A 72,089-nucleotide genomic window follows, 5' to 3' on the forward strand; every position below is an offset into this window, starting at 1 on the left:
GACCTCAATCAGGTTCCCCTTCAAATTCTGTCTTTCTAATGAAAATAATCCTTATCTACTCAATGTCTCTTCATAGCAAGCGCCCTCCATACCAGGCAACATCCTGATGAACCTCCTTTGTACCCTCGCCAAAGCATCCACATCCTTTTGGTAATGTGGCGACCAGAACTGTACACACTATTCCAAATTTGGCCCAACCAAAGTCTTATACAACTGTAACATGACCTGCCAACTCTTGTACTCAATACACTGACTGATGATGGAAAGCATGCCGTATGCCTCCGTGACCACTCTACTGACTTGCATTGCCACCTTCAGGGAATGATGGACCTCAATACCCACATCTCTCTGTACATAATTTTCCCCAGGGCTTTTCCATTTACTGTATAGCTCGCTCTTGAAGTGGATCTTCCAAAATACATCACCACACATTTACCCGGATTGAACTCCATCTGCCATTTCTCTGCCCAACTCTCCAATCTATCTATATTCTGCTGCATTCTCTAACAGTTCCCTTCACTATCTGTTACTCCACCAATCTTAGTGTCATCTGCAAACTTGCTAATCAGACCACCTATACCTTCCTCCAGATCTGCTGTTTTGGTCACATCATTATCAGAACGATGCGGAGAAGGTTCACCAGGATGTTGCCTGGTCTTGAGGGTATTGCTTATGAGGAAGGGTTAAAAAGACTAGGATTGTTTTCACTGGAAAGACAGCAGTCGAGAGGAGACTTGATAGAAGTCTACAAAATTATGAGAGACATGGATAGGGTGGACAGTCAGAGGCTTTTTTTCAGGGTTGAAGTTTCAATTACGAGGGAGCACAGGTTCAAGGTGAGAGAGGGGAAGTTTAAGGGAGATGTGTGAGGGAGGTTTTTCACGCAGACAGTGGTAAGAGCCTGGAACGCACTGCCAGATTAGGTGGTGGAGGCAGGCATGTTGGTGACATCTCAGAGGTATCTGGATGGTTACATGAATAGGGAAGGAATAGAGGGATACAGACCGAATAAGGCAGAAACTTTGCTATGTAGTTTAGTTAGAGCATCATGATTTGCACAGGCTTGGGGCGGGGGAGCGAAGGGTCTGTTCCAGCACTGCTCTTTTGTTCTTTGTTCACATGAATATGCAAGGAATGGAGAATTATGGACCATAGGCAGGCAGAAGGGGTTAGTTTAATTTGGCGTTATGTTCAGTATAACAGCAGGGGCTGAAAGACCCATGTCAGTGCTGTAAAATTCCAAGGGATGATAATAGGGGACAAGATAATAACAGGAATGGCACCTTGTTTTAGCAGTGAAGAGCGTGAGTCCAGGAGGTTGTGTTTCCTTCCCATGCTGCATTTCAGGATATTGGTGCAAGGCTGAAGACAAGCTTGCAATGGAATGGACTGGATACCATTTTACTGATCCATGTCGGTACTGACAACATATACCAGGCAAGAAACTAGGTCCTGCTGAGTCACTATCAGGACCTGAGTGTCTAATGAAGAAGCTGAACGTCAGAAGTCTAGATTAATATCTATGCCAAGTGTTAATTGGCATAAGGTTAGGGAGATACATTGAGACTCAGGGACTGGTGTGGGAGAAATAGGCTCTAGTTCTCTCATCAGAGATGCTGCCAGACCTGCTGAGGTTATATTTCAGTTTTCCAGGAAGAGTACTGTTTTCTCTTCATGCCTTTTCTGTCTTTTATTACTCAATGTTTCATTGGCAATATCTAATGTTTGCCATTTCCCCCTTCAGCTGATCCTGTCACATTTCAGGATCTATGCACATGAACACCAAGCAACTCTAATCCTGTTCACATTTAAACGCTGTAGTTTGGTCGTTGCTTTCTCTCTTTAGTTTTTTATACTAAACTCCATCACTGCAATCTTCAGTCTGTTAAATTCCCCAAACCACTTTCTGCTGTTTACTGGTGATATTATCCTTTGGAGAAAGTGAGGACTGCAGATGCTGGAGATCAGAGCATCCAAGGAGCAGTTGAATCGATGTTTCGGGCATGAGCCGAATAAGGCTTCCTGAAGAAGGGCTCATGCCTGAAAAGTCAATTCTCCTGCTCATTGGATGCTGCCTGACCTGCTGCGCTTTTCCAGCAACACGTTTTCAGCTCTGATATTATCCATAGCCTATCTATGCACTAATGACTGGTATCCTCGCTATCTACACCAATTCCAAGTTTGGTGTCCAAGAAAATGGGCGGCACGGTTGCACAGTGGTTAGTACTGCTGCCTCACACCGCTAGAGATCCGGGTTCAATTCCCGCCTCAGGTGACTAACTGTGTGGAGTTTGCACGTTCTCCCCGTGTCTGCGTGGGTTTCCTCCGGGTGCTCTGGTTTCCTCCCACAGTCCAAAGATGTGCAGGTCAGGTGAATTGGCCATGCTAAATTGCCCGTAGTGTTAGGTAAGGGGTAGATGTAGGGGTATGGGTGGGTTGCGCTTCGGCGGGGTGGTGTGGACTTGTTGGGCCGAAGGGCCTGTTTCCACACTGTAAGTAATCTAAAAAAAAATCTTGATTGCTTTTTCTCTATATATGAACATCTGTGTCATTTTTATATAGAAAAAACAAGAACAAAACAAATCCTTGCATCAAAAAATAACTTGGTTGCCATTCTGCTGTTTGCAAGTTGCAGCAAATTACGATCACTTAGCATTATTCTGTCCCAACACATAATTCCTTCATGGTGACCTTGAGCCATTTATTACAACAGCTTCAGTTTTTCTACAGCCTCTCTTATAATTTGTGAAGCACTTTGGATGGCCTTACCTTCATTCATCTTTTATTTCATCAGAAAGTTATATTTGTTTAATTTGAGATCCTCACTGACTCTCCTTGAACAGTCCTCTCCAGCAGGATTTGCGTTGATCCATTCCTGGTTGCTTGGATGTTGTGAAACGTGAAAGGGTCCAGAAAAGATTGACAAGGATGTTGCCGGGTTGGAGGATTTGAGCTATAGGGAGAGCTCGAATAGTCTAGAGCTGTTTTCCCTGGAGCGTCGGAGGCTGAGGGGTAACCTTATAGAGGTTTATAAAATCATGAGGGGCATGGATAGGATAAATAGGCAAAGTCTTTTCCCTGGAGTCGGGGAGTCCAGAACTAGACGGCATAGTTTTAGGGTGAGAGGGGAAAGACATAAAAGAGACCTAAGGGGCAGATTTTTCACACAGAAGGTGGTACGTGTATGGAATGAGCTGCCAGAGGAAGTGGTGGAGGCTGGTACAATTGCAACAATCAAAAGGCATTTGGATGGATATATGAATAGGAAAGGTTTGGAGGGATATGGGCCGGGTGCTGGCAGGTGGGACTAGATTAGGTTGGGACATCTGGTCGGCATGGACGGCTTGGACCTTAGGGTTTGTTTCTGTGCTGTACATCTCTATGACTCTACTCACGGTGGACACAGCGCTGGTGTCAAACTGACCTGCCTGGAGTCATTAGAAATTTATTCTCATTGTAATTCTGAGGAGGCTGTCACATATTTAAGTTTGGATGGTAGGGCTTGTGCTACAGTTTGTAGTGTTAATGAAGCAGGAAGTAAAATGTGGTGCAAAGTTAGGCACAGAAACGCTGCTGACCTCATCAGCTTTATACTGTTTTCTTATTCTTCCTATTTCAATCAATATATTTTTCTGGTTATAGTTTAGAATTCTTGGAGCTCTGTGACTGGTGTGGGGCAGTGTGTCGAAAAGACTATTGCAGTAAACAATAGGAGTTTTTCCCACTGCACTGCGACCATGGGCTGGAATGCTGTAGACTGAACAGGAAATCTGAAATACAATGATGAGATCCCATTGGGGCTGGACCCCTTCTTCTCACTGAATGAAGACACTCACCAGAAGCAGGTTCTGTCACAAAGCACTGACTCTGTATCACTGAATAAAGGTTGTACGCAAAAACAGGAAATAAATAAACTTTCTATCTGTGTTTTTTTGTCCCTGTTTAAGATCCATGTCTGAGTTCAAGTAATTCCATTGCAGGTAGGAGTTGTCACGATGTTATGACATTCAGGAGGTTATTTTGCCCTGTATTTTTCAAGAGAGGATGTAAGGCAGAGGTAGTGAGCCGGCTACAGAAGACCAGGTGAGTAAACAGTTTGTGAGACCTTGAGGTTTTTTTTAAAAGTTGGAACAATGGAAGCAGTCTGGGTGTGGTCAGCTCCCACAGACCATGCCCTCTAGTTTTATTTTAGCTTTTAGGTTTAGCTTTCAGCATAAGATATTGGGCTCTCAAAAAATTTGGAAGCTTCATTGAATGTCTTCCAGCTGCTACTCTGAACTTTCTCTTGATTTTTTTTCCTCCTGGATTGGAGAACTGCATATGAGAGTCTGTGTCTGAAGTTTTCTTTTTGCCAAGTGGTGTGTTTATGGGATTTTTTTCCTCTTTATTCTGTAGCAGGATGAGGGCGTCATTAGGTAGACAACACTTATTGCCCATCCCTAATTGCCCAGAGAGCAATTGAGAGTCAACCACTGTGTTAGATGATCTGGAGTCACATGTAGGCCAGACCAGGTAAGGATGGCAGCTTCCTTCCCTTAGGCATGTTAGTGAGCCAGATGGGCTTTTCCTGACAATTGGCAATGGACTTATAGTGGTTATTAGATCCTTAATTCATTGAATTCAAATACCATGGTGAGATTTGAACCTGGGTCCCCAGAACATGACCTGGGTCTCTGGAGTAACAGTCTAATGATAATACCACTCAGCCATTACCACCCCTAATTAGTAATATTTGCTGTGAGGACCTAAAATTTGAATTTAGGCTGTTGTCAGAAGCAGCAAGTATATGTAGATTTCTATTAACCACAAAATGGCTTCTTAGTTTGAAATAACACAACAAAATAGCTGAAAGTAATGATTTGACTCTGTGAACTTGTACTGCTGCTTTGCTGAGTTAAGCTAAATAGAAGATAAGAGAATACAATGGACTTTTCATAATATGAATGATAAGACAATGATTTGGTATTTGAACTAACCTTGAACTCGCAAATATGGGGTGATTATATGCGTATAACTATCTGTTTCCCAGAAAATATCATTAGATTAGCCTGTTGTCAATCATGTCACCATAATACAGTTGATTGGACTCTTCTTGTAATTAAGAACCCTTTCTCAGGAAGTATCACTGGACTAACCTACTGTAAATCATGTGATTGGTCTTTTCTTGTAACTAAGGCTGTACTATCTCTTAAAAATAAGCATATAAATAATGTGTAATTTTCTAATGTAATTGCTCCATTTCTCCACAGAAGCTTTTAACTTGTGTTTTGCTGGACAAATCTACGCCAGACTGCCTTAATTTATTAAACTGGTAATCATGCTTTAAACAGATCGTACTCCTAGTGATTCTTTTGACCGATCTTGAACTAAGGGACGCCTCAGCAGGGGTCCAGATCTTCAGCTGTATCTATTATTAAGTTTAAAATAAAATTAAATTTCTCTAAATTCCTCTTTCTTTCATTGTATGTTAACTACAGTATTTAAATAAATCGTGTTTTGCTTAACGTCGAATAGTTTGACCAGTCGTGCTGCTTCAGGAACAGACATTTTATATTTGCCTTTAAATGAGAAAAAGTTTGAGTCGATGCAACCTTCTTCAAATATTTTGAGAGGGTCTGGTCTGGTCCATATCAAAGGGCACCAGTGAAACATAGGCAATGGTGGAGGAGTTCAGTGCAGGGCATCTCTGAAAATTAGAATCACAAAGATGTCATTCAGCATTGTAAGAGGTCAAGGTGAATTCATGGTTAGATGGAGATTGCAAATATTAGTCATTTCAAGATTTCTTTTTGAGAGTTTGGAACTGTGAATCAAAGAAAATCTCCAAATCTTCATCCAGTGTAACCCTACACTATTGTAAAGGTCTGCTCATTCAGCATCTCGTTTAGTTTAGTACACTTTGTGCAGGTTAAGAAGAACCTAATGGTTCAAACAAAGTAACTCCTTGCTTTTGAAGATTGTTGCAGTGTGTCAAACAAACAAGAAATGAAAGACTCGCCACTTACGGATGTTCAATCTGTCAACAATCTTTCACAAGTGTGAATTCTCCATATCCCTCTGATCTGTTCCTAGAAAATACTGGTCTGTGTTCGAACATAGAACACAGAACATTACAGCACAGAACAAGCCCTTCAGCCCATGATGTTATGCCAAGTATTTTTCTTAACCTAAGATCAACCTAACCTGCACACCCCTCAATTTACTGCCATCCATGTGCTTAAATGTCCGTAATGTCTCTGACTCTACTACCACCACTGGCAGTGCATTCTACACACGCACCATTCTCTGCATAAAGGACCTACCTCTGACACCTCCCCTAAACCTTCCTCCAATCACCTTAAAATTATGACCTCTCATGATGGCCACTTCTGCCCTGGGGAAAAGTCTCCGGTATCTACTCTATCTATGTCTCTCACTACCTTGTACACCTCTATCAAGTCACCTTTCTTCCTTCTTCTCTCCAGCGTGAAAAGCTTGAACTCACTCAACCTCTCTTCATAAAACAAGCTCTCCAATCTGGGCAGCACCCTGGTAAATCTCCTCTGAAGCATTTACATTCTTCCTCCATCCTGGTAACATCTTGATTAAACAATTCAAGAGAAATAACTAATTTATGTGAAATATTCTTATCTATGTGAACAATTGCAGCTGTACATTCTATCTCATCTAAACAACCTTGATTATGCAGACCTGCTGTTGATCTACTTTATTAAGCAAGTATTTTCCCATAAGCTCCAACAACTCTAGCTATGAGCAGCCATCAGCCATTTTGTCCATGGGCATCCCTCACAACGATTGATCTTCTCTGGGCTTAGTTAAATGAAATAGTGACCTATGCTAATGTTAGGAGACTGTCTGTAAGGGATTTTAACAGACAGACAAGAGGAAGCTTTCTCCTTGTCTAACATACATAACCACTCCAACCCATTGTGGGATGACTGGAGAATTTGAATTGGATGCAGATGCTTGAATAAATATTAATGACTCAGCAGGGCAAGAATTTCAAAATTTAGAGTCCACAGACACAATGTAGTCATGATTCAACAAAGAGAAATAATGACATTTCCAGATCCAAAACCTCAGAGGTGTCCCAAAGTATACAGGATGCCATGAAACAGTAAAACAAACCCTAAAACTATAGAAAAACTGGTGGAGAAACTACATGGATTAAGTGAAAGTCAAAAACTAGAAAAAGCCAAGGGAGGATGAGGAAAATATTTGCAGTTGAAATCAACAAAAAAAACCCAGAATTTTATCAGCGGATTAAGAGCATCATTTAAACAATGGAAATGATAAAGGCTATCAAAAGAGTACAAGGTAACTTCTGTAAGCCAAGTACACACTCACACACACTGATACACACAGTCAAAAACTTTAGAATCCAACACAATATTTATTCTTCTTTCACATTGATCACTTTGGATCATGCAGTCAGTCGTGTTTGTTATTTATTCTCAATTAATGAATATAAACATGTTGTATTGAAGCTCTGTGTGTTGGGTTTGTCACAAGGGGCCATCACATGGATTACCATCACATAAGAAATTTATCACTTGACCAAAGAACTCACCAAGGGTAGATAGGCACAAAGTAGTTTCATAAAAACTGTGTTGGCGTATGGTGTCCCGCTGTTTCTCTGACTATTAAGGGAAGGGTCTGGGAAAGAACACTCAAGAAAGTTGCTCGTATTTCTTCAACCATAACTTTGAAGAGTGAGTGAGGTTGAACACATTGGAAGATGGCTTTGAATACGACAGTGATTAATTAAAAACCAATTAGGTGGATAAAACAGGTATTTTCCAATACGACAGTCACAGCAGAATGAGGTTAAGGAAATTGGACTATTTAAAAGGCATCTAGATGGGAGCATTAATAGAAAAGGTTTGGAGGGGTATGGGCCAAGTGTTGGCAAATGGGACTGGATAAGTTTAGGATATCTGGTCAGCAAGGATGAGTTGGACTGAAGGGTCTGTCTCCATGCTGTATGACTCGATAAAAAAGTCTGATGTATGCCTTGCTGCTGAATCCAGGTAGAGCATTTTGGTCGGGTGATCCAAACTCAAGCCTGACCATCGGCTAATGGATTCACCACCTAAGTCAGACGCTGGCACATGGGACTTCAAAGCAACCAGTGTCATTGTGAATACATACTATTGCTTCCAAGCGTAATAAAGTAGTCCACATTGATTGGAACCTTATTCAAGTTTTTCGCAAGCAACTGATAGCTGGAACAGATCTATTAGATATAGAAAATTACTTCAAAGAGTGGTTTACTCGGGAAATGAGCCGAGATGGATACTTATCAAACGGACTATGAGGTTTCAAAAGTGCAAAGCTCAAAGTGAAAGCAAATACTATGAGAGCATTAGATATTAAATACTCCAGAAGAAGCCTCATCAATGTCCTGTACAACTTTAATATGACTTTGCAACTCCTATACTCAAAGATCTGAGCAGTGAAGGCAAGTGTGCTCTTCCCAGACTTTCTACAGCTTTTATGAGATTTTATCCCGGTATATAACACTCTCCCCATCACAGAGTTTCCCTTCTACTTTGCTCTCCACCTTTCACCTGAGACACAAAGAGGAATGCAGGCAATTCCTTCTCACATAGTTTCCGTACATTATCACTCAAAGAGACACAGAGACACAAGAAGCATCATCAATCCAACAGTCTGAGATAGAGACAGTGTTCAGTCCCATTCTAAGCACTCCCTCAGTACTGTGTTAGGAAGGGTCAATCTCAATCTTGTTCCTCTCAAGGAGCTGCAGCTTCAGTCAATGACAATCTCCCTCAGAGGTGCAAGTGCTGCCCACTGAAGCAGAGAGTGGTGCCAATTCAGAGATTCCTTGGCAGGGAACAGCTATCAACACTGTGGCCATGCACCTGCTCAGTGACAGAGTTTGAGTTTGGAGGAATTTTGTGCAGCGAGATGATGAGAGACAGGGGAATGCATTCGGTGACCAAAACCAACCAGAGAGAATTGACACCTTTCTCAGTTATGAACTAAGCAGGCTGCTCGCAGCCAATAAGCAGCGAGATATTGGGCTCTGTGTTTAGGGAATGAGAACAGTTTCACACAGTGTGTCTGCATTTGTGGTTCTGATGGTGTAACATGCAAAGATTCAATAAAAAGGGTAACTCAGGAGAGAATAGGACCCCTCAAAGATACCAAGTTCAAGTCCAGCGACACAAGATCAAATCCAGCCTCAGATGGCCAGATGGGCCAATAGGCAAAGAAGTGGCAGATGGAATTTAATTCAGATAAATGTGAGGTGCTGCATTTTGGGAAAGCAAATCTTAGCAGGATGTATACACTTAATGGTAAGGTCCTAGGGAGTGTTGCTGAACAAAGAGACCTTGGAGTGCAGGTTCATAGCTCCTTGAAAGTGGAGTCACAGGTAGATAGGATAGTGAAGAAAGCGTTTGATATGCTTTAATTTATTGGTCAGCGTATTGAATACAGGAGTTGGGAGGTCATGTTGTGCCTGTACAGGACATTGGTTATGCCACTATTGGGATATTGCATGCAATTCTGGTCTCCTTCCTATTGGAAAGATGTGAAACTTGTAAGGGTTCAGAAAAGATTTATAAGGATGTTGCCAGGGTTGGAAGGTTAGAGCTATAGGGAGAGGCTGAACAGACTGGGGATGTTTTCCCTGGAGTGTTGGAGGCTGAGAGGTGACCTTATAGAGGTTTAAAAATTATGAGGGGCATGGATAGGGTAAATAGGCAAAGTCCCTGGGGTCGGGGAGTCCAGAACTAGAGGGCATAGGTTTAGAGTGAGAGGGGAAAGATATAAAAGAGGTTTGGAGGGATATGGGCTGGGTGCTGGCAGGTGGGACTAGATTGGGTTGGGACATCTGGTCGACATGGACGGTTGGACCGAGGGGTCTGTTTCCATGCTGTACATCTCTATGACTTTATGTCTCTGACTGTGTGGAGTTTGCACATTCTCCCCATGACTGCATGGATTTCCTCCAGATGCTCCGCTTTCTTCCCACAATCCAAAGATGTGTAGGTTAGGTGAATTGGCCATGCTAAATTGCCCATTGTTTCAGGTTAAACAGAGAATAATATGGTAGAGGAATGAATCTAGGTGGGTTACTGTTTGAAGGGTAGGTGTGGACTTGTTGGGCTGAAGGGTCTGTTTCCACACCGTTAGAATTCTATGAAATCCAGTGACGTTTTTAATCCTCACACTCAAACAGAGCAAAAGAGAAAGAAATAAAGTCCATTTCTCCCCAAACCAGTCATTTCAAACTCTGATGAAAGGTCATTTGCTGGAAAGGTTCATTTTGTTTTTCTTTGAACAGATGCCGTTTGACCTGCTGAATATTTGGAGCACTGTTTATTTTACATCATATAGATTTACTCCATGTTCAAAAGGCACGCAAGTTATATAATTAAGACAGATTCTCAAAGATTCAGTTTACTTTAACTGATCTACCATGGAGAAAACTATTTGTACATTATAATATTAAAGGTACAATTACAAACATAAATATGCAAATCAACATTAAATATATGTACATAATCCATCAGATGTACACAGAATAACAGAGATCCTGACTGCAGAGTGAATCTCACTCGCATGCAATATCAAAGACTGGGAGATAAACTCCACAATTCACATCTATCGACTGTAATGTTCAGAAACAGAAAGAACCTGACTATCACCTCCAAAATCTGAAAGCAAAGCTTCCTCAATATTGTCCCCATCAAATATTTGAGGGCAGGTACATCATGGGGTTAGATACAGAATAAAGATTCCACTACACTGCCCACATCAAACACTCCCAAGGCAGGCACAGCATAGGGTTAGATATTGTCAAGCACTTTCTACACTGTTCCCATCAAACATTCCCCAGGGCAGGAACAACATGAAGTTAAATACAAAGTGAATCTCCCTCCATACTACCTTCAACTCGCTTTCCCAAGGTATGGCCACTGTCGGTCAGACACAGTGTAAATCTCCTCTGCTCAATCCATATCAAGCACTCATCAGTCCGGGTCAAGCAGATGTTGTTATACTGAGTAAATCTCCCTCTTTACACTGTCCCCAGGGCAGGTACATCATGAGATTAGACAGAGTAAGGATATATAGTGCTGTGACCAATACTGTCTTTCACTCTCTGTTTCTTAGTCAGCTCTCAGTTTGTATCTCTCTTTTTCTCACTTCATATGCTTGTGACTTCTCTTTGTCTCCCCCCGCCCCTTTCCTGAAGGTTTGGGTGTCGTAAACAGATTCACGATGACAAATGGACCTGAACATCTTCTTACTTAAAAAAGAAAACCACCAACACACTGGCCCCAGTGACCTGAAGGATACTTGTGCAGTATGTCTCAGGAGGGATAGGGTTCAAATCCAATCTCTACACTCCCCCAGTGACTGCAGGCCAGAGCCCGGACTCTGAATTTTGTTTCAATATCCAGGAAGCTGTTCAGCTGTGGGAGCCTGCACATGTCTCTCTCTTCAACCCAGTTTCAAACGTGGATTAAAGACCATGAGATGTCAAAGCAGAAGTAGCCATTCAGCCCATGCCATGAGATTCTGGCTGGTTTGATGATCCCTAGCTCTGCTTTCCTGCCTTTCCTCAGAACCCCTGATTCCCTTCCTGGTTAAAAATCTGTCATTATCAGGCTTCAATGTACGATTCATAATCCCCAGGCGGTCTGATCATCGATTAGGCTGTGACCTGTAACCTTCTAGCATGACCTTCTTGTCTAACACAAATACAGCTGCTGCTTCAACTAATTCCTTCCTCTTCTCTCTCTCATGGATATACAGTTAAACTACCTGAACGACACTATTTCCTTAATGGAAAACTCAGAAAGTTGCCTATCTAAGTTGCTTACTGTCTCCACACTCCATGGTGCAGGACATTTCCTCATGTTATCCCCATTTATCCTTCTTCAGGAGGGAAGACCTAAAGGTCCTTGACCTCTGGCAGTATCTGGCCAGCTGCTACATGGCCATACAGGAGCATCAGCTCCATAAACACTTATGACAGAGAAAGTGAGGACTGCAGATGCTGGAGAGTCAAAAAGTGTGATACTGGAAAAGCACAGCCGGTCAGGCAGCATCCGAGGAGCAGGAGAATTGACATTTTGAGCATAAGCCTTTCATCAGGAATGTGATGAAGAGCTTATTCTTGATGAAAAGCTTATGCCTAAAATGTCGACTCTCCTGCTCCTCGGATGATGCCTGATTGACTGTGCTTTTCCAGCGCCACACCTTTTGATCACAAACATTTATGCTCAGTGAGATCTTGTGATGATTAGTTTGTACAGTCCTGCAGAAAATATAAAGAGACAATCTTTGCATTTATTGAACTGAGTATCAGTTATGAGCTAGGATAGTGAGAGAAATAAATGGCCAATATTGAAACCAAAAGTGTTCTTCCTGTGAAAATTCCTCCATTTTCCAAAGTGCTTGGTTAAGCGCACTCATCTGATGTATTTATTTACATATGATAATGCCAACATTTACAAGGGTGTTGCCAGGGTTGGAGGATTTGAGCTATAGGGAGAGGCTGAACAGACTGGAGCTGTTTTCCCTGGAGCATCAGAGGCTGAGGGATGACCTTATGGAGGTTTACAAAATTATGAGGGGCATGGAGAGGGTAAATAGACAAAGCCTTTTCCCTGGGGTCGGGGAGTCCAGAACTAGAGGGCATAGGTTTAGGGTGAGAGGGGAAAGATATAAAATAGACCTAAGGGGCAACCTTTTTATGCAGAGGGTGGTACGTGTATGGAATGAGCTGCCAGAAGAAGTGGTGGAGGCTGGTACAATTGCAACATTTAAGAGGCATTTGGATGGGTGTATGAATAGGAAGGGTTTGGAGGGTGCTGGCAGGTGGGACTAGATTGGGTTGGGATATCTGGTCGGCATGGACGGGTTAGACTGAAGGGTCTGTTTCCATGCTGTACATCTCTATGATTTTATGACTCAATGTTACAAAGTTTTAAGATTAATACAACAATCCACAATCAAATATGTTATGAATAATGCTCAGAGAATGAAACAAATATTCGGCTGAATATTGGCCATTAATTAAATCAGTAATGTTTGTGTAACTAATGCTCACTGATAGAAGACAATTCTTTTCCTTCAAGTATATCAATGCTGTTGTCTTGGACATTTATACATTACCTTGTATTGCAACGGATAATGGCATTATCAAAACAGACAAAATGAGGCAAGGACGGGTTGGTAGGGTGAACGAACCTTGGATGACAAGAAATGTGGAATATCTAGTCAATAGGAAGAAGGAAGCTTACTTAAGTTTGAGGAGGCAAGGATCAGACACAGTTCCAGAGGGTTACAAGGCAGCCAGGAAGGAACTGAAGAATGGACACAGGGGAACAAGAAAGGAGCATGAAAAAGGTTTAGCAGGTGGAATTAAGGAAAGCCCCAAGGCTTTCTACACTTATGTGAGGAAAAGAGGATGGCTAGAGTGAGGGTAGGACCAATCAGGGCCAGTAGAGGGAACTTCTGTCTGGAGTTGGAGGAGGTAGGGAAGGTCCTTAGTGAATACTTTGCTTCGGTGTTCACTAGTGAGAGGGGCTTTGATGTTTGTGAGGACAGTGTGAAACAGGCTGACATGCTCAAACATGTTGATGTTAAGGAGGTGAATGCGCTGGAAATTTTGAAAAACACGAGGAGAGATAAGTCCCTGTGCCAGCTTGGGAAATACCCTAGGTTACTACAGGAAGCGAGGGAAGAGATTGCTGCACCTTTGGCGATGATCTTTGCATCCTCACTGTCCACTGGAGTAGTACCAAATGTTTGGACAGTGGCAGAAGTTATTCCTTTGTTCAAGAAAGGGAACAGGGATAGTCCTAGGAATTATAGACCAGTCAGTCTTACGTCGGTGGTGGGCAAATTATTGGAGAGGATTCTGAGAGACATGATTTATGATTATTTGGAAAAGATAGTCAGCATGGCTTTGTTAGGGGGGGCAGGTCATGCCTCACAAGCCTTACTGAATTCTTTGAGGATGTGACAAAACACATTGATGAGGGTGGAGCAGTAGGTATGGTGTATATCGATTTTAGCAAGGCATTTGATAAGTTCCCCATGGTAGGCTCATTCTGAAAGTAAGGAGACATGGGATACCTCTGCTCTTTGCGATTTTAATAAATGACTTGGATGAGGAAGTGGAAGGGTGGGTTAGTAAGTTTGCTGATGACACGAAGGCTGGTGGAATTGTGGACAGTGTGGAGGGCTGTTGCAGATTGCAACGGGACATTGACAGGATGCAGAGCTGGGCTGGGAAGTGGCAGGTGGAGTTCAACTAGAAAAGTGTGAAGTCATTGACTTTGGAAGGTCAAATTTGAATGTAGATTACAGGGTTAAAGGCAGGATTCTTGGCAGTGTGGAGGAACAGAGGGATCTTGGAGTCCTATGTCCATATATCCCTCAAAGCTGCTGCCCAAGATGAGAGAGTTGTTAAGAAGGCATATGGCGTGTTAGCTTTCATTAGCAGGGTGATTGAGTTTAAGACTGGTGAGGTAATGTTGCAGCTCTATAATTCCCAGGTTAGACCACACTTGGAATATTATGTTCAGTTCTGGTCGCTGCATTATTGGAAGAATGTGGAAGCTTCAGAGAGGGTGCAGAGATTTACCAGGATGCTGCCTGGACTGGAGGGCATGTCTTAAGAAGAAAGGTTAAGGGATCGAGGGCTTTTCTCATTGGAGTGAAGAAGGATGCGAGGCGACTTAGTAGAGGTGTACAAGATGAGAGGCATAGATAGAATGGATAGTCAGAGACTTTGTCCAAGGGTGGAAATGGCTATCATGAGGGGGCATAATTTTAAGGTGATTAGAGGAAGGTTTCGGGGAGATGTCTGAGGTAGGTTCTTTGCATAGAGAGTGGTGGTTATGCAGAATGCACTGCCAGCAGTGGTAGCAGGGTCAGGTATTTTAGGGAAATTTAAGCAACTCTTCGATTGGCACATGGATGAGAGAAAGTAGGTTAGTCTGATCTTAGAGTAGGATAAAAAAAAAACAAAGAACAAAGAAAATTTACAGTCCAGGAACAGGCCCTTTGGCACTCCAAGCTTGAGCCAATCCAAATCTACTATCTAAACCTGTCGCCCAATTCCTAAGCATCTGTATCCCTCTACTCCCCACCTACTCACGCATCTGTCCAGACATATCTTAAATTAATCTACCGTGTCTGCTTAAACTACCTCTGCTGGCAATGTGTTCCAGACATGCAATACCCTCTTTGTGAAGTACTTGCTACATGTATCCCCCTTAAACTTTCCACCTCTCACCTTGAAAACATGCCCTCTCATTATTGAATCCTTCACCCTGGGAAAAAGCTTATCTCTATCTACCCTGTCTATACCCTTCATGATTTTGTAGACCTCAATCAGGTCCCCCCTCAATCTCCTTTTATCTGATGAAAACAATCCCAACCAACTCAACCTCTCTTCATAGCTAGCGCCCTCCATACCAGGCAACATCCTCGTAAACCTTCTCTGCACCCTCTCCAAAGCGTCCACATCCTTTTGGTAATGTGGTGACCAGAACTGTACACAATATTCTAAATGCGGCTGAGCCAATGCCTTGTACAATGTTAACATGACTTGCCAGCTCTTATACTCAATACCCTGTCCAATAAGGCAAGCATACTATATGCCTTCTTGACCATTCTATCCACCTGTGCAGCAACCTTCAGTGCACAATAGACCTGCATTCCCGGATCTCTCTGCTCATCAACTTTTCCCAAGGCTCTTTTGTTCACTGTATAATTTGCTCTAGAGCTAGACTTCCCAAAATGCATCACCTCACATTTGTCTGAGGTGCCACTTTTCTGCCCAACTCTCCAGTCTATCTATATTCTCCTGTATTCTTTGACAGTCCCTTATGCTTTCTGCTACTCCACCAATCTTCATGTCATCTGCAAACTTGCTGATAATACCAATCGTGCCCTCTTCTAGATCACGTATGTATAATCACAAACAACACTGACCCCTGTGGAACACCACTGGTCACTTTTCTCCATTTCAAGAAACTCCCTTCAACTACTACTCTCTGTCTCCTGTTGCTCAACCAGTTCTTTATCCACCTTTTTGAACACCCTGCACACCATGTGACTTCACTTTCTCCATTAGTCTACCATGGGGAACCTTATCAAACACCTTACTAAAGTCCATGTACATGACATCAACAGCCCTTCCTTCATCTATCAACTTCCTCACTTACTCTAAGAACTCTATTAAATTGGAAAGGCACGATCTCCCCCGTACAAAACCATGTTGCCTATCACTGATAAGCCCATTCTTTTCTAAATATAAATAGATCCTATCCCTCAGTACCCTCTCCAGCAACTTCCCAACCACCAACGTCAGGCTCACTGGTCTGTAGTTACCCAGAATATCCGTACTACCCTTCTTGTACAGGGGGACAACATGAGCAACCTTCAAGTTCTCTGGCACCTCACCTGTGCTTAAGTATGCTACAAAGATATCTGTCAGGGCCCCAGTTATTTCCTTTCTCGCCTCCCTCAGCAACCTGGGATAGATCCCAGCCGGTCCTAGGGATTTGTCCACCTTATTAACCTCTAGCCTACCCAACACATCTTCCCTCCTTATGTCAATGTGATCCAAACTAATCAAACTTCTATCTCTATTCTCAACATTGATCATGTTCCTCTCCTCAGTGAACATTTGATTCCACGTTTAAGACTGGTCTTACTCTCCTGATATTCCTCCAGGGCCCGTTCTGTTCTGAGCTGCCTAGATCTTATGTACACTTCCCTTTTCCTCTTGGCTAGTCGTACAATTTCTTCCGCCAGCCACGGTTCATGAATCTTGCCTTTCCTGTCCTCTGCCTTCGAGGGGACATGCCTATCCTGCACTATCTTTGAAAGATCCCCACATATCAAATATAAACTTCCCTTCAAATAGCTGTGTCCAATCCACATTTCCCAGCTCCTGCCGAATTTTGATATTCTTGGCCTTGGCCCAGTTTCGTACTCTTCCCTTAGGACCACTCTCATCTTTGCCTATGAATATTGCAAAACTTGCAGAATTGTGGCCAACACAACATTGAGGGTCGAAGGGCCTGCACTGTGCTGTACTATTCAATGTTCTATGACACAAACAGTCTGCATACGGTCAGAAAAAAAATTCTGCTGCTGTCATTAAATCTTCAACCATGAGCAATATTTCTCAAATAATAAACTCATCACATTTCCACTCTGAAGCCACCTCTGGATTCCTGCAGTAAGTGCAGCTGTTCCCTTCCACTGGCAGTAAATGAATTCTCTCCAATCCTAGTTGCACAGAAAATGAACAGAATGCATAAAATGTAAATACTAGGGAGTTAACATTTCAATGACAAACAGAAACAAAAAACACACACGCAATGCCAGCATTTCATTCATATTTGTTGTGATTAGCTAGGGTTGCATTTCACATATCACTGAAATCACAACTCAAGAACAGATGTAAGGCTGAGGCAATGTCCACAATAAACAGTTATTGGACAACAGTCAGTATGACAAAAGGGGTTATGGTCAGTCATGGCCTTAAACTGATCACATAGAAAGCGATGAGGAACCTGGGGAGAAAGTCCAGCTTGAGGAAGCAAGTTTAGTCTTGACAATAACACTTAAATATGCCTAAACAAAGAAGGGGATTGAAGATGAAATTATGCACTTGCAACATTCCAAAAATGTCAAGGCAGGAAAGGGCTGCAATGTCTGTAATAAATATTGATGATGTCGTGAGACATATGTAATAGATACAGAAACAGGAAGAGGATGTTTATTTCTGTAAGTTATACCATGAGGCAAAAGTGAGGACTCCAGATGCCGGAGATCAGAGTCAAAATTAGAGTGGTGCTGGAAAAGCACAGCATCTGAGGAGCAGTATTCTCCTGCTCTTCGGGTGCTGCCTGACCTGCTGTGCTTTTCCAACACCACTCTAATCTTGACTCCGTTATACCATGAACTGAGCTCATGAGACAGTATAGTATTGTTGGTTAACGAAACATGGATTATGAAAACATATAAGAATCTAGGATTTGGCAAATTGGGAATTGGGAATTTGCTCAAAAGAAGATGGAGGGAAAATTGCATGGAACTGGACCTGCTGAGCTTTTCCAGCACCACACTCTCGACATATGCTGGCTCTTGGTTTAAATCACCACCAGTTGTCTCTCTCTAAGGGGAGAGCAGCCCTATCATCTGGAAATGACAATGCTGACAACTTGATGTTCATCACTTCTCTCTCGTCATTTTTACTCGTTAACTTTGCAAGATAATTCTTCCATTTTGTCAGGCAGCATTTCTGTATTTTTTAATACAAAATTGTGCTAACTGCTCAATCATTTTATGATACTTAAATCATTTTGTCAACATGGATGTTAATGATGATTTGGTCTAAAGTCTCCCAATCCTTACAAAGTTCTCAAGGAGATGAAACTTTCTGGAAAATCAAACAACTTATGCACCATCTTTGCATCTATAACGTTTTAGGCCACTGGGGATTTGTCTGGTCCAGGGATTGGTTTATGCTGAGACCCATTAAAGTTTCCAGTCTGTATCTTCACTAAGCTCATATCTTCATGGTTTCCTGAATGCAAATGTGTGTTCTACTCCTTTTTGTTGACTCCACTTGGATGATCTTTTCAGTGGGTATCTGAGCCTTTAAGAAAACTATATGTGTTGAAGATGACGTGTTGGGCCTTCAGACATTCAGCATTCTTTGTGGTTCAGGATATGTCTGAGCATCGACTTATGATCTACATTAAATTTATCTCCAGAACTGATTCATTGGTGGTCATCAAACAGAAAATGAGCAGTGTGGAAAGAACAGATATTGTAAAGACATAGGAAATACTTAATTTGACAAATCTCATGGCCGTGAATATAAGAGAGTTGCCAGTAAGTACAGTTGGATATTCAGCAGAAACGTATCTTCCCAAATAATGCACAGAATGGGGACACGGTGGCTCAGTGGATAGCACTGCGGTCGGGCAGAGCCAGGGATCATCCACCTTCTCCCCATGTCTGCAAGGTTTCTGCTGGGTGCTCCGGTTTCCTCCCACAGTCCAATGAGGTGCAGGTTAGGTGGATTGGCCATGCTAAATCACCCATGGTGTCCAGGGATGTGGAGATTAGATGTGTTAGCCATTGGAAAGGGGGATTGGTCTGGGTGGGATGCTCTTCAGAGGGTTGGTGTAGAGTTGTTGGGCTGAATGACCTATTTTGACATGGTGGGTATTCTATAAACAATTAGAAAGAATGGAGAATCTTCTCCCAGCAGAAAATAATTGTGATGGAAACCTGAGCGGTCATTGTGAGGAGTTTATAAGGGAGGACTCCCCTGATAGTGTTGGATGAAGATGGAGGTTCATATGGAACTTAAATGTTGGATATAACTGGTTGGATCAAATAACCTGCTCCTTTTGTAAGTCATGGAAATACATTGAAAAGAAAAAGCAGCACTCACCAGATACACTGCAGACTCTTACAGTTCAGTGTGAGGTGGCTGACAGCAGGAATGGATTGGTCAGTTAAAGAGTTTGACCACAGCGACAAAACTGTCAGTGACTGGCTTGTACTGAGAGCAGAACTGAGCGCCTCAATAGACGAATCTGTGAGTGCATTATTATCTAATCTGAAGAGAGACATCAAGAAACAGAAAGTAATGGCAATAATCTGTACATGGATCAATGTTTATTCTCAGTTCTCTAGCTAATAATAATGCCAGGGAACAGCTTGACAAGTAGTAATTGAAAATAGGAATAAAATTAGACTAAGACTGTTAATTACCTCAACTCCTGTATTTTACAGTCTGGCTTTCTCAAACTCTCAGACAGCAATATTACTCCTGAGTCTCCAAGTTTATTATTGTTCAGGTTCAGCACTGTGAGGGACCTGTTTGTGTTCAGAGCAGAGGTGAGATCTTCGACACAACAATCTGTGAGCTCGTTGTCATTCAGACTAGGCTCAGCAAGAAAGGAAAAAGAAAACAGACAGCAATGAATAAAAAGATGGTTATTCATGCAAACAATACTCCTCTTCAAAATACAGAAATCAGAGCCTGTCAGCCCATTTTGTTTACAGTTTACTCACTCTGATACTCACGACAGTTTCTGTATTTCACAGTCCAAGTTCTTCAGTGCCACAGATAAGTGTTTCACTCCAGAGGATCCCAGTTTATTATAACCCAGGTACAGGTCCTTCAGTGATCGGTTTGTGCTGAGAACAGAGCTGAGATTCTCAATAGAAGAAGCCGTGAGGTCATTGTCAGCTAACCTGAGAACATAGTGACAGTGACAGTTAGTGTGGTTAATCAGGATTTATGTAGCAGACAAGCAATGATGAGCATCATTATAATTACAAGTACAAGTTGAACTATCATTGATAATAATAATGATTTACAATGGTGGAGATCAGTTATTATTCTGTTGATTATGCACAGTCTTATACTCACCCGAGTGCCTCAATTTGACACTTTGGGTGCTTCAGGACCAAGCACAGTAAATGCATTCCTGATTCACCAAGGTCATTTCCCTCCAACCTTCAAATAAACACAAAGGGGATAGAAATGTGCTGAAACATATCTCAGGCATACTGGGTGTTTTCAATTCTCTCTAACAATTGTTATAAAAACTATAAAATAATAAAAGATTGATAAACCAGTTTTGCTGTCTTTGCCAAAGAAACTGGGCTACTTCTAGTTTGAGGAGTACACGATATAGTTTGAACCACTGACAGTCTGCAAGTTAGGAGCACCACCAGGTGGGAGTCTGATGCGAGTGGACTTGCTCCCCCTCTCAGCCAATAAAATCACAGCTTCATGCATGTGTATTTTGTACATCATGTCAATCTGAAAAATACTTTCAAATGCTGCATAATTTGAAACAAAGTAAGTGGATGCCACACAATCTGTTTGATATTTACATAATAAGGATAATGTATGATTTGTATTTAATCCGAAAGCACTGAAACACTGTGCACAGAGTGGAGGCGATTTCACTTTGAATTAAACTCGCTGATTTCAGTCTGGTTAATCAATTATTTTGATTAATTTTAAAAAAAATTCTGCATTGGCCACATGACAGGGTCCTTCTCATTTATATTCTCTTTGTATTGACTAGGGCGTTTCTCGGATAGCTGACAGTGCAGCCAGACCACATTACTGCGTGTGCTGATTTGGGAATACTTTACAAATGCAGCTAGGCAAAATGGAACTTTTTTTCATGAACGAAGAAAGATTTCCCACAGGCAGGAAAAATCAAGTCTCACTCAATGTTGCATGTAGCTAATCAAACTGAATATTAGCCATGAAGCTACACTTTTTAGCTTCATTAACCATTTATGTCTGGTCAATATGGCATTTTTTTTTCTAATTTTAGGTCCTCGTCCACAATATATCTCATATAGTTTTCTTTTTTCTCCCTTTTGACAATTTCTATTATCTAAATCTTTTTGCACAATCAATTGTACTTTGTTCATTGTACACTTGCTCTGGCAAAACCTCTGATCTTATTTGCTAACTTGGTATGATGCCTTTAATGAAATAAAAACAGATTTAACAACTTGACTCCTGGAAGTAATGAGTTACCTCAACACTTGGCATTTGTGCAGTGAAGGTTCCAGCCTTTGAAGTCCTTCAGACTGAATAAAACAGTTCCGCAGATCAAGATGTTTTATTGTATGACAAAGTCCAATGGCATGAGACAATACAGCGCAGTCAATTGGGCTCAGTGGCAAGGTTTTCTGTGAGTCTGAATCCCCAAATTGAAGTCTTTCCACAGACCCCAATGTAGTCTGTGCCAGGACTTTATTCTGGGACTCAAACAAATAGTGCAAAGTATTCAGAAGGTTCCTTTTCCCACTTTTGCTTCCAGTGTTACCGACCTGGCTTTCAACCTTCTCCTGCACCCAGTCAATCACTCGGCAGGTAGGTTGATGAAGAAATGGGCCCACCAGCTCCTCCAAGGGCCAAGCTACCTGTGGGGAGGACAAGCCAGCAATAAAACGGAGAAATATCTCAAATCTGCCATCCTCCTTGCTGTGAACGTCATTGAGCAGTTTCTGGATGTCCTCAAGATCGGGAGTCAGGAACTGTGTGAGTGCAGCGACAAACTCTTGTATGGTGAGATGGAGGAAGGTGTAGACTACACTCTGGGCAGAATCATTCCTCTCAAAAAATTCCAACATGAATCCAGAGAGGAACTGCGAAGGCTGAAGATTATATTTGATCAGATCCTCATTTCTGAAGACAATCTGTTTCTCAAAGACACCTCTCAATGCCATCTCACCAATCTTCAGCAACACATCGCGGGGGTTTTCAATCTCTCGGCCGTGGTTTTTCAGTATGTTGTAAATATAGTAGGAGTATAGTTGGGTGATGGTCTTGGGGACTTGCTGCTGTTTCTTGCTTCCTTGTGTATAGAAGGGACCCAGTGAGAGACAGAGAAACTAGCAGTACGAAGGGTTGTAGCACATGGTGTAGAGGATCTCGTTCTCTTCCACGTATTTGAAAACAGCTGCTGCCACCGTCTGATCTTCAAAGCATTTTTGGAAATACTCTTTCCGTTCTTCCCCAACAAATCCAAGTATCTCAGCCCACACACTGATGTCAGCTTTTTCCAATAATTGCAGTTCACTTGGACGCGTGGTCAATAACACTGAACACCCTGGAAGCAGCATCTTCTGTATTAAACTGCTGACAATGTCAGACACTTTGCAGGGAACCTCTGGGTCCATGCATATTGACTGGGGTGCGGCATCTGACTGGCTGTCAGGAAATTCAATGCTATCCTTGAATTCATCTAAACCGTCGAATATAAACAGCAAACTGGCCGGATGTTTCCACAGATCTTCCAGAAATTTCTCCAAATAAGGATAGAACAGCAGAATCATTTCTTTTAAAGTTGCTTTCCAGTTAATAGCATTCAACTCGCGGAATTTAAAACTAAAGACAAATTGAAAATGCAGGCAAATGTTCCCGCTGGCCCAGTCGTAAACTATCTTTTGTAACAGTGTTGTCTTCCCAATTCCTGGGACTCCACTGACGACGACGGAACAACCTGAATGAATTTGTACAATCTGTCCCTTTCCAGTGTGGCGCTGATAGACTTCTTGTGCAAAGCCACTTCGGAACAACTGATCAATGCGGATTTTTTCCAGTTCCCTCCGAAGGTGCATCTCTCTCCATTCTTCATGATCCCTGCCACGTGCAATAAGTTCATGCTCCACCAGTTTCCGATGACGAACAGGAGAAATTATTGTCAGTTCAGTGTACCGTGCGTTCAACTGAGAAATCCTAACCTTCTCCTTGATTAGAATAGTGTTCAAATCAAGTGTTTCATTTCTCTGTCTCAGCATCTCCTTGTGTTGTTCCTGAGCATCTGCAACAAGGACGGGCATTTATGGTACCATTTGGACAAATGATAAATGACATCATAATTTTGCCAACATTTCAAATATGATTCACTGCAGAAAGTGAATATGATGTTGCTAATTTTGTTTTGTTGACCTGCCATCTTATTGGGTGAACATCCAAATTTAAATCAGGATTGTGGGTAATCGAAGGAGAGGAGGACAGAAAAAAACTGTGTCAGTAAGAGAGGCTCCTTTTTTTGAGGCATTTTCAATGTTGGAGCTGATTTCTTCGAATTCTACGAGCGGTAATTACTGCTTTACAAGCTATTGCACTGCTTTGGGGATAAAAAAGAGATCAAAACAACGGCACTTTAAAAAGGAGGAAGAGAGACGAAGGCAGAGACCACATGGGGAGTGAATAAAACGAGAAAGAATCCTACTCTGTTGTCTGACCCAGCAGTGAATCTGCACAGCTACTGCCTCTGCTGTTTGAACTCATTGGACATTGGAGCATGCCTAAGAAATAAACTAATAAACAGTGAAATTCGTGGCTAAATCTGTGTGGGGAGGTAACAGCAAGGGAGCTGCTAGGTGCAAATGTGTCATAAAGTCAAAAGGAAAAACTTTTTTGAATTTAGGGTGCAGCAACAGCTGTTAGTGGGCAGAGCAGCTGGGAAATGAGCTGTCCCAAAATAGATATAGGTAAGGATTAGCTGTTAAATGGATACCTGAGTTTTGGTTGCTGTTTTGACAACAATTCAAATTTAACCAATTAATTGAAATTGTGCTCAGGATACCAAAACCCAATTGTGTTTGAGTTTACAGTATTGACAACATCAGACCAATGAGAGGGGACAATGTTAGGGTTTAAAAAATGAGGGTATTTTGAAAACTGGTCAGAACAACTGCCACCTGAAGAAATAAACACCTTGTTTTCAAAGAAATCTCTGAAGGCACTATTTATCAAAGGTACCTTTTCCTGTAAAGCTCACACCTTCAATACCTTATCTGGGCCAACATGACACCAATTGTTAAAGTTCACTTGAGAATATAACTTTTAAAAAAGTTTTGGGATTTACATATGAAACAACTGAAACCAACATGGTCATTCCAACAGATGAGAGATTTAACAAACAAGATCTTTTGCAATATATAATTTCAGGTACATCACACTGTAAATGTTTTGCTATAAATTCTGTGCCTTAATATCTTATACTCCACAATCATCTGATAAAAGAGTGGTGCTCCAAATACCTCTGCTTCCAATTAAACCTGTTGGACTATAACCTAGGGTTGTGTGATTTTTAACTTTTCCTGTAAAAGCAGTAAAAAGTAAGAGGATGACCCAGGGAGGAGACAACAGAATTAGAAGGATGGAAAGAAGCGATAGATTAAGAATATCGGAAGCAGGACAGCATAGAGTGACTGCACGGACTTTAGAAATTAGATTAGATTCCCTACAGTATGGAAACAGGCCCTTTGGCCCAACATGTCCACACCAACCCTTAGAAGAGTAATCCACACAGATCCATTCCCCTACCCTATACTTACCCTGGACTAACGCACCTATCACTCTGGGCAATTTAGCATAGCCATCTCACCTGACCTGCATATCTTTGGATTGTGATAGGAAACTGAAGCACCCAGAGGAAACCCACGCAGACATGGGGAGAATGTGCAAACTCCACACAGTCACCTTTGGCGGGAATCAAACCCGGGTTCCTGGTGCTGTGAGGCAACAGTGCTAACCACTGAGCCACTGTTCTGTCACTTAACTAATGTTGAGTTAATGTTAGATATTTATGTTATTGGAGCAGCATTTTAATAGTGTTGATGGTCAGACAGTAATTAGTTAAAAAAGGGGCGTGGATTTGCTAATAGTTTTTGGTTAGTGCTCATTGTTGGAATTAGGAAAATAAGTTGCTATTTTTTTCTTTAAACAGTGGAAATCAGGGGTTCTCTTTTACTCACTCTTTGAGCATACCACATTTAGAGAAGATATGGGGTTAGAACTAGAATTCCTACAGTGTGGAAACAGACCCTTCAGCCCAATAGGTCCACACTGACCCTCCAAAGAATAACCCACACAGTCCCATTCCACGACCCTAAGGATCTGCATTCCTCTGCTCCCGTCCCATTCATCAATTTGTCTGGATCCTTCTTACTCCAGGCACCCACCACCTTCTGTGTGAAGAATCTTCCATGTATCTCTCCCCAAAACATTTCCCCTCTCAATTTGAACTCGTGACCCCTAGTAATTGAGTCCTCCATTCTGGGAAAAATGTTTCTTGCTATCCACCCTGTCTACACCTCTCATGATTTTATAGACCTCAATCAGGTCCCCCTCAACCTCCTTCTTTCCAATGAAAATGATCCTAACCTTCTTAACGTCTTCTCATAGCTAGCACCCTTCATACCAGTCAACATCCTGATGAACTTCCTCTGCACAATCTCCAAAGCATCCACATCCTTTTTGGTAATGTGGTGACCAGAACTGTACACAGCATTCCAAATGTGGCCGAACCAAAGTCTTATTCCTCAGTTCCCGTTGTAACATTGGATATGTCTGGTCTGGCCCTGGGGTCTTAACTATCTTGATGCTTCCCAGAATTTCCAGCACATCCACATCATTAATATCAATCTGTTCAAGCTTATTGACCTGGTCCATGGTGTTCCCACTATCAACAAGGTCCCTTTCTCCGGTGAATACTGAAGCAAAAACCTCATTTAGGGCCTCCCCTACCTTTTCAGACTCCAGGCACAAGTTCCCTCCACTATCCCCGATCAGCCCTACCCGCTCTCTGATCATTCTGTTGTGAATCACGTAAGTGTAGAATGCCTTTGAGTTTTCCCTAATCCTTCCCACCAAGGCTTTTTTGCTCCGCCCATCCTGGCTCTCCTCAGACCATTTTTGCATTCTTTCCTAGCTACCCTGTAATCCTCTAAAACTGTACCAAATCCTTGCTTCCTCAACCTTAAGTAAGCTTCCTTCTTCCTGTTGGCGAGAAGCTCCTCTACTCTTGTCATCCAAGGATCCTTCACCTTACCATTCCTTGTCTGTCTCAGTGGGACAAAGTTATCCAACACTCGCAACAAGTGCTCCTTAAACAGCCTCCACATTTCTGTTGTACACTCCCAATTTATACTGCACAGCTCCTGTCTAATAGCAGCATAATTTCCTCTCCCCTAATTAAATACTTTCTCATACTGTCTGCTCCTGTCCCTCTCCATGGCTATGGTATTGGTGAGGCCATTTTGGTCACTGTCACCGAAATGCTCTCCCACCGAGAGATCTGACACCTGGCCTGGCTCGGTGACTAGCACCAAATACAATATGGCCTACCCCATAGTCGGCCTATCCACATATTGAGTCAGGAATCCCTTCTGGACACACCACAAAATCGGCTCCATCCGGACCATCTGTGCTAAGACGGTTCCAATCAATATTGGGGAATTTGAAGTCACCCATAACAACAACTCTGTTACATCTGCACCTTTCCAAGATCTGCTATCCAGTCTGTTCTTCCATCTGTCTGCTGCTATTGGTGGGGGTGGGAGCAGGGGTCCACTGAAAACACCCAATTAACTGACTGCTCCTTTCCAGTTACTGACCTGCACCCATACTGACTCAGTAGACAAATCCTCCTCAATGACAATCTCATTTTCTGCAGGAGTGATGTACTCTCGAACTAACAATACTACTCCCCCTCCTCTTTTACCCCCCTCCATGTTCTTTGTAAAACGTCTAAACCCTGGAACATCCAGCGACCATTCCTACCCATGTGAAATCTATGTCTTGGTTATGGCCACAAGATCGGAGTTCCAAGTCCTGATCCATGCTCTAAGTTTATCACTCCTATTCTTGAGACTCCTTGCATCGAAACAGACACTTTTAAACACCCCTTTTTCCTATCAACTGTGTATCCTTCCTCTGCACTCTATTTCTGCCTGTTCAACAACTACTCTCTCCTCTGGTCTGTAGCTCTGATTCCCATTCCCCTGCTAAACTAGTTGAAACCTTCCCAAAGTGGTCTAGCAAATCTCCCACCCAGGACATTGGTGCCCCTCCAGTTTAAGTTAACTATGTATAGGTCCCACCTTCCCAGAAGGTATCCCAATGGTCCAAGTGAAGCCCTCCCTCCTGCACCAGTCCTGTAGCCACGTTCTTAGCTGCACTCGCTCCCTGTTCCTCGCCTGACTAATACGTGCGACCAGTAATAATCCTGAGATTACTCCTTTGCGCGTCCTTCTTGTTAGTTTCCAACCTAACTGCCCGAAATCACTTGTTAGATTCTCATCCCTTTTCCTGGCCATTCCATTGGTGCCAATGGGCACCACAACTTCTTGCTGCTCACCCTCCCCCTTCAGAACCTTGTAGACTCGATCAGAGACATCCCGGACCCTGGCACCTGGGAGACAACATACCTTCCGGGAGTCCTGTTCACAATCACAGAATCTCCTGTCTGTTCCTCTAACTATTGAGTCTCTTGCCACTAGCGCTTTTATATTGTCCCACTTCTCTTTTGAGCCACAGAGGCAGGCTCAGTGCCAGAGTGCTGGTCACTATGGCTTTCCACTGTAGGTCATCCACCCCAAAAGTATCTAAACTGGTATACTTATTAATGAGGGGAATGGCCAAAGGGGCCTTTTAGATTAGATTCCAGATTTAAAAAGCAACAAAGAACCACGAAGTAAGAAATAAAGGTAGATAACTTATGAATTCAAAATAGCACAGAATGTAAAAACAGGTAGGAAAGGTTTAGGTTGGAAAAGGGTGGCTAAAGTGGATGTAGATCTCTTGCAAGATGAGAAAGGAGAATTAATATTGGCTGAAACGTCCGAGGTCTTGAATGACTATTTTGTGTCAGTCTTCATGCTGGAAGATGTGTCTAACATGCCAAAGAATGATGTTAAGGAGGTGAGGACCTCAACTCAATTGATATCACTAAAAGGGCAGTGTTGAGCAAACTTGAGACTCTAACGATAGATTAGTTCCCTGGTCTTGATGGAATGCATCCCAGGGTGCTGAAAGAAATGGCAGAAGTTACAGGAGATGTGTTAGTGGTAATTTACCAAAATTCACTGGACTCCAGGCAGGTCACAGCAGACTGGAAGACAGTGAATGTCACACCACTGTTTATAAAAGGGTGCAGGCAAAAGGCAGGTAATGATAGGCCAGTTCGCTCAACATCTGTAGTTGGGAAAATGCCGAAGGCTATCATTAAAGAAGGAATAGTGAGACATCTGGATGGAAAGGGTTCCATCAGGCAGGCACAGCATGGATTCAGGAAGGGAAGGTCGTGTTTGACAAACTTACTGAAGTTCTTTGAGGATGTAACAAGCACGGTGGGTGGAGAGAAAGTAGGTGGATGTTGTATACTGAGATTTCCAGAAGGCTTTCGATAAGGTGCCACATAAAAGATTCATCCATAAGACAAGAATGTGTGGAGGTACAGGGAATGTACTAGCATGGACTGGTTCACTAAGAGTCAGGAAAGAATTGGGATAAATGTGTGTTTCTCTGGTTGGAGATCAGCGGTGAGTGGGGTGCCACAGGGGTCAGTGTTCAGCCCAGAGCTGTTCATAATATATATAAATAATTTGGAAGAGGAGACCAAGTGTAACATAGCCAAGGTTGTTGATGACACTAAATTGAGTGGAAAGGGAAACTATGCAGAGGATGTGGAGGGTCTGCAGAGAGATTTTGATAGGTTAAGAGAGTGGCCAAGGGTCTGGCAGATGGAGTACAATGCTGGTAAATGTGAGATTATCCACTTTAGAAGTAAAAATAGTCAGTCAGCGTATTATTTAAATGTGGAAAGATTGCAATATACTGTTGTGCAGAGGGACTTAGGAGTGCTCATACATGAATCGCAAAATGTTGATTTGCAAGTGCAACAGGTAATCAGGAAGGCAAACAGTAATATTGGCTTTCATTGCCAGAGGGATGGGTTTTAAGAGCGGGGAGGTTCTGCTGCAATTGTACAAGGTGTTGGTGAGGCTACACTTGGAGTATTATGCTCAGTTCTGGTCTCCTTACCTGAGGAAGGATCTACTGGAGCGGCACAGTGACTCATCGGTCAGCACTGCAGACCTGGGTTCAATTCCCGCCTCAGGCGACTGTGTGGAGTTGCACGTTCTCCCAATGTCGGCGTGGGTTTCCTCCGGGTGCTCCGGTTTCTTCCCACAATCCAAAGATGTGCAGGGCAGGTGGATTGGCCATGTTCAATCGCTCATAGCGTTAGGTGTATTAGTCAGGGGTAAATATAGGGTAGGGAAATGGGTCTGGGTGGGTTACTCTTCGGAGGGTCAGTGTGGACTTGTTGGTCTGAAGGGCATGTTTCCATACTGTAAGGAATCTAATCTACTGGTTTAAGAAACAGTGCAGAGGAGGTTCACCAAGTTGATTCTGGAGATGAGGGGCTTCTCCTGTGAGGAGAGGTAGACCCTCCTGTTGAGGGGAACTGGTTGGATCAACAGGAGATGAAAAAATGGAGGGCTTGGAGACCTCCGTCATGGCAGATGGATGTGTACAGGGACTGGATCTCCATGGTGAAGATGAGGCGTTGGGGACCAGGGAAATGGAAGTCATGGAGGAGGTGGATGCGTGGGTGGTATTCTGAACGTAGGTGGGGAGTTCCTGGATTATGGGGGACAGGACGGTTTTGAGATATGCAGAAATAGGTTCGGTGGGGCAGGAGCAGGCTGAGACAATGGGTTGACGGGGTAGTCAGGTTTGTGGATTTTTGGGTTGGAGGTGAGGGGTTCCTGGACAATGAGGTAGGGGGCTGTGGATGGGAAATCCCCAGTGGTGATGAGGTTGTGGATGGCCTGGGAGATGATGGTTTGGTGATGGGGGGTGAGTTCGTGGTCAAGAGGCCAGTAGGAACTGGTATCCACGCGTTGGCGCTTGGCTTCAGCAGTGTAGTGGTTGGTATGCCAAACTACCACTGCACCCCACCCCCACCCTTATCTGTAGGTTTAATGGTGAGGTTGGGGTTGGGGTTGGAGCAGGGGGAATGGAGGGCTGTGAGTTGTAAGGGTGAGAGGTTAGAGTGGGTGAGGGGGTTAGACAGGTTGAGGTGGTCAATGTCATGGCAGCAGTTGCAAATGAAGAGATTGAGGGTTGGTAATAGACCAGCACAGGGTGTCCAGGTCAGTTGGAGGTGGGAGGAGGGGTCCTCAAAGGGTGACATGGAGGCGGCCTTCCTCCAAACCAAAGGGGTAGCCATGGGCACCTGCATGGGCCCAGCTATGCCTGCCTCTTTGTGGGTATGTGGAACAGTCCATCTTCCCCTATCTCTTTCTCCCCTAAAGTGATGATTGTATCGGCACCACCTCATGCTCCCACCAGTTGAACAGTTCATCAAGTTCATTAACACCTTCCATTCCAACCTGAAGTTCCCATGGATCATCTCAGACACCTCCCTCCACTTCGTGGATCACTCCATCCCCATTTCTGACAACAAACTCAACACAGACATCTGCTACAAACCCACTGACCCCCACAGCTACCTGGATTACACCTCCTCCCACCCTGCCTTCTGTAAAAATGCCATCCCTTACTCCCAATTCCTTTGCCTCTGCCGCATCTGCTCCCAGGAGGACCAGTTTCACGATAAAGCATCCCAGATGGCCTCCTTCTTCAAAGACCGCAATTTCCCCTCCCAGATGGTTGACGATGCCCTCCAGCTCATCTCCTCCATTTCCTATACTCCACCCCTCCAGTCACAACAAGGATCCCTCTGGTCCTCACCTTCTACCCCACCAACCTCTGGGTACATCACATCATCTTCCGCCATTTCCGCCACCTACAAACAGACCCCACCACTAGGGATATATTTGCCTCTGCATTCCGGAGAGACCATTCCTTACACAACTCCGTTGTTAGGTCCAACTTCCCCTGCTAATTCCAGAAGTGCAAAACCTGTGCTCACACCTCCTCCCTCACCTCTGTCTAAGGTCCCAAAGCATCCTTCCACATTCAACAGAGATTTATCTGCACTTTCTTACACGTCATCTACTGTGTCGATTGTTTCCGATGTGTTCTCCTCTACATTGTGGAGACAGGACGCCAACTTGCAGAATGTTTCAGAGAACATCTCTGGGACACACACATCAAACAACCCCACCGCCCTTTGGCTGTACACTTTAACTCCCCCACCCACTCCGCCAAGAACATGCAGACCCTGGGCCTCCTCCATCACCTCCGCCATTACCACCCGACACCTGGAGGAAGAACGCTTCATCTTCTGCCTTGGGACGCTCCAACCACACAGGATTAATGTAGATTTTACCAGTTTCCTCAATTCTCCTCCCCTCACCTTATCCCAGATCCAACCCTCCAACTTAGCACCGTCCTTTTGAACTGTCCTACCTGTCCATCTTCCTTTCCACCTATCTGCTCCACCCTCCTCTCCAACCTATCATCTTCATCTCCATCTCCATATACCTATTGCATTACCAGCTACCTTCCTCTCTTCCTATTTATCTTTCAACCCCCTTGGTCCGCAAGCCTAATTCCTGCTGAAGGGCTAATGCTCGAAATGCCAATTCTCCTGCTCCTTGGATGCAGCCTCACTGGCTGTGTTTTTCCAGCACCACACTCTTTGACTCTTCATTCCAGATTGTCAGAATCTTCAGTACCTTTTTTGTGTTCTTCAGTAGTTTTGAATCTGCATTTCACTCCCTGAACTGATTGTGGAATCAAATGAAAGTAGCAACTGTTGGTTTTTTAAAATGAACAGTTAAGAAGAAAGATGATGGAATAGAAGAATAGAAGTGATTTTCCAGATATTTTGAAGAACCAGGAAGAGAACAAATGGTGAATAGCATTTTTGTCTTGTATCACTGCACAATTTTCACAATTTATTTATCAAACTAACCCATTACATGAGAGAACGTCTATCCTGGAACACCAAGAAGCCTCAACTCTTGGATTACCCAACATGCTGGTCTATTTTTGGAAATAAATACTTAATCACAATGGTGGCTGCGTAATCACAATATGACCAAGTTGACCAACCTTCGCACAAAATTCTACTTTTAAGACACACGATTGAAAATGAACAGAAACATAAAATTAGCTCAATTCTGTCACATAACACCTTGATGATTTCATAAGTGAGTAGCTTGGATGGAGTGAGTTTTAAGTTGCGTGTGAAGTGGAAACTGGGGGTGATACTGGAAATAAATCAAACAGAATCATATTTTAGATCAATGTACAGTGCATCTTATATTCAAATTTGCTTAATCAAATGGAACTGATAATAAATTGGCATCAGGGAGGTGGCAACAGGTTTCACCTTACTTGATAGCTTTGTCCGTTACAAAATTCCATGTCTGGAAATGTGTAAGAAAGTGGCCAGCACCAAACCTTTCATCATACAGCATGTCAAAAGGTGTGATTGGTTTCAATCTTTTGACTTACCCTTCAAGTGTCTGGGTATCTCTGATATCTCGTCGATGATGTTTGTATAATGTGCCACAGCAGCACCTGCTTGAAACAAATTTTTCCGTAAAATCAGATACAAGAATAATCACAGCAGTATGTATGATACTAATTTGGATGCAAGTGGAATTACACAGTACCGCTTTGCTCTATTTCTTCCAATATTTTGTCCAACTTCGGGACACCATTGCGCATTTTCACAAAAGATTTCCACATCACCCTTCGGGCTCCCGCTTCCTTCTCCATTACCAGATTCAGAAGAAGTTCGGCGCTTTCTACTTTTTTCCCATCGTCTGCCAGTTCAGTAACTTTCTGGAAATAACAAGAAGCACCATATTTCATAAACCGTGAATATTCAATAACTGTGTTATTTCAGTTTGTCAAATGAATCAAATGGATAACAGACGAAGAAACTCCCCTACACAGTGCAATTATCGGCATTAGCTCAAAATCAATCAAGTTACATTTCAGGATTTTAGCACGCTAAAATTTTCTGGGGACAGGTGGTAACATACTGCTAAAGTTATTGAGGTACTAAACTGGAGGCTAATGTTAAGACATTGGGGACATGTGTTCAAGTTGTATTATTGTTATATGGCGAAAAAGGATTTCAATAACACAAAAGAGGTCAGGTATTAACTGACAGCATTCTGAAAATGTGATCACAGTTGAACGTTATAAAAAAAACTGGCTTATTAACGTCCTTTCGGGATGGAAATTAAATCTGTCAGTTTTACTTGTTGTTGTTGACATTTGTCTCCACATTCACAGGAATGTGTTTGACCATTACACCCTCTGGATAGCAGTGGCAAGAACATAGAACATAGAACAATACAGCACAGTGTTGTTCCCCTTTGGCCCTCAATGTTGCGCCGATCCAAGCCCACCTAACCTACACAAGCCCACTATCCTCCATATGCCTATCCAATGCCCGTTAAATTGCCCATAAAGAGGGAGAGTCCACCACTGCTACTGGCAGGGCATTCCATGAACTCACGACTCGCTGAGTATAGAATCTACCCCTAACATCTGTCCTATACCTACCACCCCTTAATTTAAAGCTATGCCCCCTCAAATTGGTGACTCCATACGTGGAAAAAGATTCTCGTGGTCAACCCGATCGAAACCACTAATCATCTTGTACACCTCTATCAAGTCACCCCTAAACCTTCTTTTCTCCAATAAAAACAGCCCCAAGTGCCTCAGCCTTTCCTCAGACGATCTTCCTACCATACCAGGCAACATCCTGGTAAACCTCCTCTGGACCCGTTCCAGTGCCTCCACATCCTTCCTATAGTATGGCGACCAAAACTGCACACAATACTCCAGAAGCAGCCGCACCAGAGTCTTATACAACTGCAACATGACCTCAGAACTCCAGAATTCAATTCCTCTACCAATAAAGCCCAGTACACCATATGCCTTCTTGACAGCACTATTTAGCTGCGTGGCAACTTTCAGAGATCTGTGTATATGGACACCAAGATCTCTCTGCTCATCCACACTATCAAGTATCCGACCATTAGCCCAGTACCCCATCATTTTGTTACTCATACCAAAGTGAATCACCTTACACTTAGCTACATTGAACTCCATGTGCCACCTTTCTGCCCAGCTCTGCAGCTTATCTATATCCCACTGTAACCTGCCACATTCTTCCTCACTGTCAACAACTCCACTGACTTTCGTATCATCCGCAAACTTGCTCACCCAACCTTGGAGCCCCTCCTGCAGGTCATTTCTAAAAATGACAAACACCAATGGTCCCAAAACAGATTCTTGTGAAACACCGTTCGTAACTGCACTCCAAGATGACCTTTACCATCAACTACTACCCTCTGTCTTCTTCCAGCCAGCCAATTCCTAATCCAAACCTCCAACTCACATTCAATGCCATACCTCCGTATTTCTTTGCAGTAGCCTACCATGGGGAACGTTATCAAATGCCTTACTAAAATCCATATACACCACATCTACCGCTTTACCCTCGTCCACCTCCTTAGTCACCCTCTCAAAGAATTCAATAAGGTTTTTGAGGCACGATCTGCCCTTCACAAAACCATGCTGACTATGCTTGATCACATTATTCCTATCCAGATGTTGATAAATCCTATCCCTTACAATTCTCTCTAAGACTTTGCCCACAACAGAAGTGAGGCTCACCGGCCTATAGTAACGAGGGTTATCCCTACTCCCCTTCTTGAACAAGGGAACCACATTTGCTATCCTCCAGTCTTCTGGCACTATTCCTATAGACAACGAGGACATAAATATCAAGGCCAATGGCTCTGCAATCTCCTCCCTTGCTTCCCAGAGAATCCTAGGATAAATGCCATCAGGCCCAGGGGACTTATCTATTTTCACCCCTTCCAGAATTTCCAACACTTCTTCCCTACATACCTCAAAGCCGTCCATTCTAATTAATTGTGACTCAGTATTCACATCGGCAACAATGTCCTGTTCCTGAGTGAACACTGACGAAAAGTATTCGTTCAGTGTCTCCCCAATCTCTTCAAAATCCACATGCAACTTCCCACTACTATCCTTGACTGGACCTATTCCTACCCTAGTCATTCTTTTAGTCCTGACATACCTATAGAAAGCCTTTTGGTTTTCCTTAATCCTATCAACTAAGGACTTTTCATGTCCCCTCCTTGCTGCTCTTAGCTCTCTCTTCAGATCATTCCTGGCTACCTTATAACTCTCAATCGCCCCAATTGAACCTTCACACCTCATCTTTACAAAGGCCGCCCTCTTCCCATTAACAAAGGATTCCAATTCCTTCTTAAACCATGGCTCCCTCACACGATCCTTTACTCCCTGCCTGACAGGTACATACTTATCAAGGACATTCAATAGTTGCTCCTTGAACAAGCTCCACATATCAATTGCGCCCTTGCCTTAAACCCTACTTTTCCAAGCCACGCATCGTAAGTTGTGCCTCACCGCATCATAATTTCCCTGCCCCCAGCTATAACTCTTGCCCTGCAGTGCACACTTATCCCTCTCCATCACTACAGTAAAAGTCACCGAATTGTGGTCACTGTCCCCAAAGTGTTCACCTACCTCCAATTGTAACACTTGGCCTGGTTCGTTACCCAGAACCAAATCCAGTATGGCCTCACCTCTTGTTGGCCTGTCTACATATTCTGTCAGGAACTCCTCCTGCACACATTGGACAAACACCGACCCATCTAACGAACTCGAGCTATACCTTTCCCAGTCAATATCAGGAAAGTTAAAGCCCACATTACAACCACCCTATTACTTTTACTCTTCTGCTGAATCATCCTCGCAATCCTTTCTTCTATGTCTCTCGGACGATTAGGAGGCCTGTAGAAAACTCCTAACAGGGTGACCTCACCTTTCCTATTCCTAACCTCAGCCCAAACTACCTCAGATGGCGAGTCTTCATCCATCGTCCTTTCCACAGCTGTAATACTATCTTTGACAAGCAATGCCACACCTTTTACCCCCATCTCTGACCCGACTAAAACATTTAAACCCTGGAACCTGCAACAGCCAATCCTGTCCCTGTTCTACCCATGTCTCCGTAATAGCAACAACATCAAAATCCCAGGTACCAACCCACGCTGCAAGTTCACCTTCCTTATTTTGTATACTTCTTGCATTGAAGTATACACACTTCAAGCCACTTTCCTGTTTACAGGCACCCTCCTTTGAGATTGATGCCATGTTCCTAACCTCCCTACACTCCAGGTCCTGCACCCTAAAGCTGCAGTCTAGGTTCCCATGCCCCTGCAGAGTTAGTTTAAACCCCCCCCCCCCACCAAAGGGCACTAGCAAACCTCCCCCCAAGGATACTGGTGCCCCTCAGGTTCAGGTGCAGACCATCCTGTTTATAGAGGTCTCACCTTCCCCAGAAAGAACCCCAGTTATCCAGATACCAGAATCCCTCCCTCCTGCACCATCCCTGTAGCCATGCATTTAACTTTTCTCTCTTCCTATTCCTCGACTCTCTATCACGTGGCGCGGTAACTAACCAGAGACAACAACTCTGTTTGTTCTAACTCCGAGCTTCCAACCTATCTCCCTGAAAGCCTGCCTAACATCCTCAGCCCTCCTCCTACCTATGTCGTTGGTGCCAACGTGGACCACGACTTCGGGATGCTCCCCCTCCCCATTAAGGACCCGGAAAACACGATCAGAGACGTCATGTACCCTTGCACCTGGGAGGTAACATACCAAACATGAGAACAGTGACAAATGGTCAATAAATGCTGACGATAGCACGCATACACAGTCCATGAATGGATTAACAATAACACCTGACAGCAGATAAACGTTCCAACACTCTGTTCAAAGCGATGTGTGTCTCCCAGAGCAATAGTATTCTTTCAAGTGCAGTCACAGAGTTATAGACTTACAGAGATGTACTGCATGGAAGCAGACATTTTGATTCAAGTTGCCCATGCCGGACAATTATCCTCAGTTACCATCGGTCCAATTTTACAGCATTTGGCTCAAATACTCATCCAGATGCCTTTTAAATGTTGCAATTGTTCCAGCTTCCACCAAGTCCTCTGGCAGCTCATTCTACACACACACCACCCTCTGTGTGAAAAAGTTGCCCCTTTGGTCCCTTTTAAATCTTTCCCCTCTTACCATAAACCGATGCCCTATAGTGTTGAATTCCCCTTCCCTGGGGAAAAGAACTCGACTATTTACCCTGTTCATGCCCCCCATGAATTCATCAACCTCTGTAAGGTCAACCCTCAGCCTCTGTCACTCCAGGGAAAAAAGCCCCAGCCTATTCAGCCTCTCCCTATAGTTCAAATCTTCCAACCCATTCAGCTTCTCCCTATAGCTCAAATCTTCCAATCTACCATGTGGAACCTTGTCAAAAGCGTTGCTGAAGTCCATATAGACAACATCGAATGCTCTACTTTCATCAAGCTTCTTTGTCACTTCCTTAGAAAACTCAATCAAGTTAGTAAGATACAATTTCCCATACACAACATCATGTCGACTGTTCTTAATTAGTTCTTGCCTTTCCAAATACATGGAAATCCTGTCCCTCAGAATCACCTACGAAAACTTACCTGTCACTGATGTCAGGCTCACCAGTCGATAGTTCCCTGGCTTTTCCTTACCAACTTTCTTAAATAATGGCACCACATTAGCCACTCTCCAGTCTTCTGGCACCTCAACTGTGGCTATCCATGATACAAATATCTCAGCAAGGAGTCTAGCAATCACCTCCCTTGATTCCCACAAAGAAAGTTGAATCGCTTGTCAAGAGGAAGAAGAAGGCTTATGTTAGGATCAAATGTAAACACTCAGTTAGGGAGCTTGAGAGTCACAAGTTAGCTGGGAAAGACCTAAAAGAGAGCTAAGTTGAGCGAGGAGGGAACATGAGAAGTTGTTGACAGATAGGATCAGGGAAAACAGTAAAGCTTTCCATAGGTATATAAGGGATAAAAGAATGACCAGAGTAAGATAAGGATCAAACAAGGACAGTAGTGGGAAGTTGTGCGTGGAGTCAGAGGATATAGGGAAGCGTTAAATGAACATTTCTCATCGGTATTCACACTGGATCAAGACAATGTTGTTGAGGAGAATACTGAGAAATAGGCTGTGAGACTAGATGGGATTGAGGTTCACAAGGAGAAGGTGTTAGAAATTCTGGAAAGTGTGAAAATAGTTAAATCTCCTGGGCTGGATGGAATTTATCCTAGGATTCTCTGGGAACCCGAGTCTTTGACTTTGATCTTTATGTCATCGTTGTTGGCTGGAATATTGCCAGAAGACTGGAGGATAGCAAATGTTGTTCCCTTGTTCAAGAAGGGGAGTAGAGACAACCCTGGTAATTATAGACCAGTGAGCCTTACTTTAGCTGTGGGTTAAGTGTTGGTAAAGGTCACAAGAAATTGGATTTATAATCATCTCGAATAGGTTAAGTTTTGCACCTTCTCTAGTAGGTAGATTCACATACTAAATAAGAAAATGTTCTTGTACACACTTAACAAACTCCTCTCCCTTAACACTATGGCAGTCCAAGTCTATGTTTGGAAAATTAAAATCTCCTACCATTACCACCCTATTTTCTTTTTTACAAATGACTGAAATTTCCTTACAAATCTGCTTCTCAATTTCCCACGAACTACTTGGGGGTTCTATAGTACAATTCCAATAAACTGATCATCCCTTTCTTATTTCCCAGTTCCACCCAAATAACTTCACTGGACTTGCTCCCAGGAATATCCTCCCCAAATACAGCCATAAGGTTAACCCTGAGCAAAACTGCCTCTCCTCCTCCTGTCTTGCCCCTTTTCAATCCTTCCTATGGCTTCTATTCCCTGGTACAATGAGCTGCCAGTCCTGTCCATCCCTGAGCCACATCTCTTTAATTGCTATGATATCCCAGTTCCATATTCACAATCATGCTCTGAGTTTATCTGCCTTACCCCTAGGCCTCTCGCATTGAAATAAATGCAATTTAATTTACCAGTCCTACCTCGTTCTCTGCCTTACTCTTGCCTGTCTTGACTGTTTGACTTCCTCCTTTTCTCAAGTGCACCAGCCTCAGACGTATCTCTTTTCTTACTATCTCTTTGGGTCTGTGTGGCCCCTTACTAGTTTAAATCCTCCCAAGAAGCTCGGGCAAATCTCCCCACCAGTTTATTCATTCCCTTCCAACCTGTCTTTGTAAATAGGTCACTTCCACCCCAGAAGAGATTCCAATTATTCAAAAATGTGAATCCTTCTCCCCTGCAATAGCTCCTCAGCCACACATTCATCTGTTCTATCCTCATATTCCTACCTTCACTAGCACATGGCACTGGGAGTAAACCAGATATTCCTACCTTTTTAATGTCTTGCCTAATTTCCTGTATTATCTCATCTGAATTTGGTACTTTTCTCACCCTATGTTGTTGCCTCCAATGCGTACAAGACCTGCCTGCTTGTCATTCTCCACTTTGAGAATATTCTGCACCTTCTCAAAGACACCCTTTGCCAGCCATTGAAACATCTGTCTGTGCCTCTGACTAGAGAGTGCCCTATAACAATCGATTGCTTGGAACCTGACATACCCCTCATTATATTAGAGCCTGTCCTTGTACCAGAAACTTAGCTGTCAGTGCACACTCCCCTGAGAATCCATCACCCTCTACATCTTCCAAAAAAACATGCTTGTTTGAGATGGGCAGAGCCACAGGAGACTCCTGCACTACCTGCCTACCTCTACTACCTTTCTCAGAGTTGAAAATGTGTTGCTGGAAAAGCGCAGCAAAAACAAATTTTCAGCTCTGATCTCCAGCATCTGCAGTCCTCACTTTCTCCTACCTTTCTCAGAGGTCAACTATCTACCTGACTGTATCTGAAGTTTCTCCAGCTTCCTGAAACTGCCATCCATCACCCCCCCCTGTCCAACTCCTGTAACTTCCTCAGTACTTCTCACTGCTGCTGCAAAGGATCCGTGTCATCCAATAGGATTTGCAACCAAACATACTTCCTCAATTATGATCACCAGAAACATTGGCGTTCTCCCTCTCTGCACCTTAACAATCTACAGACCCAGAAAATCGAATAGCTCTAAAAACATTTCTCTAGGATAACTTAGTGCCTATGTTTTATATTTTTAATAAAAGTCAGTTCACTAAAATCTCGGTACCTCATTACTGATGTCTTTTAGGAATAAGGACTAACATTGTCTTCATGTAAAATAATCATACCTCTTGAAGAATGTAGAAAAGCAACTGAACACAATGAATATTCTACTTGGAAATTGTTTAAGAATTTCATGAACATCTCCCTGTTCCCAGCTGCCAGAGAAAGTGGTGGAGGCTGGTACAATTACAACATTTAAAAGGCATCTGGAAGGATATATGAATAAGAACGGTTTAGAGGGATATAGACCAAATGCTGGCAAATGGGACTTGATTAATTTAGGATACCTGGTCAGCATGGACGGGTTGAACTGACGTGTCTGTCTTCATGCTCTTTGGCTCCATGACTCTCTGACTCTCAAAGTGAGTTTAAATTAGCTTGTACGTGAGTTTGTAGCAATAAGTTCAGAAGGAAAGGAAATCGGCTGGAAATAGGAGGTTAACATTTTAGTTTAGTACAGAAGTTTTAGAAACCAAAGCTATGGAATAGACAACGTGCTTGTTGTACAATGATTTATACTGAAGAATTCAGTGCAGGATGTCTGGTGAATAAGACAAATAAACAGTTTCCACAATAGTGGCCCAAATGTATAGCACATTCCAATATGAATAAATCACTGAGAAAGGATTCAGAGAATCAGGGAAAGAAATAGCAAAGGTTTTCTCATTGGAGTGAAGAAGGATGAGAAGTGACTTGATAGCGATGTACAAGATGATGAGGCGTAGATAGAGTGGATAGTCAGAGACTTTTTCCCAGGGCAGAAATGGTTATCAAGAGGGGGTGTAATTATAAGGTTTAGGAGAGATGTTTAGGGGAGATGTCAGAGGTAGGTTCTTTACACAGAGAGTGGTGGGTGCACAGAATGCACTGCCAGCAGTGGTAGGACAGGCTTATACATTAGGGACATTTAAGTGACATTTATCTCTTGGATAGGCACAAAGATAGTAAAATGTAGCATGTGTAAGTTAATTTGATCTTAGGGGAGGATGAAAGATTGGCACAACACTGAAGGCTGAAAGGCCTGTACTGTGCTGTATTCAGCTCGGTTCTATATTCAGTTTTTCACTTTCCATTTCACTGTGCCAACAGTCTGGATGATGCAGGGTTGGAGAACTGCTAAAGTCCTGTTATTGCTTTTTTAAAAAATAGACATTTTTATTGAAAATTTAACATGTTTTTACAAACTTACAAATAAAAAAAACACAAGTACAAACACTAATACACAATTAAATCTTAAATAAATAATAGCCAAAGCCTGTCAACCAAAAAGAAGAGATACAGAGAAAAAAACGAGAAAGACAAAACTCAACTAACTACTAATCTTACCTACAACAAGCCAGAGTGTATGATCAAATATCTTACATTACTCAAGAGAAAAAGAAAGGATAACATAGTAATTAAGTAGTGAAGTACATGCTCGGAATGAGTTAACATCAAATCGTAATAAAACCCGTATTCATGCGGGATTCCTCCCCCAAGGGGCCCCCGGAACAGCCAAAACCGCTACCTCAACGAGATGAAAGCCCTTGACAATATGGCCGAAATATCTTATCTATGTAATTCAAAAAGGGCTGTCATATTTTATAGAATAATTCAGTTTTTTGGTGCACCATATTTGTAAGGAAGTCAAGAGGAATACATTGCATGGTTAATCTGTGCCAATTCGGAAGTCCTGGAGGGCCCTCGGCCACCCAGCTGACTAAGATATTTTTCCTTGCACAAAAGGAGAGAATGGAAAATAATTTCCTCCCATGCACATCCAGAGAAGGTAAACTCGAGAAGCCCAGGAGAAGAGATATTGGATCTACTCTAATTTCCTATCCCAAGATTTCTGTCAAGGCATTTGCTACTTTGGTCCAGTATTTGTGGATCTTATGGCATGTCCATAGCAGTGTGTAAGAGTGCCCACCTCTGTTTTGCATTTGGGACACATTGGAGTTGCTCCTGCCCTAAATTTTGCCAATTGTTCCGGTGCTATATGAGTCCTATGGAGTATCTTTAACTGAATGGCCTGGGTTCTGTTACAAATGGAGATTCTTCTGGCATTTTCCCAGATGTCATCCCACATTCCTGTAGAAATTTCCAGCCCCAACTCCTGATCCCATGTTCTAAGCAGATGGTCCATGTCTTCCGACACTTCATTATGTAATAAGTGATAAAGAGTGCTGACCAAGGATACACCCATTGGCCACAACACTCTACGTTCTCTATCTGATTTATAAAGGCTATCTAATAGCGTAGTCTTCTTCTGTATGTAATCTCAAATTTGGAAGTATTGAAAGAGGTCTCCATTAGGTAATCCAAATTTCTGATGCAGCTGCTCAAAAGACATCAGGGCCCCCTTCTCAAACAGATCCCCTAAATAGGAAATATCCCTGGACCTCCAGGATTTGAATGTGGCATTTGTGAGCCCTGGTTGAAAACACCATACCCCTACAATGGGAGTACAGGGGGATGTTTTATGTGAATTACCCTCGTTTTGCCGCATTATATTCCAGGCTTTAATTGTGTTTAATACTATGGGGTTTTTACAGTGGTCCATAATGATTTTCATCTTATCTAAAAATAAGATGTTAATAAGAGGACACTTTACTTGAGAAGCCCAGATGTCCAGCCAGATTGATTGCGGGTCAGGCGAGAACCAATTGCTATGTAGCTTAATAGGGAACTCAGCTGACACTTCCTAAAGTATGGAAAATCCAGCCCTCCCCTTGCCTGTGGAAGCTGTAGCTTCCTTAACTTAATGAGGGAAAATCTATGATTCCAGATGAAAGAACCAAGCCAACCATATAATTTGCACAGTGCTGGCCTCGGCAGCATCACTGGGAGCATTCTCATATGGTATAAGAGACGGGGCAAGACATTCATTTTAATTAGAGCTATTCTTCCTAGCCAGGAAATTGGAAGATTCCCCGCAGCGTTGAAGGTCCTGCCTTATCCCTTCCAGTAGATGCCCAAAATTGACTTGTACAGCTGACCAAATACTGGGGTGATAAAAATACCTAAATATAAAAAACCCTCCAGAGACCACAGAAAGGGAAAGTGAGATCCGTCCAATAAGTGGGACATACTAGCGAGGCTGCCCTATGGCATGGCCTCTGATTTTGAGAAATTAATTTTGTAACCTGAGAATGCACTAAATATATTAATATTTTGGATCAGGCGGGGCAACGATATCAGAGGATTACTAAGAAAAAGAGAACATCATCTGCATAAAGGATAATTTTATGTTTACTTGTACCAATCCTCGGGGCCGTTATATTAGAGTCAACCCGTATAGCTTCCGCTAGTGGCTCAATTATTAGCGTGAATAGCAACAGTGAGAGAGGACATCCCTGACAGCAGCCACTACCCACACTGAAGCTATCTGAGTCTAAACCATTAGTGATCACAACTGCTTTGGGATCATTGTACAATGTTGAGACCCATTTAGCAAATACCTTCCCAACGCCAAACCTTTCCAATGTATAGAACAGGTATGACCATTCTACCCTGTTGAATGCCTACTCCACATCCGAGACTACTATTCCCAGTACTTTTCCTGATGACAGACTTGAATCACATTCAAAACCCTTCTAATATTATTAGATGATATACAGCCCTTGATAAACCCCGTCTGATCCTCCTTTATGATGTGTGGCAATACCGTCTCCAGCCTCAATGCTAATGTTTTAGAAAGAATTTTAAAATCTACTTTTAGCAAGGATGTCAGTCTATATGATGTGCAATCTTCTGGGTCCTTTCCTTTTTTGAGAATAACAGAGATATTTGCCTCTTTCAGCGAAGGCGGGAGGGCAGCCCTGACCGTATGAGTAGTTGTACATGTCCATGCGTGAACCAGCTAATACTCCTGGAAACTCTTTGCAAACTTCAACCTGAAGTCCATCTGGGCCAGGTGCCTTACCGCTCTGAAGTTGCCTGATTGCGTCAAGTATTTCCTGGGTTGTTAGGGGAGCATTCAGGATCGACACCTGTTCTGGAGTTAAGTCCGGAAAAAGGACTGCATCCTCCTGGCTCTATCTTCACAATCCTGTGATTTATACAAATCAGAATAAAACTTTCTGAAGAATGTGTTGATCCTTTTATGATCGTGAGTCAGAGTACCAGTACTTTCCCTAACGGATGTGATAGCTTGAGGGGCCTTTTTATTCCCTTGCGAGAAATGCTAAGTATCTACCAGGTTCATCGCCAAATTCATATAATCTTTGCTTTGCAAATAATATTTCCCTCTTTGCCATTTGGGTAAGTGCGGTATTCAGGGCTGTCCTAAGGGCCGTAATCCTTTGTAATTTAGCAATAATCTGTCAATGTATGCTGTTTCAGCTGCTTTTAAACGAGCCTCAAGTAGACGCTGTTGTACTCCCTTTAGATTTTTCTGGGTCACCAAGTATGAAATGATCAGACCTCGCACATAAACTTTAATGGTCTCCCACATCATTGATGGGTTACGAGCCGTACCTGAATTAATTTGCAAAAAAAGTTTTAAATTCTTGAGAAAAGTATTTTACAAATTTACTATCCTTCATTAAGAAGGAATCCATAAGCCAATGTCAGGGGGATGCCTCATTGTTCCTAGCCTTGATTTCCATATACACAGCAGCATGATCAGAAATTATCATAACACCTATTTTTCAGGATGATATGGAATTCAAAAAGGTCAAGGGGGCAAAAAACATATCAATTCTAGTCTGACACTTATGTGGATTAGAGTAAAAAGAGAAATCTCTGCCTTGTGGGTGAAACCACCTCCACACATCTACTAATCCTAATTCTTTATTCAAATCCACCAATTGTCTGGATCTGGGGGATACACCCGCAGTCCTCTTGGGTATCCTGTCTATCTCCAGGTCCATAATACAATTAAAGTCTTCCCCTATAATTGTATGACGAGCCCGGAGAGCCGTCGGTTCAGGGGACAATACAGATTTAAAATCCCATATTCCTCTCCATTTATAAGGGCTTCAACCAATATATATCGTCCAGATTCATCTTTTATCTGACTTGGGATTTTGAAAGGGAGATTCTTCGTAATAAGAATGATTACTCCCCTACTTTTTGAGCTGAAAGAAGAAAAGAAAGCCTGATCAAATCCACCCTGTTTTAATTTCAAATGTTCTTTATCTAGTAAATGTGTCTCCTGTGGGAGAGCTATATCACTCCTTTCGTTTTTGAGATTAGATAGCATTTTCTTCCTTTTGACTGGTGAATTACTCCCTTTGACATTTGAGGTGCACCATTTAATCGAATGACTAACCATAATCGTCCAGGCAAGTCCGAGACCCCCCCAGAACGAGAAACCCCATCTGAAACACTCCCAGCATAGACCATAGAAAATTCACAAAAATAGAGATTCTTTAATCCACTCCAATTTAATAAAACACAATTTCTAAATAGAAAAAATATAAAACATATTTAAACGGAGACTTGCCCCCTTGTTTCCAGGGGGCATCACTTCCTTTCCGAAAACCCATCATATCCTCTCCCAACCAGTGCCCCACCCTCGACCCAGGCATCCCATAATAAAATAAAGAAAATTCAAGTGTGCTGTAAAGCTAAAGTTAACAGTGAGTACCCTACCCACTCCTACCCACACCAACACCTAGCAATATATTTGGCAATGTTAATACCACGTATAAACATATAAAACTATAAAATTACAGTCTTAGCAGATAATAATTAAATATAGTAACACAAAATAATAGCGGGAAACAAACCCGCTCTAAAAGAAAGAGATAAGGTAAGACAAGACAGGCACCCTCCTCACCTGAGTCAACTAGACCACACGGCCTATATATATAAAACAAAAAGGAAAATTGCAAAGTGGAAAACAAATAAGCTCCCTCCCTACCCCCCAGAGATAATATTAAGCAATACAGGTAATAAGAGAAAAAAAAGGGTATACCGGGGAACAGGGGGTTTGGGGAGGGGCGGGTGTTGGTGAGCAGAACAACTTCATTCACTACATGAATTAACTCTTACAATTTATTTGAGAGAGTCCAAAAATTCCTTGGCCTTCTCCGGCGATCCGAAGTTATAGATGGACCCTTCGTGGTTAAACATGGCATTGCTGGGTAGCGCAGGGATTATTGAATGTTTAAATCCCTTAGATGCTTCTTCGTTTCATCAAACACCCTCCTCTATGGTCCAAAGCTGGGGGAAAATCCTGAAACAGCATAATCTTGGATCCTTTTTAAGTCATGGCTTGGGGATCTTTCCCGAGATTTCTGGAGGCTTCCAGGAGTGTTTGCTTCTCTCTATAGCACTGCAGCCGGAATAGGACCGGGCAGGGGCGCTGGTCCGACCCGGGCCTGCATATTGCAACCCGGTGGGCCCATTCTACCCTTACCTGGCCTGATCCAGCCTCCAACTTCAACATCCGAGGAAGCCACTGCTCCAGAAACACTGCAAGCTGGCCTTCCTCTTCCCGTTTGGCAAGGCCCAGCAAACGAATATTTTTCGACGACCTCGATTCTCGAGGTTGATGATGTGATCTTCTAAGGCCCGGACTCGCTGTTCGACCCACGGCCAATTCTGCAGTAGACTTGCAGGTCGTGGCCTTTAGCTCTGCCCCTCCGACTCGATGTTCGATTTTTTCTATGTCTCGGTCGTGCTTTTGCAGCGCGACAGACAACAATTCCCACCTGCTCCTGGACTCTTCTATAAAGGAATTGATCTTCTCTTCAAGTTTGGCAATCACTGCAGCAAGGCTCGCCACCGTCGGTAAGTCTCCCGGGGTAGCTGCAGACACCTCTGCTGCAGCTAGGGAGGGTGGGGGAGGGGTTCCTGTGTGTTGCGAGCTGCGGGCATTCTTTCCCTTAGTCATTTTAACAGAGCATCAAACTACTCAAGTTCAGTTCAAAATGACTAACTGTATTGAATAAAAGTTATTTTAAATTATTTGGCAGGTGTGGTGGTGGCGGGCAGCCCACTTTGTCTGAGTCTTGGGCAGAGCACTACAGACTCAGACTTGCTGGGTCGCCGCCATCTTGGATCTCGTCCTATTATTGCAATGAAGGCAGAGCCAGAAACCAGAGTAAACACAAACCAAAAAGTAAACACATGCTGTTATTTTTGGTCAGAAACTGGCATCTAACAGTTTAAAATGTGTATTATTGATCAAGTCAAATGACTATGTGGTTCCTCACTGTGTGTGGCTACCTTTTGTAATTTTCTTCAGAAGGTATCCATGGTGGCTGATGAGGGTAACAAGAATCTAAATGGATATTGGCAAATTCATTTACAAGACCATAAGACATAGGAGTGGAAGTAAGGCCATTCAGCCCATCAAGTCCACTCTGCCATTCAATCATGGCTGATGGGCATCTTAGCGCCACTTACCTGCACTCTCCCCGTATCCCTTAATTCCTTGCGAGATTAAGAATTTATCAATCTCTGCCTTGAAGACATTTAACATCCCGGCCTCCACTGCGAGACATCACATGCAGACTGCTTAGAATACTAAAATATCCCAGGATCCAAATGAGGGTGTCTGGGCTGGTGCAACCGAAACTATTTAATGCTATCAATGGCATAAAGCCAAAAACAAAAATATAATGTTAAATATGCCAATCAAGATTGGCCAAATCTATGTGTTATGTGGAGAAAACAAAAATCTGTTAACATTTCAGGTCTGTAATGTTTTGTAAGAAGTGAGAATAGTTGGGAAACATAATAGATTTTGATCAAATGAAAGCGGTAGCTGAGATAAGAATAATTAACAAAACAGAAGGTCTGTTCAGAGGGTAGGGAAGATCAAATGACATATTGTTCAATGGGGCCATATCAAAGGATTAGATAAGAGACAGTGAAACTATGAGTCTGGAGGTGATATGATGGCAGAACTGAAAATGTGTGGTTGGAAAAGTGCAGCAGGTCAGGCAGCATCCAAGGAACAGGAGAATCGACGTTTCGGGCATAAGCCCTTCTTGAAGCCAACTTGAGCAATGCATAAACTCAAAAGCTAAATTTAAAAAAGATATGAAAGATGTATTATACAACCAATTAAAAAAGTGTATTCGAGTATGTGATCTGAAATTATTGAATTTAAAAAAAGGAAGTTTGCAAAACGCCCTCTTAATTTCTCTGTTATTTCCTTTTGGTGCATCCAATCTATCACTAACATCTAATTTGGCTGTTTTTATTTGCTGTTCTCCCTTTTTGTATTGACTTAATTTTTTTTTCCATTGCCAAGTTTACCCATTGCTCCTGAAAGCCACGAACCTGCAGAATTATCATCTTTCTGCAATGACATCATCAAACAGCGCCAGAGAATCTTTCACAAACAATTTCTGACTTTTCTACTTTCCTCATTTACGTAAGTTGGATGCAAAATTGCCTCAATGGCAAGACAAATGGTTCACACAGTTCATGAATGTTTTGCAAGAGGAAGGCAATTTTTATTGGGGTCATGCAGCATTGAGGTGAGCGTACCATGCAGTTCCTGAACTTATATGCATGACTTTCATTCAGGGGGCATGATTAAGAAGCCTTCACCTTGACATGGAAAATATCCAGGTGTTTACTAGTTGTCAATCCTATTCTATATCAATGGAATTTACATATGCTCTGCAATGTAGCAGACAAAATTTAAGCTTGAGATGAATGATCAAATGTATCTCGGAATGACGATTAAATCTAGAAAAAAAACATAGAAATGGCATGAGGGGCACAGGACAAAGAAATATTAGTGCACAGATTGGTGAAGGGAATTGGGCAGGTAAGTGGACAGGAAGAAAATGAATAATTTCTTCGGGAGCTGAGACACAGAGGATCAGAAGATGAGAGTTTATATTTGAACCATATGTACACCAGTTAGACTGAGGTTGGAGCCTCTGTAGATGATTTCATTGATTGCACTATAGGAAGAAATCCATGGAATTCATGAGAATATTTTTCAGCAATTTGTTGAGGATTGGACAATAAATTGGGCTTGGATGTTTTTTGAATCATGTCAGTTGTACAGATGAGGGTGATTAGAGATGTATAAGGTGTATGTAAGATGAGAGCACCAAGTAGAGATAGCAGATATATTTTGTTTAGCAGTGTGGTGAACAAGTGCTTATGGAATTAGAGAGGGACTGAGGAGTTGATATGTATGGAGGATAGTGCCTGAAAAACTGGCAGAAGCAGAAACCTGCATCGTTTTAAACAGATCTGTGAGGTATCATAATGTTCAGGTTTATGAACCAAGAGCTGAAATGCATGATGATGTCTGGGAGCAGTCAATGGTCCAAATTACCACATCTTGTCTTCCAATTATTTCTATGTTTTCATCATTCCAACAGAGATATCTTTTATGATCTGCAAATCCAAAACATTGACAGACATTTCTCACATTGATTGGATCTGTTGCCAAAATAACAGGTTCTCTTGAAAGTTTTCTGATGTTGAGTCAATTCAGATTAAGAGTGATTTTGTTCACTTGCCTGATGTTCCTGGCCATTGAAATGTCCCTCGTACGTTAACACCAAGCTGACACCTATCACCGCTTCTTCAATTGCCTGTTCCAATCTCTCCCGGTAGAATGTCGTCACCTTATAAAGGTCGCAATCGTTGAAGTTTTCAAGGCACTGGGAGACAGGATCTGTGAGTATAAAGTGTATAAATATTTTCAATGTATCCTACAAGTTACAGTCTTTAATTTATTGGTATAATTTTCATTTAACCAACCCATCAAATTCACTTAGTTTTCATGGAACAAAAAATGTTGAAGTAGTCTCATGGGCACGAATGAGTATGACACCTTTACACTGTCTTGCAGAGTTAAAGTCATTCTTCTTCCATCAAGTTAAAGGTAAGGTTCATTTCAGAAAATGTGTTGATCATTGTAAACTGTGTTATCACTGACGACAACTTTGAAGAAACAAAACTTTGGAATTTCCTGCGACTTCTCTTGGTGAAAGGACCTTTATTTAATGATTCACTTGCATTAACTACAGAAATCCTTCATAACATCGTGTGACATGCAATGCATGCCATGGTCAATCTTGGCACAGAGTTGGCAAGGAAAGTATGGGTGGCATCATTTCTATGCCCTCAAAGAGACTTAAAGTTCACACAGACATAAACAAATCAAATAAGTAAGTATACCAGTTAGAAACATCTAAAAAGACCCTTATGTTACACAAGCAGTTAAACATTTTGAAAAGCTGCTAGACAGCACAGACAAGAGAAGTCTATGTGAGATATTGAGAATGCATCTGAATGTCATTTGATTCCTCAACAGCGGTTATCATCCACAATGATGCCCAAATGGATGATTTGCTCAGTTTTGTTCTGCTTATGTTCTCATTTACCCATTCTTTCGAAGGATGAGCTTTTAATTAGTAATAAGCAAAAAGATCCATTTACAACCAACGTGAATGTCCCCTTATGTGTGATGCCATTACAAGTCTCTCAGAATCACACTTTCAGCCCATAGGATCCATACTGTCTCTGTAGATGCACAATTAAATTAGTCACATTCCCTTGGCTGGACTGTCTTCTTTACAAACCACTGTATAATTGCCATGTTGGCTCAGTGGTTAGCACTGCTGTCCCACAGTGTGAGGGACCTGGGTCCAGTTCTCACCTGGGCAGCTGTCTGTGTGGAGTTTGCACACTCTCCCTGTGGGTGTGCTCTGATTCCCTCCCATATTTTAGTCAGGGGTAAATGCCTGAGTGGGTCCCTCTTTGGAGGGTTGTTGTGGACTTTTTCCACACTGTAAGGAATCTAATTCCCTTTTGAATGTGCCAACTGAATCTGTTTACCCCGTACTCTCAGGAAGTGCATTCCACTTTGATGGGAGAATTTTTAAAAAATATTTTCTGATGTCACTTTTTTGGCTGTTTTTACCTCTGATTTCAATCGTATTCTCAATCCTCTCAGGAGTATGAACAATTTCACCCAGTTTTCTCAGGGTGCACTCTCATGTTTGTGAATAGCCAAATTAGATCTCCTGTCAACCTTCCCTTTTCCAAAGAAATCAGGCCTAATTTCTCCACTCTCCCTCAACAATGGAATTGTCCACCCTGAAGCTATTCTTGTGACTATTTTCTGCACCTTCTTCAAAGTCTTTATATCACACCTGAATCGCCCTGTCCAGAACAGGGCAGAATACTTCAAATGCTTCCGAACTAATATGAATTTGCTTCATTTTTATTCAAAGGAGAATGCCAAACATGGTAGGAGGAAAACGAAGATGACTAATTCTGTCAAACAAATCTTCAATAGCTAAAACCACTTCAGGAAATTCTAGTCTTTGAAATGTCTAATATTTCACACTCTCCATATGACAGGATACTTATAACAAGACGAATTGTTTCTCTAACCAATTGAAATAACTGCTCAGAGGTCGATACCCCATCACCGAGTGACTCCTTATCGACACTTGCACTGTATCTGGACTCTGAGCATCTAGCTCAGAACCAGTCCCTGGAGTGTGGAGATTCTCTGACCGAACATGTGAAAAAGAAAAAGAAAATGAGGAGATTCTCTGAATCACCTGATTTTTTTTTCCTTTTTCACATGTTCATCCATTTTCTCCTCGCCTCTTCTGATTCCCTTGCTTTCATGTCTGTTTCTCACAATGTGACTCTTGTCTTCTCATTCTTTCTTGATCGATATTTCCTTTGCTTTTTACCTCTAAATCTCTGTCACTCCTTGAAATAACTCCACAGAGACCGGTATCCTGTCTCTCCTGCTTATATTTGTCAGCCAGGGCTCCCTGATTGGCCCAGGTTAACTGCCACAATCAGGGATCTCTTACTCAACGAGATCCATTTGGTCCTCGTTCCAATTACCATATCCCTCCACCCACCTCACCCAACTCCTGCCCTTTCTCTTGTTGCTTACCTGGAATATTTTCACTTTTCCTGATAAACAGCTTATGCCCAAAATGTCGACGCTCCTGCTCCTCAGATGCTGCTTGACCTGCTGTGTTTTTCCAGTGCCACACTTTTGACTCTGATCTCCAGCATCTGCAGTCCTCACACTCCCTTATATTTTCATCTCAGTTCCCTTTCCTCCAACTCTGACACACACCGTGGTGGCATGTACCAGACCGTAGCCCACCTCTTACACCCAGACAATATCGGGAGAGTTTCCTCCGCTTCTTTCGGGGTAACATTATCGAAACTACATCCATCTCAGACTCTAAGGTTTCCTTAACACGAGAGAGGGGGGCAATAATCCATGGTTTCTGACAGTTCTTTCTGGCTGTTCTGAGGGCCAGGTATGCTTTGCTCCTGTCCCATTTGCGAGATAGCACTTTATCGTGGTGCACACGTTAGCTCAGGACTGCCTCGCCTGCCTGAACTTTGAATGTCATGGGTCCAAACCTCACCTCGTACCTACGCAGGGTTTTTTTTAATTGAATCCCAGCAGTGTGGAAGCAGGCCCAATGCGTCCACACCGACCTTCCGAAGAGTCACCCACCAAGACCCATTCCTCTACATTTACCCGTGATGTACCTACCCTCCACATCCCTGAACACTCTGGGCCATTTAGCATGATCAATTCACCTAACCTGCACATCCTTGGATTGTGGGAGGAAGCCAGAGCACCCAAAGGAAACCCACACAGACACTGGGAGAATCTGAAAACTCCATAAAGTCGCCCATGATTGGAATCGAACCTGGGTCCCTGGTGCTGTGAGGCAGCAGTGCTAACCACTAAGCCAACATTTCTGTGGTTTTGACACCAAACTTTGTCCCCTGAAGTAAACTGTCTCTCTCACTTAGAGGAGGCAAGTGGCATTCCTGCTGCCTTTTCACCCTCCCCATCAGATCTGGAAATATCAGGTTTAATCTGACGTGGAATCTTCTCCCCATCGCTGGAGTGATGCCTGCAGTTCTGAAGGGTGGTCCTATAATCAAACAGGAACTGGAGCATTTTGGTAGCGAATTATGGTAGGCTGTTTCTTTGAGCTTGCCTTCAATGTTTGGACTGCTCTTTCCACCTGACCATTGGATGATGGATGCTATGAAGCTGTCTGAACATGCTGAATCTCATTTGAAAGGTAAATCAGGGCAGGACTTATACACTTAATGGTAAGGTCCTGGGGAGTGTTGTTGAACAAGCAGACCTTGGAGTGCAGGTTCATTGTTCCTTGAATGTGGAGTCTCAGGTAGATAGGATAATGCAGAAAGCGTTTGGTATGCTTTCCTTTATTGGTGAGTACATTGAGTATAGGGGTTGGGAGGGCATGTTGCAGCTGTACAGGACATTCAATAGGTCACTTTTGGGTTGTGTGTAATTCTGGTCTCCCTCCTATAGGAGGGATGTTATAAAACTTGAAAGGGTTCAGAAAAGATTTACAAGGATGGTGCCAGGGTTGGAGGACTTGAGCTATAGGGAGAGGCTGAACAGGCTGGGGCTGTTTTCCCTGGAGCATCGGAGGCTGAGAAGTGACCTTATAGAGGTTTACAAAATAATGAGGGGCATGGATAGGATAAATAGACAAAGTCTTTTCCCTGGGGTCGGGGAGTCCAGAACTACAGGGCATAGTTGAGGGTGAGAGGGGAAAGATATAAAAGAGACCTAAGGGGCAACTTTTTCACACAGAGGGTGGTGCGTGTATGAGGGTGCTGCCAGAGGAAGTGGTGGAGGCTGGTACAATTACAACATTTAAAAGGATGGGTATATGGATAGGAAGGGTTTCGAATGAAATGGGCCAAGTGCTGGCAAATAAGACTCGATTAATTTAGAATATCTGGTTGGCATGGATGAGTTGGACTCAAAGGTCTGGTTCTGAACTGTACACCTCTATTGCTCTATGACTTTAGGAAATGCATGTCAGCATGGTGGCTCAGTGGTTAGCACTGCTGCCTCACAGCACCAGGGACTTGGGTTTGATTCGAGCCTCGGGTGACTGTCTGTGTGGAGTTTGCACATTCTCCCCGTGTCTGCGTGGTTTTCCTCCGGGTGCTTTGGTTTCCTCCCACAATCCAAAGATGTGCAGGTTAAGTGAATTGGGCATGGTAAATTGCCCACAGTGTATAGAGACTATGTTGGTTAAGTGCATTAGTCAGGGGTAAACATCGGGTAGGGTAATGGGTCTGTGTGGGTTACTCTTTGGAGGGTTGGTGTGGACTTGGGCCAAATGGCCTGTTTCCACACTGTAGGGAATCTATGTATCTGTCGGGTTTCTATGATTCCACTTGAAACCCCTGCTGGTAAATGACGACCCATTGTCTGTGACCAATGCTTCATGTATTGTGAAGATGCAGCCTTTCAGTCATTATCCTTGCGTTTGCGAAATGAACGCTATGTATGTCCAAACAATTTTAGCAAGGACGTTACGCCCATGAAAGGGCCAGCACAGTTGACGTGTAACTACATCCAGAGTTTACCCAGCCATTGCCATGATGGTGGGGGGGGGGGGGGGGGGGGGTGTGGGGGGGAAGCGAGCTGCTGGCAGTAGTTTTTGTTCTTGTTGGCACTCTGGGCACTGCCCCACTAATCCAGCTATGTCAGTACCCAATTCTGGCCACCAAATAACCTCTTGCCAACATCTTTATTCTGTAAACTTCTGAACAGCACTAATGGAGTTCAGCCAGTATCTGGCAGTGACCTTGACTCAGGACTATTACACTTACTCCCCATAATAAAATGTCGTCCTCTATGGTGATCTAGTCTGTCCAGGTCCAGAAAGGTTTCCATTCTGGTTGTGATGGCTCTTTGGGTTCCCCCAGTACCACCAGCTGTTTTAGTTTTGCCAGGATGGGATCTTTCTGTGTTCACAGTTGGATATTGTCAGCAATGACCAGAAGGGTGTCCAGAAAGTTTCAAACCAGAATGGACTCTTACAGGGGAGGCACCACCGGTGGTGTACCTGCCAGTCAGAGGTGGCTCAAGGCATCCGCATTCGCCACTTGACCTCCTGGACAGTGTTCCAACTTGCAATGGTATGCACTGAGAATATGGGCCTACCCTTGAATTCAACTTGAAGCCACAGCCTTGTCTTCTCTAAGTAGCCCGAACAAAGGTTTGTGGTCCATTAGTATTACAAATTTATGTCTGTAACATATTGGTGCAACTTTCTCAAACTAAAGATGATGGCTAAACCTTCTTTCTCCATCTGGACATATTTTGGTTCGGCATCAGCCAAAGCCCAGGAAGCGTACATTATCAGGCACTCCTTTCTGTTGGGCCACTGGTGAATCACACCACCCCACCACAGGGAGGCATCGCATGTCAGCACCACCTCTCACTTGGGATCATAATGGGCCAACACCTCAGATGACAGCAACTGTTTTTTCACTTCATAGAACATAGAACATAGAACACAGAAAAGTACAGCGCAGTACAGGCCCTTCGGCACTTGATGTTGCGCCGACCGAAGCCTACCTAATCTACACTAGCCCAATAACCTCCATATGCTTGTCCAATGCCCGCTTAAATGACCATAAAGAGGGAGAGTCCACCACTGCTCCTGGCAGGGCATTCCATGAACTCACAACCCGCTGAGTATAAGATCTACCCCTAACATCTGTCCTATACCTACCACCCCTGAATTGAAAACTGTGTCCCCTAGTAACAGCTGACTTCATTAGCGGAAAAAGGTTCTCACTGTCAACCCTATCTAAACCCCTAATCATCTTGTACACCTCTATCAAATCTCCCCTAAACCTTCTTTTCTCCAATGAGAAAAGCCCCAAGAGCCTCAGCCTTTCCTCATACGATCTTCCTACCATACCAGGCAACATCCTGGTAAACCTCCTCTGCACTCGTTCCAATGCCTCCACATCCTTCCTATAGTATGGCGACCAAACCTGCACACAATACTCCAGATGAGGCCGCACCAGAGTCTAATACAACTGCAACATGACCTCAGGACTCCGGAACTCAATTCCTCTACCAATAAAGCTCAGTACACCATATGCCTTTTTCACAGCACTATTTACCTGGGTGGCAACTTTCAGAGATCTGTGTACATGGACACCAAGATCCCTCTGCTCATCCACACTACCAAGTAGTCTACCATTAGCCCAGTAATCCATCCTTCACAAAAGGCTACTTCTTAGCTACACGACCCTTGTTCAATAGGAAGTGTAAGATTGCCAATATGGATGCCAGCTTATGTATGAATTTTCTGTAATAATTCACAAACCCAAGGAAAGACCGACATTCCAGTACAGATGTGGGAGCCAGGGTGCCTTTGATCACCCTCCCTTTGTCTTACACAGGGTGGAAGCTGGTTTTGTCAACTCTGATGCTTAAGTAGATCGCTTCGGAAGCCTGGATAACAGATTTTTCCACTTCTAAGCTGTAAGCCCACATGTGAGGAACATTTAAGCACTATGTTCAAGTTTTCAGAGTGCTCTTTATTGGTCTTCCTGATGTTTTGCAAATGCTGTTTATCAGTAATTAGCAAGTCTTCCAGAGAAATGGCAACCTGGGATAGAGCTTGTAAAATGTTCTGCCTGGTGCACTGGAAAAGGGCTGATGATACTCCAGATAGCCATCTTGCGTACCGGTAAAAACCCTTATGGGTATTAATTTAGACAAAATTCTGGGACCCCTTATCTCGTCACAATTGCAGATACACACAGCTCATGTCCAGTTTTGTGAAGGATAACACAATCCACTCTGGTTTTATAATACGAGTCCTCTATGAGAGGGACTGGGCATTTATTCAGCTGCGAGAAATGGTTTACCATTTGCTTAAAATCCCCTCAAAGGCAAACCTAGCCATTGGTCTTCCCAATCAGTACGACCGGTACTGCTCGAATCTGCAAACTGTCCCAGTTTGATGATCCTCTTGCTTTCCAGCCTCCTGACCTCTGCCTCGATTTTTGCCTGGAAGGCAATGGCACTGGGCAGGCCTTGAAGAATCACAGAATTGCTTCCTAGTCAACACGAAAGGTGCCTTGACTCACTTGAGAGTGCCTAGACTTTTCTGAAAAACTTCAGGGTATTTAATTAGGACTTCACTCAGGCAGACATTTTCTAATCAAAAGATGTTGAGCCAATCAGGGTTAATCTTTCTCAGCCTATTCCACCCCATCAAGCATGGGCCCAAGGCCTTTTACTACAATTGGTGGTATCTGCATCAACTGTTTCTCATAGGAGAACAAAACGGAGTCCTACCCTAAATCTGAAATAATTCGGCAGTATACATTCTCAGTCTGGCTGAGGTCTTGCGTGAACTTAAGAGTTGGATTGCAAGACAAATTCCTGAAGAAGGGCAAATGCCCGAAACGTCAATTCTCCTGCTCCTTTGATGCTGCCTGACCTGCTGCGCTTTTCCAGCAACACATTTTTCAGCTCAAATCATGTTAAAGACTGGTCCTGGAGTGACTGCTACAGATGCGTTGGTATTGATCTCCATAAGAACTGGGTGACCGTTCAACCAGATGTTTATTTTGCTTGGTTCTGATTTGAGTGCTGCTCAGCAATGTCACTGTTCCAAATCAGCTGTAGGTGGACATCCCAGGGTGTGCACTGTCTGGATACCAGTCTATGAATTCTCTTACACAATTCAGCCCCACTGCGTCTCCTTTCGGGCCTAGTGTCCTTATACCTGCAGCAACTACAATGGTCTTCCAGCCTGGTTCCGAGATAAAATGAAAACCGTTTGGGTGAAGCCCAGCTTTGTTTTTGGGGTTTTGCTGACCTAGAGTCACCTCTGTTCACGATATGGCACAAGTAAAGCTACACAATGGTCCTGAGTGAGGATACGCAATTGACCTGAGAGAGGCGACACAGTGGTCCTGGGTGAGGCTACACAATGATCCTGGGTGAGGGTACAGAATGATCCTGGGAGTGGCTACACAATGGTCCTGGGTGAGGGTACAGAATGATCCTGGGTGAGGCTACAAAATGGTCCTGGGTGAGGCGACACAATGATCCTGGGTGCAGCAACACAATGATCCTGGGTGAGGGTACGCAATGGTCCTGGGTGCGGCTACACAATTGTCCTGGGTGAGGGTACGCAATGATCCTGGGTGAAGCTACACAATGATCCAGGGAGAGGCTACACAATGGTCCTGGGTGAGGGAACACAATGATCCTGGGTGAGGGTACGCAATGATCCTGGGTGAGGCTACACAATGATCTTGGGTGAGGGTACACAATGGTCCTGGGTGAGGGTACACAATGGTCCTGGGAGAGGGCACACAATGGTCCTGGGTGAGGGTACACAATGATCCTGGGTGAGGCCACACAATGATCCTGGGTGAGGGTACACAATGATCCTGGGTAAGGGTACACAGTTGACCTGGGTGAGGGTACACAATGATCCTGGGTGAGGGTACACAATGATCCTGGGTGAGGCGACACAATGATCCTGGGAGAGGGCACACAATGGTCCTGGGTGAGGGTACACAATCATCCTGGGTGAGGCTACACAATAATCCTGGGTGAGGGTACACAATGGTTCTGGGTGAGGTTACACAATGATCCTGGGTGAGGCTACACAATGATCCTGGGTGAGGCCACACAATGATCCTGGGTGAGGGTACACAGTAATCCTGGGTGAGGCCACACAATGGTCCTGGGTGAGGCCACACAATGATCTTGGGTGAGGGTACACTATGATCCTGAGTGAGGCTACGCAATGATCCTGGGTGAGTGTACATAATGATCCTGGTTGCGGCTACACAATGGTCCTGGTTGAGGGTACACAATGGTCCTGGGTGAGGGTACACAATGATCCTGGGTGAGGCTACACATTGATCCTGGGTGAGGGTACACAATGATCCTGGGTGAGGGTGCACAATGATCCTGGGTCAGGGTATACAATGATCATGGATAAGTTTACACAATAATCCTGGGTGAGGCTACACAATGATCCTGGGTGAGGGTACACAATAATCCTGGGTGAGGCTACACAATGGTCATGGATGAGGCTACACAGTGCTCCTGGGTGAGGGTACACAATGGTCCTGGGTGAGGGTACACAATGATCCTGGGTGAGTTTACACAATGGTCCTGGGTCAGGGTACACAATGGTCCTGGGTGAGGGTACACAATCATCCTGGGTGAGGTTACACAATGATCCTGGGTGAGGGTACACAGTTGACCAGGGTGAGGTTACACAATGGTCCTGAGTGAGGGTCCACAATTGCCTTCAAATGAGCATTGTCTCTCAAGCTCATTCAGTCTGGTGAGGGGGTCCATTTCCATCCACATTCCCTATAACTCACCTGCTACACAATGGTCATGGATGAGGCTACACAATGCTCCTGGGTGAGGGTACACAATGGTCCTGGGTGAGGGTACACAATGATCCTGGATGAGTTTACACAATGATCCTGGGTGAGGGAACACAATGACCCTGGGTGAGGGTTCGCAATGATCCTGGGTGAGGCTACACAATGATCTGGGTGAGGGTACACAATGGTCCTGGTTGAGGGTACACAATGGTCCTGGGAGTGGGCATACAATGGTCCTGGGTGAGGGTACACAATGATACTGGGTGAGGCTACACAATGATCCTGGGTGAGGCCACACAATGGTCCTTGGTGAGGGTACACAATTGACCTGGGTGAGGGTACACAATGATCCTGAGTGAGGCTATGCAATGATCCTGGGTGAGGCTAGACAATGATCCTGAGTGAGGCTACACAATGGCCCTGGGTGAGGGTACACAATGGTCCTGGGTGAGGGTACACAATGATCCTGAGTGAGGCTACACAATGGTCCTGGGTGAGGCTACACAATGGTCCTGGGTGAGGATACACAATGATCCTGGGTGAGGCGACAAAATGATCCTGGGTGAGGCTACACAATGGTCCTGGGTGAGGGAACACAATGATCCTGGGTGAGGCTACACAATGATCCTGGGTGAGGAAACACAATGGTCCTGGGTGAGGGTACACAATGGTCCTGGGTGAGGCTACACAATGGTCCTGGGTGAGGCTACACAATGATCCTGGGTGAGGCCACACAATGGTCCTGGGTGAGGCGACACCATGGTCCTGGGTGAGGCTACACAATGATTCTGGGAGAGTGTACACAATGGTCCTGGGTGAGGGTGCACAATGATCCTGGGTGAGTTTACACAATGGTCCTGGGTCAGGGTACACAATTGTCCTGGGTGAGGGTACACAATCATCCTGGGTGAGGTTACACAATGATCCTGGGTGAGGGTACACAGTTGACCATGGTGAGGTTACACAATGGTCCTGAGTGAGGGTCCACAATTGCCTTCAAATGAGCATTGTCTCTCAAGCTCATTCAGTCTGGTGATGGGGTCCATTTCCATCCACATTCCCTATAACTCACCTGCTACACAATGGTCATGGATGAGGCTACACAATGCTCCTGGGTGAGGGTACACAATGGTCCTGGGTGAGGGTACACAATGATCCTGGGTGAGGTTACACAATGATCCTGGGTGAGGGTACACAATGACCCTGGGTGAGGGTACGCAATGATCCTGGATGAGGCTACACAATGATCTGGGTGAGGGTACACAATGGTCCTGGTTGAGGGTACACAATGGTCCTGGGAGTGGGCATACAATGGTCCTGGGTGAGGGTACACAATTGACCTGGGTGAGGGTACACAATAATCCTGAGTGAGGCTATGCAATGATCCTGGGTGAGGCTAGACAATGATCCTGAGTGAGGCTACACAATGGTCCTGGGTGAGGGTACACAATGGTCCTGGGTGAGGGTACACAATGATCCTGGGTGAGGCTACACAATGATCCTGGGTGAGGCCACACAATGGTCCTGGGTGAGGATACACAATGATCCTGGGTGAGGGTACACAATGATCCTGGGTGAAGCTACACATTGGTCCTGGGTGAGGGAACACAATGATCCTGTGTGAGGCCACACAATGGTCCTGGGTGAGGCGACACCATGGTCCTGGGTGAGGCTACACAATGATTCTGGGAGAGTGTACACAATAGTCCTTGGTTAGGGTGCACAATGATCCTGGGTGAGACTACACAATGGTCCTGGGTGAGGGTACACAATGGTCCTGGGTGAGGCTACACAATGATTCTGGGAGAGTATACACAATGGTCCTGGTTGAGGGTACACAATGATCCTGGGTGAGGCTACAGAATGGTCCTGGTTGAGGGTACACAATGGTCCTGGGTGAGGCTACACAATGATCCTGGGTGAGGCTACACAATGGTCCTGGGTGAGGGTACACAATAATCCTGGGTGAGGCTACGCAATGATCCTGGGTGAGGCCACACAATGGTCCTGGGTGAGGGTACACAATTGACCTGGGTCAGGGAACACAATGATCCTGAGTGAGGCTATGCAATGATCCTGGGTGAGTGTACATAATTATCCTGGTTGCGGCTACACACTGGTCCTGGGTGAGGGTACACAATGGTACTGGGTGATGGTACACAATGATCGTTGGTGAGCCTGCACAATGCTCCTGGGTGAGGGTACACAATGGTCCTGGGTCAGGGTACACAATAATCCTGGGTGAGGCTACACAATGGTCCTGGGTGAGGCTACACAATGGTCCTGGGTGAGGGTACACAATGGTCCTGGGTGAGAGTACACAATGATCCTGGCTGCGGCGACACAATGGTCCTGGGTGAGGCGACACAATTGTCCTGGGTGAGGGTACACAATGGTCCTGGGTGAGGCTACACAATGATCCTGGGTGAGGCTACACATTGGTCCTGGGTGATGGTACACAATGATCCTGGATGAGGCTACACAATGATCCTGGGTGAGGCTACACAATGGTCCTGGGTGAGGGTACACACTGATCCTGGGTGAGGCTACACAATGGTCCTGGGTGAGGGTACACAATGGTCCTGGGTGAGGGTACACAATGATCCTGGCTGCGGCTACACAATGGTCCTGGGTGAGGCTACACAATGGTCCTGGGTGAGGCTACACAATGGTCCTGGGTGAGGGTTCACAATTGACCTGGGTGAGGGTACACAATGATCCTGAGTGAGGCTATGCAATGATCCTGGGCGAGTGTACATAATGATCCTGATTGCGGCTACATAATGGTCCTGGGTGTGGGTACACAATGGTACTGGGTGATGGTACACAATGATCCTTGGTGAGCCTACACAATGGTCCTGGGTGAGGCTACACAATGGTCCTGGGTGAGGGTACACAATGATCCTGGGTGAAGCTACACAATGATCCTGGGTGAGGCTGCACAATGGTACTGGGTGATGGTACACAATGATCCTTGGTGAGCCTACACAATGGTCCTGGGTGAGGCTACACAATGGTCCTGGGTGAGGATACACATTGGTCCTGGGTGAGGGTACACAATGATCCTGGATGAGGCTACACAATGATCCTGGGTGAGGCCACACAATGGTCCTGGGTGAGGGTTCACAATTGACCTGGGTGAGGGTACACAATGATCCTGAGTGAGGCAATGCAATGATCCTGGGCGAGTGTACATAATTATCCTGGTTGCGGCTACATAATGGTCCTGGGTGTGGGTACACAATTGTACTGGGTGAGGGTACACAATGATCCTGGGTGAGGATACACAATGATCCTGGGTGAGGCTACACAATTGTCCTGGGTGAGGGTACACAATGGTCCTGGGTGAGGCTACACAATGATCCTGGGTGAGGATACACATTGGTCCTGGGTGAGGGTACACAATGATCCTGGATGAGGCTACACAATGATCCTGGGTGAGGCCACACAATGGTCCTGGGTGAGGGTTCACAATTGACCTGGGTGAGGGTACACAATGATCCTGAGTGAGGCAATGCAATGATCCTGGGCGAGTGTACATAATTATCCTGGTTGCGGCTACATAATGGTCCTGGGTGTGGGTACACAATTGTACTGGGTGAGGGTACACAATGATCCTGGGTGAAGCTACACAATGATCCTGGGTGAGGCTGCACAATGGTCCTGGGTGTGGGTACACAATGGTACTGGGTGAGGGTACACAATGATCCTTGGTGAGCCTACACAATGGTCCTGGGTGAGGCTACACAATGGTCCTGGGTGAGGGTACACAATGATCCTGGGTGAAGCTACACAATGATCCTGGGTGAGGCTGCACAATGGTCCTGGGTGAGGGAACACAATGATCCTGGGTGAGGCTACACAATGATCCTGGGTGAGGCCACACAATGGTCCTGGGTGAGGTGACACCATGGTCCTGGGTGAGGCTACACAATGATTCTGGGAGAGTGTACACAATGGTCCTGGGTGAGGGTGCACAATGATCCTGGGTGAGGCTGCACAATGGTCCTGGGTGAGTGTACACAATGGTCCTGGGTGAGGCTACACAATGATTCTGGGAGAGGATACACAATGGTCCTGGGTGAGGGTACACAATGATCCTGGGTGAGGGTACACAGTTGACCTGGGTGAGGGTACACAATGGTCCTGAGTGAGGGTCCACAATGATCCTGGGTGAGGCTGCACAATGGTCCTGGGTGAGTGTACACAATGGTCCTGGGTGAGGCTACACAATGATTCTGGAAGAGGATACACAATGGTCCTGGGTGAGGGTACACAATGATCCTGGGTGAGGCTACAGAATGGTCCTGGGTGAGGGTACACAATGGTCCTGGGTGAGGGTACACAATGATCCTGGGTGTGGCTACACAATGGTCCCGGGTGAGGCTACACAATGGTCCTGGGTGAGGGTACACAATGGTCCTGGGTGAGGGTACACAATGGTCCTGGGTGAGTGTACACAATGATCCTGGGTGAGAGTACACAATGATCCTGGGTGAGTTTACACAATGGTCCTGGGTGAGGCTACACAATGGTCCTGGGTGAGGGAACACAATGATCCTGGGTGAGGCTACACAATGATCCTGGGTGAGGCCACACAATGGTCCTGGGTGAGGGTACACAATGGTCCTGGGTGAGGGTACACAATGGTCCTGGGTGAGGGTACACAATGATCCTGGGTGTGGCTACACAATGGTCCTGGGTGAGGCTACACAATGGTCCTGGGTGAGGGTACACAATGGTCCTGGGTGAGGGTACACAATGGTCCTGGGTGAGGGTACACAATGATCCTGGGTGTGGCTACACAATGGTCCTGGGTGAGGCTACACAATGGTCCTGGGTGAGGCTACACAATGGTCCTGGGTGAGGCTACACAATGGTCCTGGGTGAGAGTACACAATGATCCTGGGTGAGTTTACACAATGGTCCTGGGTGAGGCTACACAATGGTCCTGGGTGAGGGAACACAATGATCCTGGGTGAGGCTACACAATGATCCTGGGTGAGTTGACACAATGGTCCTGGGTGAGGGTACACAATGGTCCTGGGTGAGGCTACACAATGGTCCTGGGTAAGGCTACACAATGATCCTGTGTGAGGCCACACAATGGTCCTGAGTGAGGCGGCACCAGGGTTCTGGGTGAGGCTACACAATGATTCTGGGAGAGTGTACACAATGGTCCTGGGTGAGGGTGCACAATGATCCTGGGTGAGGCTACACAATGGTCCTGGGTGAGGGTACACAATGGTCCTGGGTGAGGCTACACAATGATTCTGGGAGAGGATACACAATGGTCCTGGTTGAGGGTACACAATGATCCTGGGTGAGGCTACAGAATGGTCCTGGGTGAGGGTACACAATGGTCCTGGGTGAGGGTACACAATGGTCCTGGGTGAGGCGGCACCAGGGTTCTGGGTGAGGCTACACAATGATTCTGGGAGAGTGTACACAATGGTCCTGGGTGAGGGTGCACAATGATCCTGGGTGAGGCTACACAATGGTCCTGGGTGAGGGTACGCAATGGTCCTGGGTGCGGCTACACAATTGTCCTGGGTGAGGGTACGCAATGATCCTGGGTGAAGCTACACAATGATCCAGGGAGAGGCTACACAATGGTCCTGGGTGAGGGAACACAATGATCCTGGGTGAGGGTACGCAATGATCCTGGGTGAGGCTACACAATGATCTTGGGTGAGGGTACACAATGGTCCTGGGTGAGGGTACACAATGGTCCTGGGAGAGGGCACACAATGGTCCTGGGTGAGGGTACACAATGATCCTGGGTGAGGCCACACAATGATCCTGGGTGAGGGTACACAATGATCCTGGGTAAGGGTACACAGTTGACCTGGGTGAGGGTACACAATGATCCTGGGTGAGGGTACACAATGATCCTGGGTGAGGCGACACAATGATCCTGGGAGAGGGCACACAATGGTCCTGGGTGAGGGTACACAATCATCCTGGGTGAGGCTACACAATAATCCTGGGTGAGGGTACACAATGGTTCTGGGTGAGGTTACACAATGATCCTGGGTGAGGCTACACAATGATCCTGGGTGAGGCCACACAATGATCCTGGGTGAGGGTACACAGTAATCCTGGGTGAGGCCACACAATGGTCCTGGGTGAGGCCACACAATGATCTTGGGTGAGGGTACACTATGATCCTGAGTGAGGCTACGCAATGATCCTGGGTGAGTGTACATAATGATCCTGGTTGCGGCTACACAATGGTCCTGGTTGAGGGTACACAATGGTCCTGGGTGAGGGTACACAATGATCCTGGGTGAGGCTACACATTGATCCTGGGTGAGGGTACACAATGATCCTGGGTGAGGGTGCACAATGATCCTGGGTCAGGGTATACAATGATCATGCATAAGTTTACACAATAATCCTGGGTGAGGCTACACAATGATCCTGGGTGAGGGTACACAATAATCCTGGGTGAGGCTACACAATGGTCATGGATGAGGCTACACAGTGCTCCTGGGTGAGGGTACACAATGGTCCTGGGTGAGGGTACACAATGATCCTGGGTGAGTTTACACAATGGTCCTGGGTCAGGGTACACAATGGTCCTGGGTGAGGGTACACAATCATCCTGGGTGAGGTTACACAATGATCCTGGGTGAGGGTACACAGTTGACCAGGGTGAGGTTACACAATGGTCCTGAGTGAGGGTCCACAATTGCCTTCAAATGAGCATTGTCTCTCAAGCTCATTCAGTCTGGTGAGGGGGTCCATTTCCATCCACATTCCCTATAACTCACCTGCTACACAATGGTCATGGATGAGGCTACACAATGCTCCTGGGTGAGGGTACACAATGGTCCTGGGTGAGGGTACACAATGATCCTGGATGAGTTTACACAATGATCCTGGGTGAGGGAACACAATGACCCTGGGTGAGGGTTCGCAATGATCCTGGGTGAGGCTACACAATGATCTGGGTGAGGGTACACAATGGTCCTGGTTGAGGGTACACAATGGTCCTGGGAGTGGGCATACAATGGTCCTGGGTGAGGGTACACAATGATACTGGGTGAGGCTACACAATGATCCTGGGTGAGGCCACACAATGGTCCTGGGTGAGGGTACACAATTGACCTGGGTGAGGGTACACAATGATCCTGAGTGAGGCTATGCAATGATCCTGGGTGAGGCTAGACAATGATCCTGAGTGAGGCTACACAATGGCCCTGGGTGAGGGTACACAATGGTCCTGGGTGAGGGTACACAATGATCCTGAGTGAGGCTACACAATGGTCCTGGGTGAGGCTACACAATGGTCCTGGGTGAGGATACACAATGATCCTGGGTGAGGCGACAAAATGATCCTGGGTGAGGCTACACAATGGTCCTGGGTGAGGGAACACAATGATCCTGGGTGAGGCTACACAATGATCCTGGGTGAGGAAACACAATGGTCCTGGGTGAGGGTACACAATGGTCCTGGGTGAGGCTACACAATGGTCCTGGGTGAGGCTACACAATGATCCTGGGTGAGGCCACACAATGGTCCTGGGTGAGGCGACACCATGGTCCTGGGTGAGGCTACACAATGATTCTGGGAGAGTGTACACAATGGTCCTGGGTGAGGGTGCACAATGATCCTGGGTGAGTTTACACAATGGTCCTGGGTCAGGGTACACAATTGTCCTGGGTGAGGGTACACAATCATCCTGGGTGAGGTTACACAATGATCCTGGGTGAGGGTACACAGTTGACCATGGTGAGGTTACACAATGGTCCTGAGTGAGGGTCCACAATTGCCTTCAAATGAGCATTGTCTCTCAAGCTCATTCAGTCTGGTGATGGGGTCCATTTCCATCCACATTCCCTATAACTCACCTGCTACACAATGGTCATGGATGAGGCTACACAATGCTCCTGGGTGAGGGTACACAATGGTCCTGGGTGAGGGTACACAATGATCCTGGGTGAGGTTACACAATGATCCTGGGTGAGGGTACACAATGACCCTGGGTGAGGGTACGCAATGATCCTGGATGAGGCTACACAATGATCTGGGTGAGGGTACACAATGGTCCTGGTTGAGGGTACACAATGGTCCTGGGAGTGGGCATACAATGGTCCTGGGTGAGGGTACACAATTGACCTGGGTGAGGGTACACAATAATCCTGAGTGAGGCTATGCAATGATCCTGGGTGAGGCTAGACAATGATCCTGAGTGAGGCTACACAATGGTCCTGGGTGAGGGTACACAATGGTCCTGGGTGAGGGTACACAATGATCCTGGGTGAGGCTACACAATGATCCTGGGTGAGGCCACACAATGGTCCTGGGTGAGGATACACAATGATCCTGGGTGAGGGTACACAATGATCCTGGGTGAAGCTACACATTGGTCCTGGGTGAGGGAACACAATGATCCTGTGTGAGGCCACACAATGGTCCTGGGTGAGGCGACACCATGGTCCTGGGTGAGGCTACACAATGATTCTGGGAGAGTGTACACAATGGTCCTTGGTTAGGGTGCACAATGATCCTGGGTGAGACTACACAATGGTCCTGGGTGAGGGTACACAATGGTCCTGGGTGAGGCTACACAATGATTCTGGGAGAGTATACACAATGGTCCTGGTTGAGGGTACACAATGATCCTGGGTGAGGCTACAGAATGGTCCTGGTTGAGGGTACACAATGGTCCTGGGTGAGGCTACACAATGATCCTGGGTGAGGCTACACAATGGTCCTGGGTGAGGGTACACAATAATCCTGGGTGAGGCTACGCAATGATCCTGGGTGAGGCCACACAATGGTCCTGGGTGAGGGTACACAATTGACCTGGGTCAGGGAACACAATGATCCTGAGTGAGGCTATGCAATGATCCTGGGTGAGTGTACATAATTATCCTGGTTGCGGCTACACACTGGTCCTGGGTGAGGGTACACAATGGTACTGGGTGATGGTACACAATGATCGTTGGTGAGCCTGCACAATGCTCCTGGGTGAGGGTACACAATGGTCCTGGGTCAGGGTACACAATAATCCTGGGTGAGGCTACACAATGGTCCTGGGTGAGGCTACACAATGGTCCTGGGTGAGGGTACACAATGGTCCTGGGTGAGAGTACACAATGATCCTGGCTGCGGCGACACAATGGTCCTGGGTGAGGCGACACAATTGTCCTGGGTGAGGGTACACAATGGTCCTGGGTGAGGCTACACAATGATCCTGGGTGAGGCTACACATTGGTCCTGGGTGATGGTACACAATGATCCTGGATGAGGCTACACAATGATCCTGGGTGAGGCTACACAATGGTCCTGGGTGAGGGTACACACTGATCCTGGGTGAGGCTACACAATGGTCCTGGGTGAGGGTACACAATGGTCCTGGGTGAGGGTACACAATGATCCTGGCTGCGGCTACACAATGGTCCTGGGTGAGGCTACACAATGGTCCTGGGTGAGGCTACACAATGGTCCTGGGTGAGGGTTCACAATTGACCTGGGTGAGGGTACACAATGATCCTGAGTGAGGCTATGCAATGATCCTGGGCGAGTGTACATAATGATCCTGATTGCGGCTACATAATGGTCCTGGGTGTGGGTACACAATGGTACTGGGTGATGGTACACAATGATCCTTGGTGAGCCTACACAATGGTCCTGGGTGAGGCTACACAATGGTCCTGGGTGAGGGTACACAATGATCCTGGGTGAAGCTACACAATGATCCTGGGTGAGGCTGCACAATGGTACTGGGTGATGGTACACAATGATCCTTGGTGAGCCTACACAATGGTCCTGGGTGAGGCTACACAATGGTCCTGGGTGAGGATACACATTGGTCCTGGGTGAGGGTACACAATGATCCTGGATGAGGCTACACAATGATCCTGGGTGAGGCCACACAATGGTCCTGGGTGAGGGTTCACAATTGACCTGGGTGAGGGTACACAATGATCCTGAGTGAGGCAATGCAATGATCCTGGGCGAGTGTACATAATTATCCTGGTTGCGGCTACATAATGGTCCTGGGTGTGGGTACACAATTGTACTGGGTGAGGGTACACAATGATCCTGGGTGAGGATACACAATGATCCTGGGTGAGGCTACACAATTGTCCTGGGTGAGGGTACACAATGGTCCTGGGTGAGGCTACACAATGATCCTGGGTGAGGATACACATTGGTCCTGGGTGAGGGTACACAATGATCCTGGATGAGGCTACACAATGATCCTGGGTGAGGCCACACAATGGTCCTGGGTGAGGGTTCACAATTGACCTGGGTGAGGGTACACAATGATCCTGAGTGAGGCAATGCAATGATCCTGGGCGAGTGTACATAATTATCCTGGTTGCGGCTACATAATGGTCCTGGGTGTGGGTACACAATTGTACTGGGTGAGGGTACACAATGATCCTGGGTGAAGCTACACAATGATCCTGGGTGAGGCTGCACAATGGTCCTGGGTGTGGGTACACAATGGTACTGGGTGAGGGTACACAATGATCCTTGGTGAGCCTACACAATGGTCCTGGGTGAGGCTACACAATGGTCCTGGGTGAGGGTACACAATGATCCTGGGTGAAGCTACACAATGATCCTGGGTGAGGCTGCACAATGGTCCTGGGTGAGGGAACACAATGATCCTGGGTGAGGCTACACAATGATCCTGGGTGAGGCCACACAATGGTCCTGGGTGAGGTGACACCATGGTCCTGGGTGAGGCTACACAATGATTCTGGGAGAGTGTACACAATGGTCCTGGGTGAGGGTGCACAATGATCCTGGGTGAGGCTGCACAATGGTCCTGGGTGAGTGTACACAATGGTCCTGGGTGAGGCTACACAATGATTCTGGGAGAGGATACACAATGGTCCTGGGTGAGGGTACACAATGATCCTGGGTGAGGGTACACAGTTGACCTGGGTGAGGGTACACAATGGTCCTGAGTGAGGGTCCACAATGATCCTGGGTGAGGCTGCACAATGGTCCTGGGTGAGTGTACACAATGGTCCTGGGTGAGGCTACACAATGATTCTGGAAGAGGATACACAATGGTCCTGGGTGAGGGTACACAATGATCCTGGGTGAGGCTACAGAATGGTCCTGGGTGAGGGTACACAATGGTCCTGGGTGAGGGTACACAATGATCCTGGGTGTGGCTACACAATGGTCCCGGGTGAGGCTACACAATGGTCCTGGGTGAGGGTACACAATGGTCCTGGGTGAGGGTACACAATGGTCCTGGGTGAGTGTACACAATGATCCTGGGTGAGAGTACACAATGATCCTGGGTGAGTTTACACAATGGTCCTGGGTGAGGCTACACAATGGTCCTGGGTGAGGGAACACAATGATCCTGGGTGAGGCTACACAATGATCCTGGGTGAGGCCACACAATGGTCCTGGGTGAGGGTACACAATGGTCCTGGGTGAGGGTACACAATGGTCCTGGGTGAGGGTACACAATGATCCTGGGTGTGGCTACACAATGGTCCTGGGTGAGGGTACACAATGGTCCTGGGTGAGGGTACACAATGGTCCTGGGTGAGGGTACACAATGATCCTGGGTGTGGCTACACAATGGTTCTGGGTGAGGCTACACAATGGTCCTGGGTGAGGCTACACAATGGTCCTGGGTGAGGCTACACAATGGTCCTGGGTGAGAGTACACAATGATCCTGGGTGAGTTTACACAATGGTCCTGGGTGAGGCTACACAATGGTCCTGGGTGAGGGAACACAATGATCCTGGGTGAGGCTACACAATGATCCTGGGTGAGTTGACACAATGGTCCTGGGTGAGGGTACACAATGGTCCTGGGTGAGGCTACACAATGGTCCTGGGTAAGGCTACACAATGATCCTGTGTGAGGCCACACAATGGTCCTGGGTGAGGCGGCACCAGGGTTCTGGGTGAGGCTACACAATGATTCTGGGAGAGTGTACACAATGGTCCTGGGTGAGGGTGCACAATGATCCTGGGTGAGGCTACACAATGGTCCTGGGTGAGGGTACACAATGGTCCTGGGTGAGGCTACACAATGATTCTGGGAGAGGATACACAATGGTCCTGGTTGAGGGTACACAATGATCCTGGGTGAGGCTACAGAATGGTCCTGGGTGAGGGTACACAATGGTCCTGGTTGAGGGTACACAATGGTCCTGGGTGAGGCTACACAATGATCCTGGGTGATGCTACACAATGGTCCTGGGTGAGGGTACACAATAATCCTGGGTGAGGCTACGCAATGATCCTGGGTGAGGCCACACAATGGTCCTGGGTGAGGGTACACAATTGACCTGGGTCAGGGTACACAATGATCCTGAGTGAGGCTATGCAATGATCCTGGGTGAGTGTACATAATTATCCTGGTTGCGGCTACACACTGGTTATGGGTGAGGGTACACAATGGTACTGGGTGATGGTACACAATGATCCTTGGTGAGCCTGCACAATGATCCTGGGTGAGGGTACACAATGGTCCTGGGTGAGGGTACACAATGATCCTGGGTGAGTTTA

General features: G+C 44.9%; 1 pseudogene; it reads right to left on the reverse strand.

The window, feature by feature from the left end:
- Positions 1 to 17,084: 17,084 nt before the first annotated feature.
- LOC140486111 (NACHT, LRR and PYD domains-containing protein 3-like) lies at positions 17,085 to 50,031 on the reverse strand (annotated as a pseudogene).
- Positions 50,032 to 72,089: the final 22,058 nt, after the last annotated feature.

This window comes from Chiloscyllium punctatum, chromosome 15 (genome assembly GCF_047496795.1).
Source record: "Chiloscyllium punctatum isolate Juve2018m chromosome 15, sChiPun1.3, whole genome shotgun sequence".
In the NCBI taxonomy this organism is placed as follows: Eukaryota; Metazoa; Chordata; class Chondrichthyes; order Orectolobiformes; family Hemiscylliidae; genus Chiloscyllium; species Chiloscyllium punctatum.